This window comes from Acipenser ruthenus, chromosome 6, assembly GCF_902713425.1.
Source record: "Acipenser ruthenus chromosome 6, fAciRut3.2 maternal haplotype, whole genome shotgun sequence".
Taxonomy (NCBI): Eukaryota; Metazoa; Chordata; class Actinopteri; order Acipenseriformes; family Acipenseridae; genus Acipenser; species Acipenser ruthenus.
Window position 1 is genome coordinate 60,909,104 of NC_081194.1, and position 72,089 is coordinate 60,981,192.

A 72,089-nucleotide genomic window follows, 5' to 3' on the forward strand; every position below is an offset into this window, starting at 1 on the left:
TTACGACAAACAGAGCAACTCTGTTTAATTTCTATGGTTTTATTCATTAAGCGAACCCCCCAGTCATGGTTAATGGTACCACAACAAGTGGGAGTTGATTTAGTTTACTTTTTAAAAATGTTGAAATCAGTATTCAGCACAGCTCCCTACTTTCACTGTTTATTTTTAGTTTTCTTATTATTCCTCATGGTAGACCTTTTTAATAATACAGTGCACATTCATTAAATCATTGAAAAGATTCCAATGCATTTGTAACATTGTAGTTCTACTGTACTTGAAAATATCAAATCTCAATTTTAATATTTCTTTATAGAAAGCAATACTAAAAGAAAAGAGCACATTGTTTGACAAGAGACCCTTAATAATAAATAAAACAAAAATGACCATATTAGTATATTTGATTAATTTACTGGTCTGCTGTTTAGAGTTATCTTTCCTATACTACCAGTGCAGCCTGCTGTTTCAGAAACAGTTATTTTTGTAGAAGAGTCGATAACTTTATTTTAAAAGGTAGTTAAGAACACAAGAAGGTCCTCTCTGGTTGAATCACAAATAAGCCTTGATACTTTATTGTAAAAGTAAAAACAAAATATATATATATATATATATATATATATATATATATATATATATATATATATATATATATATAACAGCTCTGGTAACCCATGGCCTGGCTTCTTGAATGGCAGCATTAAAAGCCTGAAGTCTTGATGGATGGGGTTTTGAAAACACTGCATGGCAAGACTGCCCTCTGCTGATTAAGAAAATAAATTGGTTGAAAATTTCTCCCCTTTTTCATTACAGCTGAATACACTGAACAGATAAAAATATTACTAAAACATTTTCTTACATGTCAAACATAATTAATCCTGTAAACAGGATTCGAAATACAGGAGGACTCTGGGATTCTAAAGCACCCCCATAAGAGATGAGAGCCCCCTTTTAAAACGATTATATATATATATATATATATATATATATATATATGAAAATATATTAGAACCCCCCAAAAGGCAAAGTGTAATCGGAACACTGTTTGTAAATAATACATAATACTGTTGTAATTTGAACGTCACAAAGCATACGATTATACAATATTAGGGAAATGATTAAAGATTATTATTTACATTAAGTCCTCCAGGCCACGCAGGGTTGACAGTAAAGCATGTTTTTGTCCAGTCCACTGTGGACACTCCAACATAATAAATTACTTCAAGGTGATTTGGTTGAGTTTATACTAATGTTAACCTTGTCTGGAATAACATTGGTTAAGATAACCTGAAACTTACATTGCATCCTAAAGTGTGAAAAAAATATAGATTTTAAAAATCAATAGCTATTTAAAATGGCTACCTGACACTAAGGTTTTAATGAAGCCTGTAAGAATTATGAAAACCGATGTGACGAGAAGCATCAGCCTATATTTGACCTTGTAATTAAAAGATCCGTCTTGAGAGAGAAAGATTAGCTGCAGGCCAGTCATTTAAGTCAATATGTGTTTTCTTCATTTTGTTTTGGATTTTAAACAGCGTTAGTACAAGGCAACCGAAATTTTATTTGACATATGTTTCTGAATCCCAATGAATTTTTCGCCTAGGGCAACATAGATAATGTTCCATATTCTACCTCCCTGCATGAATATGAACCTGATACATATTGAGGACAAAAACATGTGGATTGTTTTTTCAATGGAAATACAAAAACCTGTACCAATAAATTACACTAAGGGGAATATATATATATATATATATATATATATATATATATATATATATATATATATATATATATATATATATATATATATATATATATATATATATATATATATATATATATATATATAAAAGTATACTACAGTAGTATTAAAGTTTTTATTTTGTAATGTAGTTTTCTTTTTCTTTTCTTACAAGTTTTTAAGTTTTTATTTTTATTCTACAGATATTTTGTGATTCACAACCTCTTTTTTCCCCTTTTCATCCTTTTCAACTTTTAATTAGCTCGTGATTACTTTTTTTCTTCTTTTCTTCAAATGATTCTAATCACCCCTTTAGAGGTGACTAGAGTCTTCAAATCTCCACGTAGGTAGCAGTGCAGACCTGTGTTGTCATGTGGCGGAACCAGGTATTAACATCCCAGAAGCTTGACTGACAGCCCTGGGAATTTTGAAGACACTGAAAATGGCAAATATTAGTATCGATGCTTGCTGTAAATAGGCATCTGTGTTCATCCTATTTAGAAGGCAGTGTTTCTGTTTGTAAACAGCTAAATAACTGAGCCAAATTCAAATTTATACCAGTCCCAAAATGGTGAAAACTGTGACAAGGAACAGCATGACAGATGGTCTTACAAAGATAGACTAAACCCCCTGCCCTTGGGCTTGCTCTGGAGAAAACGAAAGCTTTCAATTGGGGTTCCAAAAGTGGCTTGTTGTCGTGCAATATGTGATTATACTGTAAAGAGCTTACATTTATGGTGTCCATGTCCTTGTGCCATTGTTTCTGTGTTTTTAATTTCTAAATGCAATCAACTGTGACATAAACTATTTACCTTCTGAGTCTGATAGGGCTAAAAATATGCAGCTTCTCCACACAAAAATCCATAATAATATCATGGAGTCAAAGCAGCTTTGCCAATATCACGCCTTTAAAAGCAACGCTGAATTTGTTCTATCCCTTTTGGGATTGTTAATTATTGTTTTAGAGAACAACAATTAAAGAATTAAAAGCCTAAGCGGCTCAAGATAACATCCTTAAAAATGAAAAATGAAAAAGCATGTTTAGTGAGATAATGTGTAGAGTGCGCTACCTAACCCCTTCTTGTCTTCTTGTCAGACTCCTCCCTACCACATGATTAGTTGAATTCAGTCACTTGGCTGAATTAGGAACATTTTCGAGGCATAAGAATTAAACAGGAGCTATGACATGTTTTTCATTAATACTAGAATATTTTGCAGATCTGGCACGGTATAAAGCAATTTGGGAAATATTTGAATGTACTGTATTGTAATATTTGAATGTACTGTATTGAATGTATTGAATGTACTGTACATTGAATGCATTTTTGAATTAATATGGTACATAATATAAATTTTGTCTGTGTAATAAAAACTCAGTTGCATTGGTTTGTACTTGATACTGTATTCACAATACTTTAAGTACTGTTTTAAGAATTATTTTATAAGGAACTGGGTTTTTTTTTAAGTCTACTTTGACTAAAATCTGTTTTTCGATTATTTTGGAGAAGGTTGGAAGTTTATCCTCAGTTTTCAAAGAACTGTTTTACATAAGATATGGTAATGTTAATAAAAAAAACAGCCCTTAAAAGTCCTTAGCAGAAATATTGTATTATAGAGACAAATAGGCCTAAATGCCAGGTGGAATAATATCAAAGTTTCAAACTGTTTTTTCCACTCTTATATCAAAACCTTTTTTTTTTTTAAAGAAAATAGAAGTTACTTAAAGACTGGAATAAACACATTGATGTCACAAATAAAAACATTTTATATATAGGGTATAATATGATGCTTTACTGAACACTAATATGGTTTATATACAATATTTTGTTTAAATACAGATTCTGAAACTTTATTTACTAAGCTTTAACTAATGAAGTATGTGTTGATGAAATATACGTCTTTATACTCATTAAATTGTTCTAGACTCACTTATATATACTATATATATATATATATATATATATATATATATATATATATATATATATATATATATACAGTATATATATAAGAAATCTAATTTTATTTGGGAACCAAGCAATCTAACTATTTCAGATAGGACCTTTATTTTACAAAATTGTAAGTGTTTCCCTCCAATAAAAAGCAGGAAATGGCAGTAAGCGGTTACCTTAAAGCAGGAAAGCAGAGCTTCTGTGCTTTAACCACCAGTGACAAAAGTGACCTGAATTGGAACCGGAGACCAAAACACTATACCATATATTGTAGTAAGCTAAACTAATCTATAGTGTATTTGACATTATTATGGAATACTATAGTATTTACACATTTATAATATGCAAATGAAAAGACAATTGAATATAATCAGAGTTAGGGAATGCAACTGTTTTAAAGCAATACAACCTCGCCAATCCAAACCAGTTAATCAGACTGGCTTTGGATTAGTGGTTCGTGTGGACTGCTGATCAGAATCTGTACCATATTAAACATGTGTTGTCTAGTCATTGTTTTATGTTTTTGATACTCTGCAAAGGGAGACAAATACAGTTCGGAACACAGTTACAGCCTACTGCAACCGATTTTACTGGTACTTGTATTGAAACGTGTTTTACCATCAATTATCTAGTAAGCTTCGGAAGAGACGTAAAACCCATCCTTCGGATGAGGTATAAAACCGAGGTGACTCTGCAGCAGCAGTTGTGATGCATAGTTCACCTCCTAATCTATGTAAGTCGCTTCGGATAAAAGCGTCTGCTAAAAAAAGAAAAAAGAAAAAGAAAGTAAGCTAGTAGTATCTAGTATAGTAAGAATTTTAGACTATACAACAGAACTTCTATCTATTGTGAAAAGCATTTTTTAGGTTAACACACATTGGGGTATATTCAATGGATCTAATCAGTAAGAGATCTTAATACCACCTCCATTCAAATCAATAACAAAGTTACTCCCTGAAGCTTGCTTGCACTGTTAGAGGTGATGTCATAAAAGGGTCCTTTCTGAAGATCTGACACTGTTACATTTGGAACAGTTGAATGCTCCCCATCTACAGTCTTCATCAGTAGCACATTGTAGTACATTGATATCCTGCAATGAAGCAGGTTGGTCTCCCCACACACCGGACTACTCTCTGTATGAGGTCTGCTGCTGCCCCTTCAGTTTATCCTCAGTTGGGTGGAACACAAAGTGTTAAATACCCATCCCAACCTAAAATGGTATCAATCAAACAGACCTGGATCAATGGATTAATGATGGGTTACAGTCTTCCATTAACCAAGTCTGTAGGCACTTCATAACCAGACATTGTAAAAGTGTATGGTACCATGTCTTTGAAATGTAAACCAGAAAGCTCAATACTGTGTAATATATTGTTGAGGTTGTTTTACGATACACTACTAGTTAAGTGGCTGTAGCTAACAAAACAATGACCTGTTGTAAACTTCCATTCTCTATATTGGTCTCAAATGTTTTAAATGAAACTCGTGTTAGAGTGAAGCTTTAACTGACTTCCTCTGAATAAGGCATTGAAACTGAGAACCATATTTAACCTAGTTTGGTACCAGATATCACTATTATTTACAATTGTTACAAGATATTACATTATTTTTACATACAATTACATTATCTTTTACACATTAGTTTTACATAGAGTTACCCATTTATACAGTTGAGTTTTTACTACAGCAATCCAGGTAAAGTACCTTGCTCAAGGGTACAGCAGCAGTGTCCCCCACCTGGGATTGAACCCACGACCCTCCGGTCAAGCGTGCAGAGCCCTAACCACTACTCCACACAATGGGCTTGTATTTTAAATCAACTGTGATTAAATATAAATAAAACAATTATAACAAGTAAGACATAGCTTATTTGCCAGAAACAGTCGTTAAATTCTTGTTAGTGTGGGGTCCCCAAGTGGCTCACTTGGTAAAAGCACAGCCGCATGGTGTGCAGGGTGAGTCATACAGTGCAGGTTCACATCCTGGCTGTGATAAGTAGGCAGGGTCTTCGCTGGGGACTGCGAAGGGAGCGTCACATTGGTTCTGGCGCTCCCGTGGGTTAAGGAGGTAAAACCAGGAGGGACTGTTTTTCTGCTGTCCAGGTTCCCAGTGAGCTCAGAGCAGACAACTGCAAGACTGGCCTTTGTCCTCCAGAGGTCTCAAGTTCCTGGTGAAAAAGGAAGCTGACTTGGTCGTGGGATTGGAGGACGCCCACTGAATCTTTGGGTCCCCTGAGCCATGTGGGGAATTGCTGCGATTGGGCATTCCAAATTGGGAGAAAATCAGGGGGGAAATAATATATATATATATATATATATATATATATATATATATATATATATATATATATATATATATATTTATTTATTTATTTTAACATCCATAACTTCAATCAGACACTGATGGAATTATTTGATTCCACCTTGAAAAAGTGCCTGTGCCATTGTACTTGCCTTAATCTTTGAGACCTTTGTATATTTTCAAGCTGTATTTCACATTTAGATTTTATAAAGTAGGACACCAACTATTAAATAAAAATGTTTACACCCTCCTGCTTATTTGAACTTGCTAACAACAGCATGTAAACCAAAATAAATATATGTGCTTGCAGGCTAAAAATAAGCAATGTGTAACTTAAAAACTAAACTTAAAAACAAAAAAAAAAAGTACATATTTTAAAAGCTTTGCTGTTGAGCACATTTGAAATCGTCTTTACACTGTTGCTGAGCCGGCAACCATAGCTCTACAGCCAAAAAAGCCAGATGCTCCTGTGTTTATTTGTTAACTCTGTAATTTGTTTTCTCTAATTTGTTTTTGTGTATCATGGGAGTTCCCTTTTTAATTTCCCTTCGCCTGTTTAATACTTTTTGTGGAGCGGTGAGGAAAGAAAGAGAGAGAGAGAGAGAGAGAGAGAGAGAGAGAGAGAGAGAGAGAGAGAGAGAGAGAGAGAGAGAGAGAGAGAGAGAAGCAATCGTAAAAAAAAAAAAAAAAAAAACACTGCAGATTGTTTTAAGCTTTGGCTGCCCCATTGGGCCTAAAGGCCTTGCTCGAAGCCTGCACCTGCTCCTCCTCCTGAGACCCAGGGTTCCTGATCTGTATCCCCTGCCTTCAGCTGCCTGCTTCCCATTATCCTAAGTCAAACAGCATTTTCTACATTCACGCCTCCAGCACTTGGCATGAAATTAATAAGGCTGGCTGATATATTTCATTGGAAGCATGCCACTCGTTAGCTGTGGTGTTAGATTAAAAATGTTGGCCTAATGAACAGAAAACCAGTACATCCAACAGCTTAGCACGGTAAAGCAAAGATTTGAGGTTTATCAGAAATTCCAACAATTTTTTGTTTTTCTTTTTTTATAATGCAGATAGTTTAAGGTTTATGATAGGCACATTCATTTAAATATACCTTTTTTTCAAACCTTTTTATTCCTGTTGAACATTCTCAACATTTTTGAAAGATTCCGTTTTCAAGTTGGTTTTGTGAGAATTTTTGTTTTTGTATATATTACATTTAACGACTCACTGTTTTGTTTTTTGAGGATATAAATTACATAAATGAATACAGTCAAACCCCCTTAATAACACTCCTGGTAATGTAACCCTTAACACATAAAAATGTGCTGTGGCCAGATTATAATAGAGTCAACGGGGACACAATCTTTATAATATCACTTTGGCTATTATCACACATATTTAACAAAAGTAGTTTACCTGTAAGTGAGTTTCTGTACAGTAAATGTATACGTTGTGTGTACGATGTTTCCTTCAGTACATTATAAGATATGTCCTCTTTTTTAGTTCTGGCTGCTAACTTAACCATATATTACCTTACTATATAAATTTTAAAAAAGGAACTACTAATAAACAAAAAAAGTGTAACTTTAGAATTGTGAGTACCTAGAAATAAAGCTACTGTTAGAGAGTAAGAGGGGTATATTTTAACAATCTGTGACTGTACAGTACATACGTTTACACAGACTAAAAACAAAGGTGTGTACCGAGATAGGAAGCGACCACAAGTCCATGTGCACTGCCATGAGTAAGAGTTGCTTGCTTCTTCATCCCTGAATCCTACTGGAAAATGAAATTGTGGTTCGATCAAGAGATTTTTTTTTTATATTTGCAAAATACATTCAGTACCCTCAAACCATCTGATTTCAAGAAACTAAACCAATTCCATTTCAGAGTCCCTGCAGTTGTGAGATGTGAAAACCGTGGCCCGTCATGCAGGGTATATATATAGGGCCAATCGAAAAGCATTTTGATCACTGTCATTGTGGCAGAGAAAACATTTAAATAACGTGGGGCCCTGACACTGACTGAGTTCATGAGAAGGGAACTAAATTCAATTTAAAATGTTGATTTGGTCACAGATAAAAAAAATTTTTTTTAAAAAAAAAGTTTTTTTTAGTGTTCACAAAGTTTTTAGGAATAATCTTTCCTTTTTTTCTCTGCAACCTTCCATGTTTCTATTTCCAATGCAACATGAGAGATCAGTAGCACAACAACCAGAGCATAGTATATTTTATATTTGATTTCAACTGGATATGTTGTACATTTAGAATTGATCTTAAAAAGCCCCAATGTGAGTTGGTGTAAGCAAGAACAAGTTAGTCTCCAAATACAGTATGCATTGAAGTGTTGAAGTTACTTTTTTAGCTAGCGCAGCACCAATTCAAAGTGGCAATTCTGCAAGGTGAAGATAATATAATTGCTTACCAATTATTTTTAGCCAAAAATTGCACTTTACACCAATATCTGTTAGTTAGAACATTTTAAATTATGAGTCTTGGCATCTTATACAGTGTGTTTGATAAGACCAGATGTTCATATAAAAACAGCAGGACTTGATTTGTTTGTTCCAAAATTAGAACTCCTTTAGAATTCTAATAAGGCAATGTGCTTTTGTATTTTCTTTTACCTTCACAGTGGTAAAGAATGGGCATGTAGGATGGCTGCTAGTAAATTCATTGATTGAAGCACAACCAGGGTTTCATTCACAGGACAATGCATGTGTGAACAGCAAGCATCAGAATGGGGTTTTAGAACCCTAATCCATAGTTTTGGAACACTGTTAAAATGAAATAGAGGTGCCATGTCATTCTGTTTACTGCCAGACGCAGGTGCGCATATCACAGCAAGATGGAGCAGCACCACAACACCTTGTTTGCAATGGTTGCAGATAACACTGCTAGGAGGCTTGTGAACACCTGTGAAGGAAACAAAACAACAACAAATTCCATTTATATAGTGCCTTTAACACCAAAACTGCCCTGAAACATTTAAAAATAAATAAATAAATAAATAAATAAAATATGACTTTTATTTACTTAGCCAGACACTACTTAGTAAGATGATGTCTTCAAAAAATAAATAGATCTGTAGCATAAAGATTCAGCACAAGCAAAGCAAATACTATGCAAGCAGGGTTGAGTACAAAGGTGACTAGATTGTAAATCAAGACCAGGAGCATATGGTTTATCCCAGATACTTGAAATCATGTAAAATCAAGTAAGTTACAGTAAAATCTCACACAGTTCTCTAGGAAACAGGAATCCAGTGTAGCTCTAGTAAGACTGGGATTATGTGTTTTTTCTTGTAAAAAAGGCAAAATTCTGTATGAACTGCAGAAGTGTGTATAAGCTATAACTTTGTCAGATATTCATGACAAGTTCATGATAACTTGCAATATTTTAAAAGAATACATGTGTCAATGGGCACAAAGTTTTAAGGACTGTTTTTAAGTGTTTATAAAAAAACAATATTTGGGTGAAGCAGCACTTTGAAAATGAGATTAAACATCCAACCCTCTCTAAAACAGTTGAAAAAGGTTTTATCATCTGCAAACTCAATTTAAATGATCAAAATAGGCTTTTAAAAAAATGTAAATTGTCTTGGAAGGCTAGACAGGGGAGAGAGAAAAGGCCTAATGGCCTCCGGGCCCCTGAAAACACAAATAATAGCACTAAGAGTATGAGGGCCACGTCCCAGGACCCAGGAAGATAATGGAAAAAAGTAAGACAGAGCCTTCTTTCTTGAGGCAGATATAGCACATGAGCTGAGAAAGAATAGTGTGGCCGGTGGTCCCCTCTGACCACACGAAGAACCTGTGGAGTTACTGGAACTCTAGGTTGGGGAAGTGAGATTCACTATCACCCCAAAAGATGGACCACCGGCTCACCGCTGAACCCACACCTGTGAAGACAAACAAAGACCATGTGCCAATATATAACATTAAAGCAACAAGAGACAAACCATGACAAACAAAATGACTAAAAATAGATGGTTAGTGGAACAAGCTATATGTCGGCCATCTGCTCGATGGAGAGGGAAAAAAACCCTTCTTTAGGCGAAAACCTCTGGTGGTCCTGGCGGAGAGGGTGCCCCCACTCCAGGCATGCTAGCTATAGACTGGAGATTGCTTGAGCGGGGGGGGGGTCGAAGGGGGGGGATATAAGGAGAAGGTCGTCTTCTCAGCAGATCCCGAACAGGTGGCAGAGGAAAGGATGAATGGGCATGACTTAAAAGCATCTGAAAAATCCACTTTTGCAAGCCAGGCATGTGGCCTGCTGCTTTAATGGATTTAATAGCATTGGAAGAATTGATCGTGGGGAATTAGGCCGTTGATAGGCCCGATATTTTGTGGGTCGCTATTCCGATGTGTCTATTCCTGAAGACGGGGAATGGAGCTGGGAAGGGACCGGCCATAACTTATTTGTCCACCTTGGCTTGAATTCTCGGTGATTCAGGGCTCAGAGGAAGCAGAGCGAAGATTTTTGCGTATGAATGGGACAGAGGGGAGATTAGAAAGGCCGATGGAGAAACTAGACTGCAGGCCATTAACCACCCAGCTGCCCATTTATTTTGGCAATTTCCATGTTAAAAATGCTCTTCTTTTTTGCAGATTTTTCATTCTTAGCCCTCAAATAAGAAATTTGGACAGTTTTCAAAACAATTTTTGCTATATTTTTTAAAATACACACTTTTTTATTGTGATTATGATAAACGGAAATACAGTATTTCAATAGAATTTAAATAACAAAATAACAACAATGTGTTTACAATTGTAGCATTATAATATAGATCACAACGTAACATCATTTTTTCCCCAATGGCAGCATTATATAATATAAATAACATATTTTTTTACAATGGCAGTATTATAATAACATTATAATACTTGTGCAGGCATATCACTTTTTAGAAATTATTTTTTGTGTGTTAGATTTCAAAGCAGACGCACTTCAAACCCTCATCAATGCTTACGTCTTTATCTAGCACATATACATCAGAAAACCTGCATCGCAAATTTTCAATCACGTCATATACAGGATCTTCCCCAGTTTCAGGCATGATGTGGTAGGTGGGAACGGGGGCGGGGCCATGGCTTCCTGAGCAGTGGCTAGCAAGGGAGCCGATGACACGGAAGATACAGTGAAGGTGGGGGCGGAGACTGGCACATGCAAGTTGGAAGGAGAGGCTGCAATAGTGCATGGATGGGATTGTCCCTATTGTCCATGCCATCTAATGGTGTATTAATTGCGGACAGCGTGTTTGCAAATGGCTGCATGAACTGCTTCATATCATCCATGATTTTTTTGATGCAGCTCTGCCTTGGAATCTTAAGCTGAAGGTAACTGTTGGGCTTCTTCTATAGTTGCTAACGGCTCTGGGGTGGTGACGCAGGTGCTTGGAGTTGGACTGCTGAGCGAGCAAGGACGGGGTGGCGAGTGGAGCTGAGACAGACTGACAGAAAAGTTGAAATAATGCACCCGCTTGCTTCGGATGGGATTTGGATTCCCTTATCGAATAATGTTTTTAAAGTCTGGCAATGGGCCAGTCTTTGAAGAAAAGCATCGCAGGGAAGGAATCTTGTCGGTGTTTCCTTCGGAACAGCGCGGCTGGGAAGGCCCTGGGTCAGGGGCTGAAACAAAGAATGCCACTGGAGGGATCAGAATGTTCCGTGGATTTCCTGGGTCTGAGGAGGAAGATGTAGGTAGATCCATACTCTGTGTCGGGTCCATTCTTCGTTCGGAAATCAAGTCTGGAAGTCATGCTGCGAATTTTCAAGGCCGAGTCGGGTAGTCGTGCTGTGAGGTCAAAGCCAAATTGAAGCCGGATCAGGTAGTCAAAGGTTCAGGAGTTGCAAATGGAATCAGGGAAGTCAGACAGGCAAGGTTCATTCACAATAATCAATTTGGTTATTCTCTCTCTCTCTCTCTCTCTCTCTCTCTCACACACACACACACACTATACAGGCAAAAAGCAAAATGCAAGAGAAAGAGCTGAGCTGTGACTGGATTTAAATAGGGAGTCAATGATGATAGGCAGGTGAAATTAGGAAGGGCGAAGCCCTGTCTCACACCCCCTGAACTCCACTAAAGTTAACATAAAAAAATAACAAAACTTAATTGGGCCTCATGCACTAAACAGCGGTAACCAGTTTACCACACAGTAAGCCTGTTATTGTGAAATGACTTTGCACGCGAAATGAATCATGTGGAAAAAGATACCGCGTGAGTCATTTACATGCAATTAATAATGGTAATACATTGAAATTTATTCAAAGTATCTCCCCTAATACCGCGAGGGAGAGACTTGATATAAAAAACATATTTACATAAAAGTGCTAACTTTCCTAAGTTTACCGCTCATTAAAACACAATACAAATAGAGCAGACCACAAGTAGTGCTGTGTGGGAAACATGATAAACGCATATATCTGCTTTCAGGTACTGTATTTAATTTTTTCCAGGATTATTATTTGTTTATTTAGCAGACGCCTTTATCCAAGGCGACTTAGGGTGTGTGAATTATGTATCAGCTGCGAGTCACTTACAACTACGTCTCACCCGAAAGACAGAGCACAAGGAGGATAAGTGACTTGCTCAGGATCACACAATGAGTCAGTGGCTGAGGTGGGATTTGAACTGGGGACCTCCTGGTTATTATTATTATTTATTTCTTAGCAGACGCCCTTATCCAGGGCGACTTAAACAATTCCCTGTGTTTCACAGAACACTAGCCCTTAGCGGTCCATTTATTCAGCGCGTCTCAGGCGCATCAGGTCCAATTTATTTTCACACGCGCAGTTTATTTTAGACGCGCTGTTTAAAAGTATTTTTTTCACAGTAAAACAGGTTTAAAAGGCACTGAATATCAACAGGACACTCAGTACTGCATCTCCAGCCCCGCCCCACCCCACCCCTCGTTCGCTGTATTTTTCACATACCTCTACATAGTAGTGCATACCGATAAATCATCTCCTGATCACTCGTTTTATCACCAAACTCCTCAATAATGCGATCCAAGTCATTATTTTATTACTATAACATATAAAAAAGCTCTGCGCTGAGCGCTGGATGCAGAAGTAGCTATCTTGTTTGTTTATGTCCATGTTATCTATGTGGTGTCGGTGCTATCTGTATTCATGAGATACGCCCCCCTTTTTTCAGCTTCTCTCGGCTCCTATCAGTCACACTCGGCTATTGAATGGTTTTCTCGGCTTTTCTGGAGAAAAAACGACTAGAGCTGTTTTTTGCGACTTTTTGATGATGTCGGACCAGGTCCGACATAGGACCACAAAGGGCTAGTAACAAAATGCCAAATATAGGCTACGTAAGATGTTGTAATACTGTACATAATGATGATTCTGAAAATGCAACTTACCAAAAGATGACTGCAAGTGAACTGTATTACATAATAATTTCCTTTATTCCGATTCCAAATGTGTTGCTTTCTCAATGCACTAGGAATAGACAGTGCTGTATAAAATACTGTATTTTTTTCCATTATGACGTTGTACTGCCAAAACGGCCAAGAGACATTTGTACTCTTTTAACACATTAATTACACTGAATTATTTTGGCCCTGAAAACATTAGCATTTTTGTCATGGAAAAGACAACAGTGAGTACTGCACAAATTGTGACTAGCCTGTGCAGCACGTCGAAATCGCTGGATAAGCAGCTGGAAGGAGATCGAGGGCATGGACGCCACGGAGGACCTCCCTGATGAAGAGCTGCTGCAGGAGGATGATGAGGAGGAGAGTGATCTGGAAGAGCCCTGCCCAGCACTTCAACTGCAGGATAGTTTTGAAATTAAATAAATACAGCAAAATATGGAAGGTTTTTTTTGTCTCCCTCCCTCCCAAATAAAATTCTTAATATCAAAGTTTTATTTGTATATTTGTAAAATGCTTTTTAAAAAAACAAAACAAAACAAAAATATTTTACTTGATAACTTGTGTGTTGTTTCTTTATTTTTATACTGAAATATAAGTGTACCTCAAACTGGGCAATAATGTTTCCAATCTCACTTTTTGGCAAGTCTTAGCCCTGGTCTGCCTTTGCCATTTCGAAGTCTGATTTTTTGTAAAATACTATGCATTGTAAAACCTTATCTAGCTCTGCAACTGTACCAGATATTTCAATTCTGATTTCAGATTTGAAACCCTTGACAAATTGTGAAGCTACAATATGCTCTAAGTTTTTTTTCTATAAAACTTGGAAAGAGGTTGAAATTGGCAATTTTTTAAAATATGATTTATTATTTTTCATATTTTTCATAATTTTTTGGGAGGTGTAGCTCATGTAAAAAAAATCATCCCTCAACAAAATAAATTACATCCTTGGTAAGATATACTTAATGCCTTACACTTAGGTGTATTGGGTTTTAATTTCTGATTTAAGGTTCCAAAACTACAAGCGTTTAAACACAAAGTGTTCATATTTATGACCAAATATGGTCATTCCCCGTAAGCAGCATAGGGTTAAAAGTAACCTTATAAAACTGTATTTTTCTTTTAAAACACATTGTAATTTTATTACATGTAAATACTGTTCATAAACATTAAGCGTTCACATATAGTGATCTTGATCTACGCAGGCGTCAAATCTAAGGTGATATGGGGATACAGAAATCTGCGTAACACCGGACCGCCTCCCCTCATCCTACGGAGACCCACTGAAGATGTAGCTGGTGCTGCCTCCTTGGTCGCTGTCATTCTGACAAAGTGATAGCCGGACTATCTGTCCTTTGGAGTGCCCATATACTAAAATAAAGGGTGTGTAACATGTGCAGCATTTCCTGTGCTATGATGACTGGCAAATGAATAATTTAGCTTGCCTTATTTGTGCAATGATATTAGTGAATAGAGTGGTCACGCCTTCCTTTTTGTGCGCAGTATGGGTTTCTCTTGCCACACAGTATTTCAGGTAATTTACCACCGTTTAGTGCACAAGGCCCAATTAAGTGTGTCTCCTTTCAGAAAAAAAAACAACTAATTACACTTTAGAGTAAATTGTTTTGTGAACTTCTTCTGAGTTTCTTTGATTTAATTGGCATCTTCTCATACTGTGATTCAATACCCCTGATCAGAAACAGGCAGTGCAACTTCGGACAATAGAAAAGAATTGAAGAAAACCATTCATGTCCAAGAATTTACTTACCTGATAATCCAGGCTGATCATCAATAACTATAAACCACTCCATGGTAGAATATGTAGTAAAACTAAAAGAAACTTAGTAGAATACTTGAAAAACATTTCAACAAAGTATTTTTAAAACGTCTTCAATTACTACGTTTCTTTTAGTTCTACTACAGCATCCATATTAGTATGTTACGTGGTTCCTATTTAAAATGAAAGGGTTTTTTTTTTTGTATGGCTAAATAAATATGTGCAATTATCATAGCTATATTTCATGAAATAATAATTTAGTAATAATTTACACACAGCCACTGATACCCCATTAAAATACATTAATTTTCTCGTAGTGTTTTATATGTACAGTTGTGGACAGTTATGTAACATTAATAACATAGTGTTTATAAGTTTAATTATGGCTTTATAAATTGGTAGACCCGATACTGTATGTACACAGTAGCACAGCAGAACATATATAATTAAGATACAGATAATCAGATATTTCAACATTAATAAAATAATACGATCCAGAAAACATCTTTATGTATGGTTTTCACATTCGTAAACCATTCATTACATGGTATTCCAACATAAGCCAGCTATGTCATAAATACATACATATTAATAGTTAAATACACCTTCAACCATTATATATAGTTTTGTAAGAATGTTGGTATTTCAGCGGCTCTTTTTTGTGACAACATCTTTATACACTAATTTATACAGCATTTTAAGATGCTTTTTCAGCAAAACTGAATCCTTTAAACAACTCAATGGTCCACATTTTCAAAGCGTTTATGCCAGTCTTTAACTCCTATTTTTTGAAAGAGGTAAAACCGTGGTTTTACAAAACTAGAACCAAACAACGATTATCCTGTTTCTACTAGCCATGCTTGAGTGCACCTTGGCTAGTCCATCTGATTCTGAGGCGTTTCCACTCAGGCTCCGGTACACCTCCACGTGGACCCAAACTGGCTTTAGGAAGTACAGTTTCATATGTCACGCCCGCTGAGTCCCAAACTAGTTTGGGAGGAAGTACCCTTACGTTCTCTTACGTACCTAGATGCAACGTCACTGCATTTTGAAATTTTAACAATGGCAGACCAAAAAAGAACATGTGTGTTTACCTTGGGAAGATGATGAAATTAGAGCACTTATTAATGTATGGTCAGAAAGTGCCTACAGGAACAATTGCATGGAGCAATAAGAAATTTAAAAGTGTTTGAAAAGATTGTGAAAATCCTGAGAAAGGACTGCATTGGACTGCAATACAGTGCCATGACAAAATAAAGAAACTAAAAACACTGTCAGTTGCTTTCTGCTTCTTGGAATTGATAGGCAGATTACAATTGATAAGGCTGTTAATTAAATAGTATGTAAAACAAAAAGGAAAACAGCAACTTTCAATCTCCATGTTTACAAAACAGACGCTAATGCAGCCACTAAATCCCAGAATTCCGAGTGCCCCAGAATGCCGTTTGACATTTAGTGTACATGATGACATTCCGGGGTCAGCTGTACCTAACGAAATTCCAGTGCACACGCAGGCAGCCATCTTTAGCTGTTCCGCCTCGGCATGGCCAGGCAGAGGTGTACTCAAGCGTGGCTAGTGGAAACGGGCTATAAGTAGTATAACTCAAGTTCTCTGAAGCACTCTTCAATGTGTTTGTTTCTCATTGTATAACATTAACAAGATTTTTATTCTTACAAAAAATAGTTCACTAAAGACTGGAGGTAAAGCATTGAAAATGTGGCTCAATATTATTTAAACCCATTTTGCCAGGACTGTTAGTTTTACTCAAATGTCTATTTTGACGATTACTTTTTTTGGTCATTTCACTGCATAGCTAAATAAATGGAGAAATAAATCATTATATAAAAAAATATATATATACAGAAAGAACAAAGCAAAAAAAAACAAGCATTATAATGGACAGTGAGAATTCATGATACTATTACATGACACAGTTCTGATGAAAGGATATATAACTGTGGTGATATTTTTTTATAGGAAAACATTTGTAATGCTTTACTTTAAGTTTCATTAATAACAATGCAATTACACAGTAACTACAAAGACATTCAATTCTATAACACATGTATTTATGGTAAACCTCAAATCTAATTTAAATATAACTGCAAACGTGTATAGTGCAGTGAAGGTCATCTTTTGAAAGTAATATTTAAATGATAAAATACCCATATAGCTGTTTATGTATTTCCATTTTTAATAAAACATAAATTGGGACAGTATCAGAAACATAAATACAGACTATGATCAGCACTCAGGACAAAGCATTAACAGTCCCAGTCCCAACTGGGTTAGATTATCAAAAGTCTCTCTTATTAATGGAAATCAAAATAAAGCTTTACCAAAAAGTATGTATTATAAATAAGAGACTAATTTAAGTAGAAATTTTGATTTCAAAAGTATTTTAAGCTGACAATTAACCACAAGACCCAAGAAAAGTCTTTGTTTGCCAAATAGCAGACATTTTAAAACCATTATCAGTTATTGGTGGGGAATCTTTCTGTACGTAGGAATAGCATGCCATTTAAAAGTTTATGTTATATTCTAGAATACAAATCTAAATAAATAACATGAAACCACGTATCTGCATCTATCATTCAGTTCATGCTTTTGAGTACTGGGTGGCACAATAATATGACTCAATACACACAACATTCAGGAATTCCGTTTTTTTTTAAATGTCCAAAAATACCTGTTGCTGGATCACTTTTTCTCAAGGGTGGTAATTATTTCAGAGTCTCAGAATACATTTAGACAGTGTTTCGTTATTGTCTCTTTTGAAGTCAGACGTTTAAATTCCATTAGTCTGTAAAATGATTACTAAAAACATATTCTAATACAGCTGTCCATAGATTGCTGTTCAAGTTATTAGCAGCTTCAGAAAGAGTTTAATGCTTGACTTCGGCAGGATCCAACACCCTGTTGATGCATATTTTAAAAAAAACATTTTAGTAGAAAACAAAAGCCTCACCCTAAGCTTTGTGGATCTCTAATCATCATGAAGTCCACAAATAAACAGTGATTGCACTCCAGTCAACTAGCACACACAGACAAATACACATAATGTTGTGAAGTGATACTACAGTGGAATATTTCCAAGGTGAGAATTTACTAGAGGAAAAATTAAGTACAGCAGTTGCTTTCATCTTCGTAACATGCAATCAATAAACTAGATACTGTTCCCCTATCAATCTCAGCACGCATTCTAGGCTGGCTCTCCTAACAACTGCTAAATGAAGAAAGGATCAATGAATGACCTGACTTACTCATATTTAAGCTCCATGGTCTGTATAGCCATAATCCTATCTGTATCAGACGTGCTTATTACAATGGCATTAAAGGAAAGCTAACCAAGGTTTTCAAATCCATGTTCTCACCTCTTATTAGAACTCGCAACATCACCACCCGTCCCCCTTTTATTACATTTTGGTTCTTTGCTTGTATTTTATACTTTGATTTGGGATACAGAGATATTTGCTACTGCTGCTGCCTGGTATCTAATCACCTCATGTGTTTTTGGTCAAACAGGGCCTAGATGCACTTGCAGCAAAGGTATCAAGATTGTAGTGTATCTTCAAAATGTGAATACAAGTGAATAACTCAAAGATGACATGAATACAATAAAAGGGGACCAGTAATATGGGTTCAAGATTGTGTTAATAAAGCTTATAAGAAGTAAGGAAATAGGTTTAAAGCATTTGTTTGCTTGCCTTTAAACCAATCAGTAACAAATTGTGGTTGTATGCAGTTATCAGCTCGTCCCGTCTTACCATTCACACATGGAATTGTTAAAATTCTTGTTTCACCCAATGGGATGTATTTTAATAGTATAAACAGACACCCCTGTAACTCCTCCCAGGGTTCATTTAGTGACTTATATATACACAGCACTAAATACAATCACAATTATTATTATTATTATTATTTATTTCTTAGCAGTATTCAAATACAATACAATGTGAAGAACCCAGGATAGAGCAGTTTTAGAGCCTAATTTATCAAGGTATACCAAACTGTACACCAAAGTGCAATTTACATTATTTTGGGGGAATATTACAGTATATTAAACTGTTAATGTTACAGAAGATATTTCAGTTCAGGACTCAAAAGTATGCCATTGTTGTTTGTTACTAGTAATGTAACATTAACAGTTTTCAAAAAGATCTGTCCCTTAAGCGCTGTTTACAGCAGATCATAAAAATACATGTGAAGTCTAACATGGCAAGGATTTTTCTTCCATAACTGGTTGCTTTTAGTTGTATATTGTTACCTAATTTAAAAGATTTTTTTTGAAGTTTTCCCACTGATGATGGAGATGCGAATGTAAAGATGGGAGCCCAGCTAATAAGTTTTTTTGCAGGTATCAGTCTTTTAAAGACTGTCACCCACACCTGTGTTGTGCAGAATGGATAAAGGATCCTGTGGTGGCTTTGACAGACTCACTAAAGCAGAACCTGACCCAAGACTGTCACTCCTGCTGGAAGCAGGCTGATCTTCGGGATACAAATTGAACATTTGTGAAACTGCAACAATGTTAAAATATTGTAATAGTTCTGTGTTTTAAAGGATATAAAGCCAGGATAACAGGAATCGAAGTAAGAAAACGTATTAAAAGAACACCTGTGAAAAGTACTAGCTTTCCTTATCTGAGAGCTGCCGACACAGAAGCCTGTGTGACCTTGGGAGGAGAGAAAATAGGAAGAATAAGGGTTTTATTTAATTAACTTGGAAATGTGTTCACAGTTGAAATGATCAGAAAATCTTTAGCTAGGAAACATCTTTTTAAACTAAACGCAAAAGCTTTTATAAGCATTTCGATTTAATAGAAACAGTAAAACTCTCTGGAGAGAAATAATATGTTTTAAGTAAATTGAATCAGAATAATTGAACTAAAATAAGTATTTGTACTTGTTTAAGGTTTTACTAAAACAAGTAATAAAAATAGAAGTCTTGTTACAGGAAGACTGTAAAGGCAGAAAACAAGCATCTAATTTAATTGGCTTGAGAATGTGTTCACAGTAAAGTTTCTTATAAGAAAAAGAGGTCAACTTGATTTGGAAGCAGCCTTTAAACTAAACACAGGTATTCCAATCTAATTGAAACATAATTTAAGTGTAAAGGTTTTACTGTAATAGAAAACAGAAGTATTATAACAGAAAAAAACTGTTAAGTCTAAAAATGAGACAATTTAGTATAAACTGTGACCTAATTAAAAACCACTGTGACCTAATTAAAAACCATTGTGACCTAATTAAAAACCATTTGTAGATTCTTATCAGAAGACTTACTGAAAAAGGCCCCTCTGCTTTTGCCTGCATGAGCGACTCAATACTAGACCTTCGGAGATAAAGGAATTTTGGCGTCCAAAGCAGGATTTACTGGTCAGAAGCTGTCTTAGATCCGTGGTCTTTTTACCATGTATAATCTTTTATATTAACTAACAGAATTTAGTTAATATAAATTTATGGTACGAAAAATTTATGGTAAGAAAACAAAGTTAATGGTCTTACTCTCATTACATCATTATGCTATCAATACAATTAATGAGAGCTTGGTAGTTGCTTGAAATTAGGATCTGGTCCTCTTCTCTGTAGAGATACCGGTCCGAACAGTCTCTTGAATCTAGTAAACGTATGACCTAATGTATATTTGGGAAAGTACTTACAGTCGAAGTTTCTTGTTAATTAAGGTAACTCCGGTTAGAAAGTGGACCTCTCCGAATTCTTATCTATTGGTTGTCAAGGTCTGTTGAATCAGGGGATTTTTAGGTAGAGAGGAGCCAAGTTTGTTGAGCACACATTTGTAAATGAAAATAAACAAGTTAATTAAAACATAGTGAGAAGTTGATTTTTACTATTAAGAATTAAATGTATTTTAGACCAAGGGTAGAATAATTAAACAAAACTGGTGTTATATATTAAAAACATCTCTCTCTACTTCTATTTTAATAAGTAATAAGAAATGTATGGTACCGGAAAATATGTTATCAGTATGAGGATTACCTCATATATTTTAGAGATTAGAAAGGTAGAAAACATGAGATCATATCCAATTAATTTTAACCCTTTGCGGTCCTATGTCGGACCTGGTCTGACACTGCAATTTTCCCTTTCCGGTCCAATATCGGACCCTGTCCGACATCATCAAAAAGTCGCAAAAAACAGGTCTCTAGTTGTTTTTTTCTCCAGAAAAAGCTGAGAAAACCATTCAATGGCCGAGTGAGATCGATAGGAGCCGAGAGAAGCCAAAAAAAGGGGCGTATCTCATGAATACACATAGCCCCGGCATCACATAGATAACACGGACATAAACAAACAAGATAGCTGCTTCTGCATTCAACGCTCAAAGAATATCACAGACATTTGCATTTTTTTAGATGTTATAGTAATAAAATAATGACTTGGATTGCATTATTGAGGAGTTTAGTGATAAAACGAGTGATCAGGAGATGATCTATCGGGACGCACTACTATCAAGAGGTATGTGAAAAAACAGCGAACGAGGGGTGGGGTGGGGCGGGGCTGGAGATGCAGTACTGAGTGTCCTGTTGATATTCAGTGCCTTTTAAACCTGTTTTACTGTGAAAAAATACTTTTAAACAGCGCGTCTATAATAAACTGCGCGTGTGAAAATAAATTCACGTGCTGAATAAATGGACCGCAAAGGGTTAAAGGAGTTTCCGGGATGTTTAAAATATTATTCACTTAAAGATAAGAGCTGCCAAAACAGACCAAATGTTTAAACTGAATTAAGTCTTCTGACGCACAAAGCAGAGAAAAAGTTATATAAAAGTTGAGGCAAGACTCCAGTCAAGTATCATTCAGCTTGGTAAAACAAACTGTCTGGTCCATTCTCTGAGGATCTCTGAAAAAAGCTTGTTGCTGTTTGGTTGTATTCAGAAGCCTCTGCCTTCGAAGACAGCTCTTGTCTGTACTTATATTCTAAACAAAACTTCCATATATTAGGAGGTAAGCATGATCTTGAATTTATATCTCACTTATACTGAAGCATTGTTATAGGTTTATAGCTTTAGAGAGTGACATATTAGATGTTTTAGGATTTTTAGTGGTGGGCATTTATTAGCATTTCGCATTTCTAGCACAGGGGCAAAATATGTTATAACCATAATTGTTTGAAGTATTAACGTTGTTAAGTTTGTACAAGGTACTGGATCTCCCAGACTGCCTTTTAGCTTGGATCTGTAGTGGTCTGTAACCACTTGATCCATTTTTAAGCATTTAATAAACCGAAGGAGTACTGATAATGCTCTGAATCGTTGAAACTTCAAATTGAATGGGTTTGTGTGATTATTCTTGATTAAAGGTTGTCTAACGCATCACACTGTAAGCCAGTACATGCACTATGCACTTTAGGGTTTGAACCATCTATATATCTCCCTGTTAGCCTCCCCTGGGTTCTCTGATCAAGAAACAAAGAAGTGCTCAAAGTGACAGATTATTACATTCCAAAACTGCATAGACAATGAACCAGAATGCTAATGATGGATTCCATGTGTGTGCCTAGGTTAAATGAGAATTTGTGTTATCATGTCAAGCAGTGAAATATCAGAAGGGTTCAATAACCAATTAACATAGATGTGACAAGACAGTAAGGCTAAAATATGGTTTGGATGATAAAGTAATATATAAAAAAACTGCTATAACATTGATATCCAAATTGAAACCATTGGTCTTTTTCTTTAGTGCATCTAAAAACCTGATTGTATTTTCAGTTATTATAAAGCAAATTAAATGAACTGTAATTAAAAACGGAACTTCTCGCTCTGCATTAACAACTACTTATTATTCAGAATTCACCATTTAGAGCTCTGTTTGTCTCAGTTTTTACTATTATTTTAAAACCATAAAATAAACATAAACATGGATGTTACCCGCCCCTCATTTTCATGGAAGGTGAATGATTACATACTCACCATGCTGTCTTCTTTATTTAAATGATTCAGTTTTGTACTGCTCTTGATCGGACTCCTCCATGTCTACGTCGGAGTCGAAGAGTGAGTGGCCGGTATAATCTGTATCTGGGGTCTGGGAGCAGGAGAAGCTGTTATCGGTTACTTCTTCATCGAAAGTCTCAGTCCGTGAGTACAAGCCGTAGCTGTGCAGCTGTGTTGGTGTCAAGCTGTCCTCGCTGGTTTCATCATAATCATAAAGCAAGTCACCGTAGTCATCGCACCACTCAGGCCAGAACTTCCTCCTTATCCTCTCACAGTACATGGCCAGGTTAATAAGCTCCCCTGCAACAGTGTCCCACAAAAGGTTATCCACATGCACAGCATATGAGCACATGAGCTCAGCACATTTTCAAGACCATACAAACACTTTTTTAGAGCAACGCCCCCCCCCCCCCTCCCCCAGCAAAGAGTATATATCAACATTTTTTTACAAATGAAAATGTAAAATGAGTTAAATTCTGGAAAAGACATTATTAAACTTGTGTTCAAATAAATAGAGAAAAAAACATGTTTTTAAACCATTTACTGTCACAGACAAACTGCAGAACTGCACGATGCATACAATGTTAAAATGTATAAGAAATGACATTCACTGATTCGTCAAAACACCAGTACATCTTAACCTGTGTACAGATGGCATCTCGTGCAAAGAACACCACAGCACAATTCAATTGTAAAAAGCAAACACCTTTTCATAGTAATTCCTCAGTCCTGTCATTTGTGTGATTTAAAAACTACTTTATTTTGTTTTTCCAGATATTATCTGTGTATGAGGAGCAGGGTAATAGAGCTGGGAAAATGAGTGGAAAGGGTAGGAGGGTTTCCAGTTTTCCAGAGAAGGAAACAGATATGAGTAAAAGAAAATGTTATTAATTTGGGAAGATCTTTTGGTGAAGTGGTATGACTCTTTTTAATTCCGCAGAGATAAGTTATAATTCCTATTGTTTTCATTTACAATCCTCAGTTGTCCTAGTATGGCAGAGAACGGAAATTGATGCATGCTGTCAAAATGAGTTCTCATGTTTATTTAACCTTTATTTAAGCAGGAAAGTCCTGTTGAGATTACAATATATTTTTCAAGTGTTTGTACTTTAAAATCAACAAAAAATATATATATATATTTTAAATAAACTATTTTGTAATTATCACCAAATGCATATGTATTTGAGTTATAAAGATTTGTACTATTTATGCTTATGTCCTTGGTCATGCAGAGTTCAAGTTTTGGGATTACAAAGACTAACTGCACCATCTTGTGGAGAAATAATGTTTTGCAACTGTTGATAATGAGTATTTTCATATGTTTACCACAAGTGGCTGTTTGTCAGAGTTTCTCACAATTTCTGTAAAATTTGAACAGCAAGAACAAAAAAAAGCATATGTGCTTTACTAAAGTATATATTCAATGAACCCTACATGTTTTTCCACAGGCTCACTATAATGTATATTGAATGTATTCTTACTATTACAGACTGCTTAGTTTAAAATCATGCGACTGTCGCAATTACTGAATTACAGTAATTGAGTACAGTCCAAAAACACCTTGACTCGGGCAATTTTTAACTGTTTGTGAAATCAATGTACAAATATTCAAACCTATGATTACTGATAATGTTTTTTTTATTATTATTATCATTTAAAAATAACATTTAGGAATTGCCTTTTTGGAAGTGAGAATAAAAGGATTGTTTATAAAAGCAAGATTGCACACCCGATTAAGGAATTCAGTCACTGGCACAGAGTTGGAAAGAGCTTGGTAACATTTCTCAACAGGATTCCTATAATCAATAGTATAGAGAAACCAACTATTTTGTGGTCACACATTACCTTGTTCTATTTTAGATTGTACAATGCAAACAGACAGTAATGTTTGGTGAGATACAGTACATTACCCTTAATCAGTTGCTCAGGTCTTGTCCCAGGTAGTGTCCACATAGCCTGAGCCAAATGCCCAAACACAGTGGCATCTACTGTGGAAAGTTGTGGTCCCATTATATATTTTTTATCACCTGAACGAAAAGAGAAAGTCCAAATGTAAAATCAAACCATTAAATAACGGAGGGAGAAAGTCTGTTAAGGCTAATGGGGAAAAATAATCAGTAAACATTTTTTTATTTTAAATTAATATTTAAATTGATGATCCTTGGTATGCTTTACATGATAATTGATTAGTTTAACATGTTATATAATGATAATGTAAAAATATCGCTCTTTTTTATATTTCTTTAGGAATTGTAAAGTTTATAAATGATGCCCAGATCAAGTGTCCTGACCTGTCTCCAGTTTCTAAATGCATTTTGTACTTTGATAAAACACAGAAACACATCCAAACTTCATGTTAAAAAAAAAAAAGTAAATCTATAAGCATATATGTGCAATATCAGTTTAAACTGTCACATTTATGGTGAAGAAAAACTAAATTTGAATACTGACCGAAGACATTACTATTACGCAATTGCATCTGTACTGTTTAAGCAGATAGCAGTATTAGAAGGGCATTTCACCTGTGCAGTCTATCAGTGTACCAGCAGAGGGTGTAAAGAGCAAATTACTGGGAGAGGAACCTAATCAGATAATTCCTAATATTATAACTGCTGAGACTGTTTCTAATTGATCATATCAGCAAAACAGCGAAACAAGTCAGTGGAACATTATCATTGTAGTGTAGTAGTAAAAAACAGCCTGCAAAGTGCTTTTCTAGTTTACTGTTATCAGTTAAAGAAATAGGAAAAAACCACACACATACTGTATGAGGGCATGCTAAAATAAACCAGTGCTTTGTGTGTGTCCATCTTAAACCTTCAACCACTGAAGAGGTCTGTATATATCTCAGGTAAAACTAATAAATAAAGTAGATTTGTACCTTTAAACTTCAGGACCCTGAAATGTGTTATTACATGTATTATGCTACATAAATGCAACTATGCTGGATATATGCAAGATATACTACCACACCTAATAAAGTTGCTAATGTCCTCATGTCTTTTTCCATCAGTGCATAGATTTCCTCCTTGGAGAATCGCCCTATCCCATGTCCATACATCTCCCGCTTCACGATGCCTCTGGTGAGGTGACTGAGGATCCACTTGAGAAGGTCACTGAGCGGGCCTGAGAGGGAAAGCATCTTCTGGGTCTCCTGGAGATTGTCAACCCACTGGCAATAAGCAATAGTCCTGGAATTGACACAAATAAAAGACAGTTAGATACCAGACTAGAGTTTTCTGAATACAAATCAAGCACAGTGGGGTTAATGTCTGGATTAAATGATGGCCACCAATATTTCTGTTTTATTGCCATTTCTAAGCATGCTTTCTTCAATCCCTTGTTATTATTATTATTATTATTATTATTATTATTATTATTATTATTATTATTATTATTATTATTATTATTTATTTCTTAGCAGACGCCCTTATCCAGGGCGACTTACAATCGCACACATTTTTGTTAAAATGTGTGTACCAAGGTTATGAACATCAAACATGTAACACTGTATGTGAGTGTGTGTTCTGGCTGTAACAATATGTAAAATGCCAGAGCTATTTACTGATTTAAAGGACAGTGGCTTGATTAGATATTTTTAGAGCATTTTCTTAAATGCTTTGCTAACTTTTCTCCCACACATTGTAGCGATCAATGAAAACTAAACCAATATTGTGAAGCACACTTGAAGTTTAGCTGAGCTGAGTTTGATTCCTTACAACATTATCACCCAATACCTAATATCAGTTCAACAAAGTTAATAGCATTACAAGAAACAGCAGTGACCTGAACGTACTGTATGCATGTCCATACTGAAATAAGCACATACTGTATCTGCTGGAATCTGTTTTAATAAAAATGCATAATGAATAACTTGGTTTTTAGCTTTTTTATTAATCCAAGTACAGTAGTAAAAGCAACAGTTACTTAGAAGTACCATTTTACATAATAAAGGCTGTAACCCTAATATATTGCTGCATGTTTTAGTTGTACATTAGTAGTAGTAGTAACATTGCACTAATATCTTAGCTGTACCAAGTATTGTCTTACAGCAACAATGGAGGTGTATTTCTTATGTGTGTGTGACAGAGAGCAAATGAATCCTAGTCAACAATCTCCCTCCCAATCTGTGAGGGCACTGTATAATCGGAGCAGAGCGCCCCGTAATGGATGATTTGCCGGTTCATTCCAGGGTCAGTTGGAATCCAGGAAGTGGGTGGGGCCATGATACCAGAAGTCATTGCCTTAATGCGGTAGGCGATGTGTCAGTCACGGATTGGAGGAGACGTGATTGGCCGTGCCACCGAAAGAGGGCATGACGGAGGGTATTTAGGGGAAGTGGCCCCAGCAATCTGTTCCTTTTTGATGTGGTTACCACTAGGACCAAGAAAGGAAGTAATCAATTTGTAAATTGTGAGTGAAGTGTTTTGTTTGTTTTTGTAACTGTGTATATTTGTCTTTGCCAGACGGTTAATACGAATCCGGGAGCTGCCACTTCAAGCCGGTGCTTAACCCGGACTGCACTACACCTGTGTTCAAACAAACACCACTGTTTAATCACCGCACCTGCACCTACAGCACTCACTGTCCGGAGACGTGTCTGTATCTGTGTTGTGTGCCTGTGTTTTTTTTATTATTATTTTGGTACTGCAACTTTTATACGCTGGCAATACCCAGAGTTGGGTAGAGCCAGCATTATTATTTCAACGGTCAAGCCGACCACTAAAGAAAATAAAAAGAAAATACTTGAACCATGAACTTTGTGTTTGTCGTTGTCTGGAGCACCTGTATCACCCTTTCACCTACGCACTGCAACCCACATGTTCACTGTGTGGAAAAGCTTTTATGATGAGCTTATTTTAAATGTTAATGGGAAGTATTCTGCTCCCAATTTATTCATAAGGGCACTGCAGTGTGTCTCAAGATTTTCGTTTTACTTTAATGAGATATACCAATAGTGCCATTTGGGAAGTACAAAGTGAAGCAGGAGTACCATGAGTGCAAAATGTAGTCTTGCATCGCAGGCCTTCCAAAGGTACATTGTCAATAGATAAAAACATGAACAAAATAATGGAAAATGTGATTCTATATAAAACATAAAATACAAACATTTTCTGACACAAGGCTTTAAGAACCACTTGCAGGTCTGCAATATCACTGTTATCTTGGCTGATAATTCTTGTTGTTGTTTAGATTCACTTAGTGTATCATTTGTATGTTTTTATGTCATCACATCCTGCTGACTTTTTAAAACTCAGAAGTCTAATGCACCCCTTTAAAACAGATCTCTAAAAATGATGTCTAACCTCCAAGTACATCAGTGTAACCATTAACCTGTCCCCCTACAACACTCTGCACTGTCTGGATGCAATAAATACATGAGTAAGAAATAACACAAAAAACTGAGTGAGTGTGTCTGTTTAGAAGCAAGCCCCCAACTCCAGGACTGTAAATATTGTATTGTATTCTCTTGGGTACATTTCACCTAGGGATTGCTTGAGCCCCATTTTATTTAGCTCCCTTAGTTGATTGGTTGACTGATTAAGCTAATCACATCCTGGAAATCAGGTGGTCTTTGGTAGAGATGTGGTCTGGAGCTTGGACATGAGCTTCAGTTATTTTGTGCAACAAAGTATCCAAAGAATTGTTGGTTTATTTGAAGAGGTAAAGGCTTATTGTCTGACCTAGGCTAAGGCAAAAGTAAGGCTAACGTTAAAACCCACTGAATTCTTGTTTGTGAGATTTCTGTCTGCCTGAAGACTCGGCTGTCCTTTCACAGTGTTTAAGTTTTAAAAAGTCACCGGGGTGGATTCGAAAGAGATCATGATAAACAAAGTGAAAATAAGAATACAATTGTTAAGTGTGATATTTCACATAGGGAAAGACAAGATCTACTGTCCTGCCACTAAATGTTACATATAGCTACAGTATTTGATGCAAAAAATGTCATAGCTTCTCTTAAAGAAACACACAATGTCAACTGAGAACCTGCAGCTTAGGCAGCTGGTGGGCCTACCTTCATCTTCTAAAAGGAGGGAAGCCATATCAAATTTTCCTCTGAACTATTTGCTATGAAAAGATGAGAGAGTGCAGTAACAGATCCATTGGCAGTATTTTGAAGAACAGTAACTGGACACATGAAAGCTATTCCAAATTGTCAGCTTAATGCTCTGAATCTGGGTTATAGCATTGTATAGTATTGTAATGCTTAGGGCATGTCTAAAATGCATTTTACACACCATATAGATGCAGCAGATAACTTGCAGATTGGCTGGTGATACATGGTGCTGGTAACCTTAGTTTCAGCTGGGAATAGAGAGTTTTGGAAATTCAAGTGTAGTTAAGATATTCATTAAGATACCAGCTTGGATCTCAGATGAATTCTGCAGTATTTAATGTAACTGTCTTAGTTTTTCATTATTCTGGTAATTGAGTAATTACCTTACACACAAAAGAAAATGAATCGGTTTCCAATTTTACAGTATGGAGCACTCTGATGGTCTGTCTGCATTCCTTTGACACTGGCACTCTTTGCTGAGTATCTGGATGTTTGTATGTCAAGTTATACCCCCATAAGATCACTTTAATGAATTAGTAAACCTGCATAAAGGAATGTAACTGCTGAACTGAATGTATCTAGCATACAAGAATAATACCAGTAATACAGAGTAAAGACTTGAACTAGACATAAAAACAGCAACAGTAAATGGCTGAAGACTTTGACCTTTACCTACTAAGACAATTACTCAGAACAATACATTAGATACCAACGCTCTCAATCACAGCTCATTTACATTTATGGAGCCAGAACTTAAAGATCAACTTGGTATGGTTAGACATATCATAAGTACATTACCGTAAAAAACTTTGTATAAGTCAATTTTCTAGGAATTTTTGGGGGGTCCTAGTAAAAGGGGAGTGACTAATACACTGGTGCAATGTATGCGCCGTGTGTCTAATATTAAACTACTGTACCAGCGCCACAATGGGATTACTACAGCCACGGTCATGGCTCACGCAAACTTTTCTCAGGATCTACGGCATTCACGTCATGTTACTAGGTAGAAACACAAAACCACTGTTCTAATTAAAAGTTTGAATTCTCAATACCCTTAGTCATTTTGAATGTTAAATGCAAGCTTTTAGACTCTTGACTGACCTCCTCTAGACCCAGACGTGTGTAAGTGGAGAAAACAAATATAGCTACTGCTAACACAATAGCTGAATTTCCTTATACCTTATTCCCACCCTCCCAAACCATTGATTTGTCAACATTCAGACCGAATCCGCCCCTTGGATCCGTAGCAAACAGCTATTGGTTAGAAAGCTGAGTAAACTTATCAAGGCTTCCATTCGTTGTAAATGCAATGCAATATTAAAATGCAGGTGTCTTTGAGACTGGATAAAAGTAGGATAGTCAGACAAAAAACGAAAATGCTACACAACGGGTTTGAAATTGCGAGTTGCTGAATTTGCTGAAAAGCATGGCAATCACAATGCTAAAAAATGAGTTTGTGACTGGAGAGGAAACAAATACAAATTTAAATATGGCGAAAGAAAATAGGTTAATACAGATATGTTGTAGGGTGTATAACTTGATTTTACTTACTGGTGCAGTGTTAATTATTACTTTTTAAATCTTTTTAAGTCGGCAATTATGTTTTGTATTTTAGCCTGTCCCCAGTTTGGTTATGCCCAATCGTAGTGTTTTACTGTACTGGTGAATCTCAGAACGGATCGTACCAATTTTAATATTACATTATGGTATATAGTAAAGGCTGGTATTGCTTTGAGGTGAATACCGCACAAATGCTTATATCAATTCTAGCATTTGCATGGTGTAAAAAGACTCAGAACATTTACAATTTTTCAGAAGGTCCTGATGTCCTGTAGAAGAATGAGTCCTGTGCGAATCAGGATTAAGAAATACATCAGTCAGAAATACCACAAAGAACCAATGTGGTATTTGTTACACTCACTAGGAGCAGTGTTGCAGGGGGACATATTAATGGTAACACTCTGGTGGACCAGCTGTTCTTAGAGAGAAGACATGTTTCAGTGACTATAAATGTCGGTAAACATTGATTTCACTGCACACACTCAAGCCGATGAAAAAATATTTCCATCGATAATAATCCTAATTTACAGATAGGCAAAGTAAGAAAAATGCTGCTTGAGAATTTATTCCCATCTTGTAAAAAGTGTTGTAATGAATGCTGCATAAAGCACGTACTTACAGCTCTGTTAAAAGTACTGGCTCCAGCGTTTTGCAGACTGGAGCTGCAGATAATTTATGCAGCATTCATTATGTTGGGGTCACATCTGAGGAAGAGCTTAGCAATTACGTTTGCGGCGGGCGGCTCAACAGCACTGTCGTGTAACGGAGGCCAAGTTTGCTGTTTTATTTCAATAATGGGTCGCAAAAGAAAGTCACTAGAGGAATATTGCAGTAAGTACCCTGACCTTTGAAATTTGAAACTGTGAAAAAGTCTGGAAAGGGAGACAAAGGACATTTTTGTGCTGCAAAGTTTGCAAAACAGAAATCACTTGACAGGCAAATCGTATTGTTGTACATTTGAACAGTAAGTCTCATCTGAAATTGAAAGAAAGGCAAGCAAGGTTAACCCAGGCTTCAAAGGAAGCCTGTTTGGGAAGAATGAGTCAATGGATTTTCCACATGATCTGGTGTGCCCACTGTTCTTTGAGGCGATTCCAAAAACTCCCCCTCCCCCCCTCCATAATTTAACGCAACTGTGGACATTTAAAATCGATAAAAATAAAAAAAAGAGCTTAAAAATAAACATCTACATTATCCCTCGAAATTATAAAAAAATTCTAATCAAATTCTGCCAAGCTTGCCTATAGAAGCCAGAGGGGTGCTTGAAACTTTGTAATACAAGTACATATTACATACTACCACCTGGAACTGAACCTATATTTACCTACATCCACAGCATGTACTTGTAAAATGCTAGTGTGACAAAAATGCATATATGTGGATCAACGGCCAGATTCCTTTGCATATCCACAAATTATTTTTGTTAAAAATGTCCTTACCAAGTTTCATCACAATTGGATTAGTTGTTCACTTTAAAAGTAAATACAGGAACTTAACTGCCTTTGTTTATTATTATTATTATTATTATTATTATTATTATTATTATTATTCCTTTTGCTTTTTCTGATGTTTATCACAGTGATTCTAATAGCAATTATTCAAATTCTATGCTTTTATTTATTTAATGATGAGTCAGTTTCAGTGTGCTTTCACCTGAGTTCAGGAGCTGCTCTTTAGTTCTAGCAGCCTGCCACAGACATATGTAACCTAGGCTAGATCAGCCAAAGTGTCTTTACAGATGTAAGAGCCAGCACCATCTAGTGATCTGCCTCTTTGCAAGCAAGTTTCCTTTAGTTCTGCTGTGTGCATGAGATGGTGCTAATGGTTACTCATATGCCTGTGGTAGGAAAATAGAACTGAACTCATAGTCAAAGCACCTCAACATAGACTTATCAAAAAATAATAATTATTATTATTTGTTTATTTAGCAGACGCCTTTATCCAAGGCGACTTACAGAGGCTAGGGTGTGTGAACTATGCATCAGCTGCAGAGTCACTTACAATTACGTCTCACCCCAAAGACGGAGCACAAGGAGGTGAAGTGACTTGCTCAGGGTCACACAATGAGTCAGTGGCTGAGGTGGGATTTGAACCAGGGACCTCCTAGTTACAAGCCCTTTCCTTTGTTTAATATTATTAATAAACACAGTATTTAAGTAATTTATAGACAAACCACTTGAAACATCATAATAAAGAAGACAATAAAAAGAGAAGAAAATTCAATTGGAATCTACTTACTCTAAGATTATTTTTCGAAGGCAACACAATGTGGATACAAAAAAAATTCTGACCTGAAAATACTCCTGTCCCCTTTAAGAAGTGCAAAACAGCTAACTTGCTGTACTGGTGGTTAGAGTAGAAACATTTCAAATTGTTTTATGTGACATATGTTTGCTACCCTGAATTGCCAGAGTTTTCACATGCATCTGTTCACAAGGACATTACCAATATACTGGACTTGCATTTGGATTGTTAATTTACAAAACAAATGCACAGAAAGTAAATGTAAAACGATTTATTCAAAAAGGTTAAAGAAACAGTACCGGACTCACCAGTAAAAGTGCTCTTCAACCATTCTAGTCACTGTTCTGGACACCGCTTTCTCATGCGGGTTCAGGTTCTTGTTTAAGTTTACTCCGAGTTTATCCTCTAAAAAGTCAATAATGAATTCAGTGCCTGACACTTTCTCGTTGTTGTATTCAATCCACGGCATCTTCCCTTGAGGAGAAAGTTTGCCATCAAAATAATTCTGCAGGAAACACAATTGTAATAGGTCACAGTGAATCCATCATACTACCAGGCTGTATGTTTACAACATCCAGCTAACAAGCTGGAGAATTGGAGAGACTGCATGTCCTGTAATATATAGTAGAAATCCTTAATATCATTTCTGTTTGTTTACTATCCCATAATATGTGTTTTTAATCATCATTTACTAGTGTTTCTACACAATATTTGACATGATATACCTTTAAGGCTGTCGGAAGAAGCCTGAGCCAGGTGGGATTTCTGTCATGTATAAAAAACAGCCACTAGGGATTAGCATTAGTAAAAATGAGTTTATCAAGAGATTTTCCATTACAAATCTGTTAACAAACTCACTGTTTCAGGAGGTAGAACTTACCCATGTACACTCCTAGTGGTCATTTTTACTAGCCTCATTGCAGAAATTGCACCTTGCTCAGGCTGCTAAGAGACTGCCCAAAAATTAAAATAGACTGATGACTTTATTTAGATCTGGAAGAAAGAGATCAGCTGAAAAGGCAAAAGACAAGGTTGACTATCTAAGGGTAATGACTGCTGCAGAAGATATGAATGTTATTATAAACAGAACACATGTTTTTTGCGTATGAAAACATTTTTTGTATGCGATTTAAGGTATATATATATATTTTGAGTCTACATCGCTTAGGCTGCTTGAAATGTATGTCCAATGACCAAGCTACTCAGAACCTGATTGGCTGAGATGATGTGTGAGTTTTATAGTATACAGTAAGTGTATATTTAATGGAACCTTGATTATCTGAAACATTCGCAGAGTGCCTGCAGTATGTATAGCTTGGTTGGGTTGAAACGTAAAAACTGGACTGAAAATAACGGACCAAAGTAATAAAATATCCTGGAAATGAATGAAGCCAGTACCTGGTAGGGTAAATCCACCATTCGAAGGTATGTTTCCATCTTCAAGCAAAATGGTGATAAACTAGGAGCTCCATTCTTTGGCCTTGAGAATTGATGAAGAATAATTGCATCTTTTGAATCTACCTTCTGCTCCTTTCTGTAAAGCAATGTTTGTTGGGAATTGTTAATATCACAGCTCTTAAAGAGTGGGTGGCTTCAGCAATCAATCTGACTGTTTTTCTTTACCTTTCCTTTTTCCTTTCAAAGTGGTGCTCAGATATTTCATTTTTATAATTTCATGTATTCACTAAATAGCTTTCAATTAAAAATATGCTTTTTTAATGTGCTTTTATATCATTGGTTGTAACTGGAGTGTATAATATATTTGAGCTATTTTGTTTTGTTGTTAACTTTGTACAGCGCTCTGGGATGCCAAGGTGCTCTGAGCGCTATATAAAAATAAATGTGTATTGTATTGTATTGTATTATTAAATTCACAACTGGCTGTGTACCACTAGAGTTGTGTAATAACTGCCCCAGCGATACAGGAATATCTGCAATATACTATGCATACCTCCGTTCAGAGTTGAATGGTTACGTGATGTGACCCCTTAGAGTTTATTATTAAAAGTAAAATTATATTAAAAATGTTAATGTTCCAAAACTAGTAAAAACAAGGTAAACAGGTTTTTTTTATTTTATTTTATAAAACACTTTTTATGAAGAAAAAAACTTGAAACTAGTGAGAGAAAACTATTGAGGTTTATTTAGGACTAGAAATTCCTCTTTTCAAGGTCTTTATTCCTGTTGGACTTTTTCTATATAAAAAAAACTATGTACAATGCACAGTGACGGGGCAGTGAACTGCGTATATTTTACAGAACACATTTACTAGGCTTGGGCAATGACTGCATAGAGACCCCCTCTGTCCAACAAAATGCCCTCGAGGAAGTGAGGCCCGGACCTGGCGAACTTCATCAGCCCTCAGAGGGAGACACCACTGCAAAGGTAGCAACAATCAGATAAAATGTGAATGCTCAGACTAGATATTAAGAGGGGCTGTAATTAATTACAGTAAGTAACCCACTTTCTGCCTCCTGAACCAAGCCCAGTCTGAATTTCAGACAGATTATTTGAAAACTAAGAGGAATTTAAAGACAGGGAACAATGTTCTGTATAAATTTACTATTTGACCTCTCATGACTTTCATATCGAGATTATACAATCTCTTAAGCATGATTTAGAATCAAATTTAGGTTAAAATGCAATAAGTCTTTGTATTAAAAAATGGAGTGCATCTGTCCTAAACATACAGTTCACACAATGCTATATTTACAACAGGAACTGAAGGTCACAATCAATTCCAAGGTGGAGTCCTTACGTAAGATTTGTTAGTCTCAATAACACAATGCAGGCCCATTCAATACAATAGATGTGATACTTAGATTACTTCAGAGCCCATAGCTCTTATAGTGAAATTATCCTGACTTCTAACAGTTGTGTTTGTGAGTTGTGTTTTGCTCATATTTTTGGAGAGGTAAATGTGTGTGAAATATATCTTCCATAAAGTATACAGACAGTTTTTGTTTTTTTGTTTTTTTTTGGTTTTTTTTATGACATTGGTTTAAATAAAATTATTAATTAAAATGCAACGACCCTGTAAATAAATATACTGCATGTAGAAAACTGTTTATGGAAACAGCGTATTATAGAAACACTCCCTGTAACCACCTTGTGCCAACTAGCAGTGGTATCCAGCTCATAGAAGTCAACTGGCTTGGCTAACTCAGTACACGTTTCCATAATGCTGGTTAAAAAAAAGAAAATAGTGAAAATGATATAACTAGTGATAATAAGAACCATACACCCCTACATAATTCTATTGAGTTTTGAATCTGGCCAGAATACTGTACCTCAAATAGATTGACTTCATAGCTGAGAGAAACTAATAAGTGAAAAACAAACTGAACATACCGGAAAGTATCGTAATGATCCCATTGTAGTAAATCTAATCTAAAACTACACCTCTGCCATGTGTATAGGTGGCATGAAAGGAGTGTATTTAAATACATGACTTGCCTTTTATTAGCACAAGCAACTTTATCACAACTTTTCCATTTTCTTCTGTGACAGATTGCTTCTAGTCTACACTTCACTTTGATATGCAGATATTTCAAAGACAACACAATAGAAGTAGAACGCGCTGTTGCTTTCTGTTACAAAAGCACTTCCTGTGCTGTAGGTCATTTTCACTCCAGTGGTCTGTTATCAGCCAAACTGTACAGGAAGTGACTAAATACCAGACATTGTTTGTCTTTTTACAGAAGTATATTCTGAATTCAAGTATAAAAGACAAGCAAAGAACCAAAATATCTTCAACACCAGGGGACCACTGATAATGCTGCAAATGATGGTGATGATGCATGTCAGTTCATGTTATTATTATTATTATTATTATTATTATTATTATTATTATTATTATTATTATTATGAACTTGTCAATAGCATCACTGCTAACGATTGCATTATATTTTTGGTATTCTGTCTGGAGCTTGTATAAGGGCAGTGTTGTAATGCAGGCCTTTAACCCTGGAAATGTAAACATACTGGGCTATATTTTTGCCACAGATTTGCAATACAAAATGCAGACACCACATATATTTTTTTTGTTTTAAAGTATTTCTGTCTTACACACTCTTTCCACAGTCATAATACTGTGGACTTTTTTTTCCCCAACAACATACATGTAGCTGTTATTACTAGCGTTCCCTCCCTCATCTGTACAGTGAATACAGTTGTATAAGCTGTCTTCTTGCCTACCTGATGGCAAGCAGCTCATGTAAAAGATAGGCAGCGGCGGCGAGCAGGGCACCCCCGGTCAAATACAGAGTTTTCTTCCACCAAGAATCCGACCCCAGCCCCGACATGATCCCGCTGTAGTCCTGCAGAGGGAAAGTGACGATGTAACCATAAAAGGAATAGTGGTCACCACAGCTACAGAGCCCAAAGGGAAAGCTTTGATTCCAGCTCAGATCAATCACACAAGACCGGGGTAAAGCAAAACCAACACCCCAGTACATTCTTTGTCTGATTCGCCACCTGGTACCACAGTTCTCGTTTTTTTACGCTTCATTAAAATGGTTGCATTAGTGTTAATGCATCGAGATTAGTAGTTTCAGATGTAAAATACGAAAAGACAGCATTTTCCTTGCTTCGGGTCTCTGCGCCGGGATGAGCAGCATCCTCCCGCAGCCGTTCTCCTCCTGCTGCTTTGTCTATTCCAATGGAAGCCAGTGATGTCATTGAGTGTTATTGATTCTGTACAGACTAGGAACTAGAGCACTCCCTCTGCCGAAAAAAACACACCTCTGGAACAAAAGCAACACGCTGTAGATTATGGACGTTACACAATCGGTGTTTATTTATAGCTATTTTGAGTATTTATTCATTTTTTGTATTTCTCAGGTTTGTTTTACAGTATTGATATTGTATTATGCTTATACGACAACTACAACTAGGACTACTAATAATAATGAGTAGTAGTCGTAGTAGTATGTATGTATGTATGTATGTATGTGATTATTTTATTTACTAAAGATCTTTGTAACATGTAACGGGCCACTGACATGCACAGATTATTTTATACCGTTAAACTACAAACCAAGTTTTTTTTAACAGATGCGTATACATGTACCTTTTCTGCTACTGCCGGCTGGTATATTCGGAGGCATTTGTTTTAATTAAAGCCCTAAGGTAGTCTATACCTGCCTTTTTCATAAGAAATGTTGAGGCACAACCTATTGAAAGGAGCCCCCTTTTAAGACGATTAAACTGCATATTTTAAAGTTTAAATTCCTGTAAAAACACAAAAAACAAACAAACATCAAAAAATACCATGTCTAAAACAGTACAGTATGGCATATGATAAATGGCGTCAGAATAATTATATTTACCGATTATTATTTAGCAGTACATTAGGCTACTACTGTATCTTGGACTGCACATAAAAATAAACGACAGATCAATCTTACTCAGTATTGACTTATTTATCTGACACTGGTGTAGCACTACTGGAAAACAATACACATTCTAATGGATTTATAACAACAAAAAACAAATAAAAAAAAAAAAATTTAACTAGAGTGACTGCATTGTGTACTTCGTAGTTTATGATATCAAGTCAAATTTAAAAAAGTGATTCTGGGGCAAAGGGCCTTCAAAACCAGACCCAATGTTTCAAATGAGCTATTCATGAAGTACCCTACGTATACATGTATTAATACCATGGGCCTGATTCTCAAGATAGTCAGGCACACAGGTTGGCATACCACCCTCATGTCACTCAGAATCAGAACCAGCAAACGTATTACAATTACATTTACATAAGCTGTCATCAGAATGTGTTCACCTAATCAGCATTAGCCTGTATTTCACAACCAGCCTATCTGGTATTATAGGATCTATGGTTGTAATGAAGAGGCAGTCCCCTGTAAGGATTTTTGAAGATTCCAGACCCTTTATTATGCAAGCGAAGGAGACAAGGGTCCAAACAGGCAAGTCTTCAGTCAGGAAGCAAGCTTGTAATATGATAGATGGTTCCCTCAGTCAAGCTGATGAAGCACGACCTCATATACTGTAGCAGATACTGTTACAAGCCAAAGGCATAACTACAGAAGCCAAGTACTCTGTTCAATGTGCAGTGGTTTTAGAATTGGGCTTAATTTTGCTCACTACTTTGTTCATCCTTTTCTTAAACTTGCACTCTTGGCCTCCATCTGAATAAGAATATCATTTCTTTTTTGACAAAAAAAAAGAAAAAACTGAAATTACACTTTTTTTAATACAGTACATGGCAGAAATGTACATAGTATAGTGTAGTTTATTCACAACAAAACATATCAAATATATTAATTACAAGCAGAAAACTGGCTTCCAACAGCCAGACGGTTGCAACAGCCATGCAAGACGCCATCAAGGCATACACATGTAACAAAAATATGCACACCGTTTTATAGATTTAGGTTCAACTGCATTAGTTGGTTCTACTTCTTGCCTTCTCAGTACACAATATTCTTTTGGCCATCTCTGAAACTTGCCTTGCACATGTAGCTTGGCAGTTCTTTAACTTAACACTAGTTTATGTGTTCCATCTGAATACCTGTAATCCTTTTTTTGTTAAAAATCATTATAATCATCATAATAATAATAATAATAATAATAATAATAATAATAATAATAATAAAAACAAAAACAATAATAACGATTTTTTCATTTTTGGTAACTGTTTGAATTATGCTGCTTAATTTATAAGATGCAAACAGAAAAGTACTGAATATTACTAGCAACTCAAAACTCTGCTATTAACAACAAATGTACTCTGGGGGCGAACACTCTCTTCCCCCTGGGGTTTTCAGACTGATGTTCCAGTGCTGGTTCTTGTCTGATCTTGATGCTCTTCTGCTGTAGTTTCTGTGAACTCAGGTTGTGCTTTCTGCTTTACTGCATGAACTGCATAGTTAACGGCTGTGCTTTCAATCCAACTCCAGGAGCCAGAGAGAGGGTTGTAACACATCCCATTAATCGATTCAACGTAGAAGCCGTCTGAGCATAATGGAAAACAAGAACAAAGAAAATACATAAGGTACTGCAAATAGGAAAGCAGGATTCCAGTACAGTAGACTACTGGCTATCGTCTTTGTATCTACAGGTAATAACTTTCCACCATGGGAGCCTAAACTAATGAATCAATTATATTTAAAATTGATGAGAAACTAGCAACCATTAAGTCCTAAACAAAGTACCAGTATTCTGGTAATTACACAAAAACATGCTTATTTTTAAGGACAGATCTCAAACTTAAAAAAAATAAAGATTCAGATTTGTTAAATTAAGCATTAACTGCAGGGCACTTTGAGTGTACGAGGGGAGACCAGTCTTCTGAGTGGATACAATCCAAGTACAATTTCCTGCCCATTGTATTAGGACTGGTTTCCCTAATGGATTAGGCAACAGGCTGAATTAGAGATGCAAATAACGTGATGTGATATGTGATCCTTGCAGCACAACTGCAAACAGTGCACCAGAAATGTTGAAAGAGAACGATACAACAGCATTTCGAAAGAAGCATGATTAGACTATCATCCGAGTACCAAATTCAGTGATGAACCTCAACCCCTGGTAGAGATCATTTTTCCTATGTTTTTGGGACAGATAAGGTCCTAATACATCCTTCTAGAGTGGGTACATCATTAGTAATGTCATTAGAGCACAGATATAAACAGTTATTCCAATATATCTTCTACCTATGAAAATACTGAAAAACATGATGTGTAATACAAAAGGGGAGGTAAAAAAGCTTTGCACAGACGTATAATTTGCAAGGGTTTGAGACAATCAGAATTCTGCATCGCGGGTTGACATTGGCTTATTTTACATGCATGTGAAAATCGACTCTACAGTCATGCCTGTGTGACGCTGTCACACGAATACATGGTGAAAGAGCAAAAGGATGTCCTTTTGGCAGCGTGATTTTAAGGGCAGGGTCAAATCGCTTTCTCAAGGTAAAAATAGCTGTAAAAACCCATGTAAACCAGAGCAGAAATCGTGCTTGTGGCTCACGAGATTTCAGCAATTAAGATCCAGTTCTTCTGACTTAATCTCAAGTAATCTCCATCAGAAAGGCCATACAAAACAAAAACATACGCACACACACAAAATGTACATTTATGGACTACTTTTAACACTAAACCTGCCACGGTTATATGCATGCCTACAACTGCCGACGGCAGTCATTATCACTGTACATTTTAAATGTTTTAATCAATATTAAAATGAAACACACAGATACAACTCAAAAGTTTTAGTCAAACACATCATAAACATTTGCACAGCCGAAACACTATTTAAAATGAACAATTAAACATAAAAGGGTTTATTTTTTAACTTACCACATACAAAGCACTACTTCAAAAAATGAAAAACTATAATAAACATTTTGGCATCCAGATTGCGTTGGGAAATGTGGCTTTTTGATTGGTAAAGAAGTATGTCAGTTAAAATACCGAATAGTGAATAATTGTGGGTCGTGGGCTCATTATTCCTGTGTTCATTTGGGTCGCCAATAAGTTTGGGAAACACTGATCTGAGGAACAAGATGAACCTTCTTAAACACTTCTAGGAACACATTCTTCAGCCACTTGAACTCAAAAAGTCCAAAACATGACTATGTGCCCTTTGACCTCTGATAATGTCACACAATCACATTACCCCACACTGTGATATATTCAATAAAAACACAGGTCTTGTTCAATGAAATAATACCACTTTTGTGTTAATCCACTCTAGTTACTGCCATTTGTCTTACCACCACACCTAACTTTTTAAAATATTCATTTCAGGTAAAGTATATGAAAAACAATCTCTATTATTTTTTTTTTTTTTTTTTTTTTTTGCCACATTGTCAATGACGTACCCACCCTAGAAGGATGTGTTAGGACCTTGCCTGTCCCAAAACATAAAGACATAATTCTCTCTAGCGGACGTTGAGCTTTTTGAAGATGTACAGCTTTTTTTCTAATTCAGATTATAACTAGATAGTGGGTGCACATTGAGCAGGTGCAACAGTGGCAAGGACAGCATTTTGTGGAGACTATGGCTCTATTGCGTACAGGTCTTAAAGTGGCCAGGCTGTGTATGTGCCATGCAGCTATAGCAAGAAAATGATTTTAGTATTACGTTTTTAAAGGTCAGTTGTATGTGTTGCATCTATCTCTGAATCATACATTGGGCTCCGTGCTGGGTTGCATTCTATGAGCCCTTTGTGACTGTTGTTACTGCGTTGTTTTATCACTGGATAACAAGATTTGGAATCCCACTGAAAGTGAATGGCAGAGACATTCCTCTTGTCTTATAATCAATAATCAGAATGCATATACTGTAACACTGAAGTGCAAATATTTTACTAAATAATAATTTAGAAGCTTTCATGTCTATCAGTAATACTCTTGCATCCCATATTTATTTATTTATATATATATATATATATATATATATATATATATATATATATATATATACACACACACACACACATATCAATTCATAGAAAACATGCATGTGTTTAATTTTTGGAGATTACCAACCTCATCAAAGGGACATTTACAATTCCTTGCTGTGCAACTTCTATAAGTGTGCCTTTATAATGTTTAGAATTCACATCTGAGAATGCGCTTAGGGCTCTGTAAAGGCTATGCAAGCCAATAATATCCCGCCGCAGCGAGCTGGCCTTTTTCAAATTAAAATCACAGCCCTTGGACATCACTAGGTCATTTACTCCATAAAACCCATGAAAGAAAGTCTTATTTCCTTTATTAAAAAACACTAATATTAAGAGCAGTCATATCTATCAGTACATATTCTCATTAACGCATGTATTGTTAGTGGCTGGTTTACGAATGGGCAATCCTCAAAGTATAATCCCTCTGGCACAGTGATGTCATTCATCACCAAAATACTTTTTGAAGGAAGCAAAACAGATAGCAGTATTTATTATACTCAGGCTGATTTCCCTGACATCACAAATCTCTTTTGACACATCTTCAGGGCAGCTTCTTTCAGTGTTCCTGAGAGCCGAAACATATCTCCTGAATGAAATGGGAATAAAAATAAGCCTAGGGCCTCAGAGATAATCTCACTAATAAACAATTATCTACTTGAATAACTGAATGTATATTTACAGGATTAACAAGTATGTTGCATAAAAATGTACATAAATAAATAAATAAATAAATCATTGTATTATTTTACACCCGATTATGCTCCCTCACCACAGCAACTCCCACAACAGTTCAGGAGAACTGAAGGTTAGTGGATGTCCTCTGATCATATGACCAAGCTTCTACACCACGGAGATCTACAGCAGATCAATGGGTGACTGGCCAGTAGGAAACAAACAGTCCCTGGGGTAAAGTACTACCAAGACTGCATTGTTAGTTAAAATACCAGTATAGTACATGTGCAATTTACTGTCAACTATGAATGCAGTGAATTTGCGTTTTATAGCATTGAAATAGGGACCACTGTAATTATAAATGAACAAATTATCATATTTTATTGAATGGGGCCCAATGCTTTCAGTTTCTTGGTAAATATAATAGATTTCTTAGGATATGCTGGTAGATGAAGAAGAGTCAATCAGTACGTTTACATGACTAAGTGTTTTCCGAAAAATAATGTTTTCCGAAAACTGAATCAGAAAACCGATTTTCTTAAAACGTCACTTTTCTGTGTTTACATGATTAACGACAGAAAATCTAATTAGAATTCAACTGTATACATGGATTGAAGTTTTCGGAAAACGCAGGATATTTTCGCATGAAAAGTACTGCAAGTACGATTTGAACAGACCGGACATTTTTTCTGCGATAGAATGGAGACCAATCCAATAACATGTGCTTTATCGAAGTGTCAGGTCTTAAATTCAAAGATTACTATCCTATACATCTTTTCAGATTCCCCACAATGTGCACTCAGTCTTTCCAACAGCTCATCCTGTTCTATATTACCAGTTTCTTTTGCAGACATTATTTTAAATTATCACGTAATTTTAAAGCTGGAAAACATGTGCTGCTTCTGTATGGGCTATTAAATTATTATTATTATTATTATTATTATTATTATTATTTATTTCTTAGCAGACGCCCTTATCCAGGGCGACTTACAGTCGTAAACAAAAATACATATTAAAGAATCACAGTACAAGTATTAATACAATTAAGAGCAAGATAAAATACAATGACTTCGGTTCTAGCAAGTACAAGTATATGACAAAATACGATCAAATAACGGAGCAAATGGATCCATGCAGACTGACTACATATTGTTATTATTGTCTCTGTTTCCTAAAACCATGTGCAGGAATGAAGGTCAGAGTTTGCACATGTGCAGTGCGCTATCAGAATAAGTTTTCCGAAAAGTGCGTTTACATGATATACATTTGGTTCGTTTTCGGAATTGAATCGGAAATTTCTAGGTGCTGTTTTCCGAAAACTGACCTAAGGAATATTCTGATACATTTTCCGAAAACTGTGTTTACATGACTTTTGATATCGGAATTAATTTTCGGAAAACTTAGCTTACCGAAAAATATCGTAATTGTTATGCTCATGTAAACGCACTGACTGACACACTTGGTACATTTAACTGAATTACTCACTTGACTCTAGAATTCTTTCCAGGTCCACAGGACTTACAAACTTGTCCCAGTCATGAGTACCACTGGGTACTATCTTCAAGAAGCTCTCAGCAACAACAATGGCTAATGAAAAGGACAGGTTGGTTTTGTTTATAGTAGTAATAAACAACGATGCTCCAGGCTGTACAAAAAAAAAAAAAAAAAAAAAAAAGTTTTATTTCCATGCAATTCATTCATCTAGCTAATTTTGCTATGTCTTGAATCACGAACATAAACAGCTGCTATCCTCACAGTACTGTGTAATAAACTGTCTACTGTGTCTTCCACAACGGAATCCTTATGGTCATGATCATATTCTTCTGGGGTTTTTGTGTGTTTAGTCATTTTTTTACATTTCGCCACAATTTGCAATTCTGTTTTAAATTCCATGAGCGTGTAAATACTACCTATGCAACTGCAATATAGCTGTACATCTTACGAGCAATAACTTGTTTCTAATTGTAACCTCGTTTGAAATCTCACAAGCGTGTTAGTCCTCCACTAGAAATGTAGGAATGTGCTGCCACTCAGTAGTTGGAGTAGGTTTAAAGTATTCAGAAGAAATCAAATGATAGATACAAGTCAGTAAGGAGGAACATTGCCCAACTGCATTGGGAATTTTTTTTTTTTTTTGTAGGTTATTTTATTTTTTTCACGGGGAAGGGGTCAAGTCAATGTGAATTCAGTAACCATTTCCAGTGTTTATTGGATATACACAGATTACATTTTTTGTATTGGGGGTGTTTTATCGGGTTTTATCAGTTAAAACCGAAAATTAGAAGCACTATTTATAAATTTAAAAAAGAGTGTCACAAAGACGGCCGGAGTGGGTGGCGTCAGACCAGACAGGAATACACAGACAGAGACGGTGGTTGTGATGAGCTGAGTGCAATGGCTGCACTCAGCGTTTAATAACAAATAAAAGGTTTTAAACAGTACACAAAACAGGACACGGCACTTTAAGCCAAAATAAATAGACAGACAAAACGAACTAACACTTAACAAACGGTGCACGGAGAGACAAACAAACACGGTGAGTACAAACACTTATAGATTTCGTTTTCACTTTACTTTCCTACTTTCCTCCTTCTCCTCACCCGTTCTCCACTCTCGAACACCCAACCCTGACTGACTAAAAATGTGCCTATTTATACTGTTGTGCTGGGATTCAATTACTAATTAATTATTCACTTGAATCCCAGCACGTGAATTAATTCTGTGCAACCCCGTGCTCACATATTACATTTAACCAGCACGTGAAGTGATTTGTGCCCTCCTCGTGCCTACATACAAATCTACACTTTTTAAATATACGTGAAACAGACCCGTTTATATCCCGTGTACCAATCTATACACCAACATTAACATACGCACGCATACATACACAAAACACACAAATGCACACAGGGGCGGGGCACTTTGCCACAAGAGGTAATGTAGAAGAGGTTCCATACATTTGGGATGGCTGATGGTGGCCTTATTACTAAAACAGGAGCAAACTGGGGCTGTGAAAATGTGGTCTTAATTGTGAGGTGGTTTTAAAGCAAAGTCAAACTGTAGCTTTAAAATCTAAACTGTGGAGATACAGTAAATTCACAGAAATTGTTTTCTTACCCTGTCAAGTGAATTACAAAATGAGATATGATAAAACAAACAACTGCTTCTAGTCTTAATCTGACTGACCACAAAAAAATATATATTTACGATGTCTGCTTTAATTGGGTAGAAACAGAAAATGACGGTGTTTCGTTTTTTGTTGTTTACCTCAATTAAAATGTGCAATCTTTTTAAATGGTTCTTATTCCGAGTATCTAAATACTGTGTTTTGTACTGTGTTAAGGTGTTTTCACCTGTGCCCTCAAATTCTAGTTGTCTGCTATATCTATGTTTTGTACTGTAGGCTAAACCAGTACAAAGTGTCTTTATGAAAGCAGGAGCCAGTGCCTTCTAGTGATCACCACTGTTGACCAGGTTTCCTTTTGCTGGCAATACACTGCTGTGCTGGCGCTTACTAAAAATTTGGCTGATCTAACCTGCATTACATATGACGTTGCAGGCAACTATAATTGAAGAGAAGCTACTGAACTCACAGACACTATATACAAGACCTGAGTAATTGCAAGAAGTACCACTTTAGAATTGAAGCTCCTTACTCTTTAACCTGAAGCATGTAATAAATATCCCATTCAGGTGGGGAATTCCTTCGACTACAGCTCACCTTCAACACCTCATAGCAGCTGCTGATGAAAGTCTCAAGGTCATTCACGTGTTCAACCACTTCAGATGCTACAACGGCATCAAAGGTCTCTGCAGCTTCCTCCGTGATGTCCTCCAATAGGCAGCTCCTGTAATGGATCTGGTTATTCAGAACGGGGTCAAACGATTTGTGCAGTTCGGCAGTTCTGATACTGTCTTCTAGGGGGTCAATTCCAGTAACCAAACCTCCGAGCCTCCCTAAAGGCTAATGAGAAAGGATCAATTAAAATCAAAATGCACAGTATTTATAAAAGAGAAATAAGAAAAGACAGAAAAGAAGTGATAAAAGCTTAAAATTCAATCCTCAAACCTCATAACCCTTATCAGTGCAAGCGATATTATCACTAGTCCCCTTTCCCTTGTGCGTAAGATTTAAACAGAATTTAAAACAGATCAAAAGGCATTGTTGCTTTCTGGCACCTAATAACTTCCTGTGCTGTAGGTGAGATTCACAGTGGTCAAACTGCAGTCAGACCACGTGGTCTGTAGCACTGCGAGGTATTTAAGTCCTGAGAGGGAGACCTTTACATTTTTAATCTACAGCGTTGTTTAGAAAAACATCTACATTTTACTGAAAAAGCCCATGAAGAAGCCAAAGATCTTTAGCACAACGGACGGAGGCAGCGAGTAATTTAGAGACCCCAATTGGATATTTACACCTCACATCTGTTACCTGTGTACTGTACCAGCTCAGAGAGCAAATGTTGCCAAGTTACTGAACCCTGCCTGCCCTTGTCTAGGGCGTGATCAGTGGTGGTTGCTATGGCACAGTACATTAACCAAACCCAGCTGTTTTTCCTTCTTTAATCCATAGCGGCACAATGGCCAAGGCAGAGCTGCATTTCTAAAGCATTATACCCTGTCAGGACACATTTTTGTACAGATTTTTTTTGTTTGTTTGTTTTTGTTTTTTTCAGCCAGTCATAATTTTAAAAGTGATTTTTCCTGCCTGGTGGGAAACAGTTAAAAACACTTTTTAGAAGTGCCATGATAGTTAATCTAGGCAACACATACACTAGCAGAAGTCATTTCTAATTTGTTAGACTTGGCTAGTTATGAAGTTATGTATCATAATGATGAGCTTTTTTGTGATGTCAGGCACAAAGCTAATTTGACAGACCATTACAGGCACATAGAAAGTGTAAGTATTTGATTAGACCTGATACTGTCAAGGTTAATACTGCAATTCTGCTGGCAAGGCTTCAGTACAATAAATAAGCTGTAGTTACTCAATACCGTGTCAAAGCTAAAGACACAACTGGTCAGGTTCACATTTTTAATACAATTTTATTGATTTGGCTTGGGAGAATATCATTCTGGTCACATATTTGTTTATGTCTTTAAAATTATCATAAAATGATCATGTATTTTTTAAAAAAACTGTACAGTACACAATTTAAATTTAAAATATAAAAAGAGGATCTCCTACAAATTATAGAAAAATAGAATTTGCCTTTTTTCTGGAAATTATTATTTGTTACAGAAATGACCCCTCCCCTCCCCCAACACACATAACCTTTTAAAATTAAACCACAGCAGTTACAGTACCTCACTTAATAGGCCTCCACCACAGCCGACATCTAATATTTTATAACCAGATAAAGGGCTTCCTGGTTTTCGACGACCATTTCTATTCAACAGATTGTCTCTGGAATAGAGCAGAAAAAGGACTGTATTATAGGGCAAGAACATCTTCCTAAGATTTCAATAGGCCTTCCAGGGGCACATAAAAACCGTATGCAATTTTAGGAAATTAAAGGCAGATAATTATAGAAAACAAAAAACATGCACTGGCCAGTATACTACAAATCTCATACAAACTAGCCTGGGGCCCTTGATTCCACTGAAAGGTCGATTGCCAACCACACTACGAGGAATATGTACTCTGACAGACGGGTAGTATCCACCACACTGGTCTAATGTTGTCGGTCACTGGTTCACATCACATACAAGACAGACGTCAGTCATCTTCATTGTCCAGAAGAAACTCTGGATGTCACTTCAATTAAGCAACTGTGGGATGAACTTGACAATCGAAAACACAGCCATAATCCTCATCACAGAACATATGGGCCACAGTCCTGCAAGACACCTTTATCTTATGGAGTCTGTTCCATGCCAATTCCATAAGGTCACTTTGAAAAAAAATATGGGCCAACCTAATGTTGTGGAGGCTCCTAATAAAGTGGCCAGTGAGTTTACAACTCATATTCTGTATTTGTATTTCTAGAAATACTAAAAGAAACTTAAATTCAATGACAAATATTTTGATTTGAAGTATTTTTCAATGTCCCTCAATCGAAGTTGAAACGCTTGTCAGTAAATTTAAGTTACTTTTAATATTTCTAAATTCAGCACTATTGAGTGTTTAACAGGTTCAGATGTATTTCTACTTCAACAGACTTAGTACCAAATTAAACAAACACTGCAGATTTAGTTAATTAAAATCATCATGTCACATGCTGGTTGTGAACTTAAAACATGTCACCACATCTTAATTTATAAGAGGTTGACCTTATTATTCCAGAATATAATTTAAACATTAAATACATGTATCAAAACAATATTAGTGGGTGTAAATATGTCTCTGCATATAAAGCTCAGTTTGCTTTGGGAAGTTAACATGACCTGAATAAACATCACTGTCCCCTTTAATTACTTTACCTAGGATTCCTGCATGGATTGCCTTGGGTACCTCTCTCTCTCCTGACTGTCGCACCTGTCTGCTCAGCTCCCAATCCCCTCCTGGCTACACTCATGCCATTACACACTGCCCTCCTCCTTGAGGGTGATTCTAAAGAGGCTGCATTAACAGCCCTCTCTGACAGCTTATTTCTCCGACTGGGCATCTCCAATCTGAAACCTCAGGCAGCAGATATGTGCTCTTCTGATAAACTAGCTCAGAGGCACATCTCATCTCTGCCTTTTTTGATATCCACTGGATTGCTTCCTACTTGGCAGCAGCTTGGTATTCTTGAAATTAAATTATCTTAAATTCGCCTAATGTACCCCAGGTTTTTAACTATTTATTTAAAACAAATCTATTTTCCCTACCTTATAAGTATCATGAATGGATGTTATCATTGATCCCCTTATCTTTTTGTTATGATCTTGTTTTTTTTTTTTTTTATCAATTAGGAACATGTTGATCTTTATTTTTTTTAAGCACCACTTTATATTTACCCACTGCTTCAAGGTACTTAATTGATTCCTGTGCTGTAGGTCACGTCATCTGACCATTGGAGTAAACCTGCCCTGCAGTACAGGAAATGATCAAGTAGCATGACCAATAGTGCTTATACTGAAGAAAAAGCTCCATTGCTACATTAATGACAACATCAAAAAAGCATGCATGAAGAAAATAGGGACCAGTGATTTAATGCTGCCAGTGCTACTTACTGGGGAAAGAATTTACTTTAAAGCCTTTAACAGTCCTTTAAAGGATTTACCCCACTTTTAATCTATGTTCCCATCCAAGGAAAGCAAAAGCTTAATTTGTCTATTCAAATCTGGTCTGCTCTTCTCAGCTGCTTCCACTTGACTTAAGGGGTTTCATTATTTCCTCAGCCACCTGTCTGCTCCCTGACTTTAGTCTGTGCATTCTGGCTTGTCTGCTAAATCTTTCTCCAGCTCCTCACTGCCACTGCATGCCTCTCTTTCTACAAATAACTGACTGTCTTCCAACTGTAAATTACAGTGGCATCCAAATGTCGAAGCACATCTTAGGTTTGAAAAAACAGGATCCACCAATAACAACCTAAACGGATGTTACCAATATGCTCAACCCTGGAGAATAGAGTCCAGCCTGCATTCCTGGGCGACTGACCAGTAGGGGTCACTGAAGCGTGGTAATGTGGTAAGGTGGTCCGTCCCCCCCCCGAAATCACTGGACCGCAAAAGCCAATGCAACGCTCCCTGTGGATCTCTAGCCAAGATCAATAAGTAAAGATTCGAATCGTCTCCTGATCATGACTCACTATGAGCTCCACGCGGTACTGGAGATTACCAGCACTGTACATTTTCCACACAGAACATTCTGATACAATTAGCTCTTTCAGGTCCATCACACTCTCTGGCACTATAATCTGAATTTACCTGATAAATGGGACTCTCAGATCATTCATAGAATGAAGAGCAGCAAATTCTCCCTGTTCATTCCACCATCTGTTTGCCAGAGACTGGAATTTCTTCATTTCACTTGGGTCCAGTGTTGTATGTGATGCTGTACACATGTTGGCTCTACCTTGCCAAAAACTAAAGAAATGTTAATCTACAGCTCAGTTTTTAAATGTACTTCAATATTTGGATTGAAGCAAGTTCCTGAGCCCAGTGGCAAATAAAAAAGGTATTTGTTCAATTTTCAACTGTTTGTCAATACATATTTTAAAACTTGTTATTTCACTCAAAACAAGACAGTACAATACAAAGTAAATGCAAACCTTTCATGGTGAGCATCACAAGGCACAAGTGCCTAATTACATACACATTTCTTTGAGGAATTTAGTTATATATATATATATCTTCCAAAGATATATATATATATCTTCCAAATATTCTGCCAAATATAAGAGTTAATATTTATTGCATTTAAAAACAAGGGTCTGTATAAAAAAAGAATTTTGCCAAGTGCCAATTAAATATTTTCTATGAAAGTAGGTTCACCAACTTGCCTTCAATATGAAATATTAAGAATATATATATATATACACACACACACACACACACACACACACACACACACACAAATATAAATTATAATGCTTAAAGACGAAAAGTTACTTTAAAATGGTCAAAGTTGCACAAATTGACGTACATATGATTCGATACACATGGAAAATAAGTGGCAATAGAAAAGTTACTTTCTCGAAATATTGTAACGTGACGCGTTAACAGTAAAAAGCTGCCGTGATATTACCGATAGTGTTTCTTCACTTCAGAGGTACACTGTTAGCAGCCATGAAATAATACATTTCTTGCTGCAAGTAATTCAATTTTACATACATACCGATTGTCTGATTGCTTACTTTTTCTTGCAGGTCAGATTCGCCATAAGACATGGTGCATGCTGCTGTTTTTTTGCAACGGTCTGATCTGGAGTACCAGAAGGGAAACATGACAGCGGCCGCACAGATACGCACATAGTCGGCATATGTAAAGCCCGAGCAACGCGTCGAAATGTTGTTCCAGAGCCCAATCTGCGCATAAAAAAACGCCTCACTTCCATTGCAGACACGGAGACAGCACTTTATTGACCACACTGTTCACAAGATCTTTCTCTTCTTACACTTGTCAATCAATGTAACGAAAGTTATTCTTTGAAGTGACCTAGGCAATCCGCGTGCTTTGAAAGACCGGGTGGAAACTTGCTCTGCTTTCATGGTTAGTATCGTTCCTAGTACTGTAAAGGACACGTTTCGAATAAAAAACGTACCAGTTACATCATGATATGGTAATAGTTTGAGATGGTAATTTAGGTTAACCTGTTCGTTTTAACTGCAATAAAAAACATAATTATTTTCTCAGGGTTATATATTTTATATTAAACATATACATAGTGTCCTTAAATAATTATACATTTGAAGGTTTGGAACAACAGCTATATGATTTGTAATTAATCACTGTAACCTTTTTGAATTTAAGCGAGTGCAAATGATAATTCCCCGAGAAGAATGAAACAGCGACAGCGGCAAGATGTAGCAGAGAGATTTTGCACTTTTACTCACTGTAAAGATGATCGATGGAATTGTAGTTGATTGGAGTGTAGTTTTTAATCACTTGTCTACTAAAATAAAAAGTAGTTATTATTATTATTATTATTATTATTATTATTATTATTTGCCCAGGCTTAATTTTGACCATTTATTTCCTTCTAAAATTGTACAATCACTTTAAAAAATCTATTGAATTCACACTATTAACGAATTCTTGAGCATCTAAAAGATCAGCCTATTCAAGTTGAATTAGTTGTTGTTAATAACATAAGAAAGTTTACAAACGAGATGAGGCCATTTGGCCCATCTTGCTCATTTGGTTGTTAGTAGCTTATTGATCCCAGAATCTCATCAAGCAGCTTCTTGAAGGATCCCAGGGTGTCAGCTTCAACAACATTATTGGGGAGTTGGTTCCAGACCCTCACAATTCTGTGTAAAAAAACTGCCTCATATTTTCTGTTCTGAATGCCCCTTTATCTAATCTCCATTTGTGACCCCTGGTCCTTGTTTCTTTTTTCAGGTCAAAAAAGTCCCCTGGGTCGACATTGTCAATACCTTTTAGAATTTTGAATATTTGAATCAGATCACCTTGTAGTCTTCTTTGTTCAAGACTGAATAGATTAAATTATTTTAGCCTGCCTGCATACGACACACCTTTTAAACCCAGGATAATTCTGGTCGCTCTTCTTTGCACTCTTTCTAGAGCAACAATATCCTTTTTGTAACGAGGTGACCGGAACTGAACACAATATTCTAGATGAGGTCTTACTAATGCATTGTAAAGTTTTAACATTACTTCCCTTGATTTCAATTCAACACTTTTCACAATATATCCGAACATCTTGTTGGCCTTTTTTGTAGCTTACGCACATTGTATAAGAGGCTGTGTGGTCCAGTGGTTAAAGAAAGGGGCTTGTAATGAGGTACCCAGTTCAAATCCCACCTCAGCCACTGACTCATTGTGTGACCCTGAGCAAGTCACTTAACCTCCTTGTGCTTTCAGGTGAGACGTCATTGTAAGTGACTCTGCAGCTGATGCATAGTTCACACACTAGTCTCTGTAAGTTGCCTTGGATAAAGGCGTCTGCTAAATAAACAAATAGATGTAAACATTTCTGAGTCAACATAAACTCCTAGGTCTTTTTTGTAGATTCCTTCTTCAATTTCAGGATCTACCATATGATGTATAATGCACATTTTTAGTGCCTGCATGCAGTACCTTACACTTTTCTCTATTAAATGTCATTTGCCATGTGTTTGCCCAGTTCTGAATGCTGTCTAGATCATTTTGAATGACCTTTGCTGCTGCAACAGTGTTTGCCACTCCTCCTGTTTTTGTGTTATCTACAAATTTAACAAATTTTGCTTACTATACCAGAATCTAAATCAATGTAGATTAGGAATAGCAGAGGATCTAATACTGATCCCTGTGGTACACCACTTGTTACCTCGCTCCATTTTGAGGTTTCTCCTCTAATCAGTACTTTCTGTTTTCTACATGTTAACCACTCCCTAAGCCATGTGCATGCATTTCCTTGAATCACTACTGCGTTCAGTTTGAGAATTAATCTTTTATGTCATAATTTACAGGACACTTGTAAATGAGATGGCATTGTCTCAGATTTATTTTAATATTCAAATTACCAGCACACACTGTAGATTCAGTATTTTGTGAAGCCAGCATGGCGCAAAAAACTACTTAAATTATTCAGTCTGCAGTGTCCTGTATACTTTAAACTTCACTAAATCAATGTATTCTTGCTGGTGGAATGGTGTTCCTATCATTTCACCATTAGGGAATAGACTGGAGAGAAGTTTCATTGCCATGACAGGGTCTTTCATTGACCAATATAGTTTGGACAGTACTAAATAAATACATATTGTATTATAATAGCGAAATCATAATGAAAGTCCATGGAAAATACTCTTCTATTCACTCTACAATATACTACATACAAACTGAAAGGAGAATAAATCAACAAAAACACATTAATGACTTTTTTTTTTAATGCAACACTAACAATTGCACATTAACTGACCCAAGGGCAGTAATTGTCCTGGAATGCATGTAGTAGTTTGAAAATATTGATGACAGAACACCTTTCATTTTTCTCTCACTGCAGCATTTATTAAAATATTAGATTTCATAATGCAGGGTCCTGATTGATGACTAGCATATAAAAACCAGACCAAAACACTGACCACCAAGGTAGTTGTTTGAAAAAGTCCTATTTGTTACCATTGGCGAAAGACCAAGATCAAACAGGTCTGAATTGGGTCGTCAGGCAGGAGGGATTGTGGGCTTGCAGAAATCTCTTTCCAAAATCGACTTGGAGAAAGCGTAATGAGTATCCAATGCAAACAACATTTGAATCAGTAACATACATACCCCAAGCCATCTTTAATATACAAACTTATGACCTACACCACACTATTTATATGGAAGTGTACAATTAAAGAGTAACATTTATTTACCCTATTGCCAAACATTTAATTATGCACCATGACACAAACATTTCTGCTGAAGTTGCTAATTTTTGGATAACAACTAAAGTCATGTTAAGGATACATACAAGATCAAATAAGTGATACTACAAATCCAAATGAAAAATAAAAAAACTCACAACCTCATTTGAATTTTTATTATTGACCGCAATGTACATTAAGATTACTTTTTTTTTTTTTTTTTTTTTAATGTTACAGCTTCAAAAGAATTGCTTGGCTTTAAACTTTTAATCTACTAACCCAAAATATGAATACAAGAAAAAACCAATCATTCAAAAAGTCATGTATTTGCAGACAGCACTTAGAAAAACACACACAATTATTTACAAAAAAAGAAAAAAAAAGATTAAGCTTTCCACCTACACAGTTGCCTCTATAATGAGACAAGCCTTTAAAACTCATGGAATTTTAAAATAAGTGCAAGGTTTAGGTGCCATATCATTCCTCAACGCTTGCGACGTACTGGCGTGACTGACCTGAAAAGAAAAAAAACAAAAGCAGGAAAGAAACATTAGTGTTGCTGTTAATATTCCAATAATACTGGCTTGTGACGTTGGGTTAACACAAAAGAACGATGACTCTGCAGAGCAGGTCAATGAATCTTATAGCTTATATCTTTGTAATCAGTCTACAGAGGTGGTGCGTTTCTGGATCACAGTCATATAAAGCAGTTTTTGGATACAGTTCTTGGATGCGGTCTGTGAAAGCTCTCCTTGGGAGGGAAATATTGTGGATTATGCAGATTCTTTGCCACACACAGTGCACAGCTGGTAGTGGATCAGGGGAGCATATTGGCAGCCACAAGTCACAAGGGAGCCAGGAATGCTCCAACCCCAAATCTCCCAGCAGAGAACACTATGGAGCCTTATCAGGATCTCCTAGAAGGGAGAGGACTATTCGGGGGAATTAAAAAATAAATAAAAGAATAGCTAATTAGCCAGTTAAAGGTATAACTGAATACAGGCACATAGATTCAGCTGTATCATTCATTATTCAATCACTACAAAGAACAATCAGGTAAAAAAAAATAATAATAAAATACAAAAGAGTGTACTACCTTGATCGCGACTTAGACTTGTGTTTGCGGCTTGCCTTCTTACCAGACTTGTGAGATTTTTCCGTTGATCGTGAACGACTACGTTTGGATTTCTTAGACTTCTTTTCCTTGCTAACCTCCGGAGAACGCGAGCTGCTTCTACCACTAGAATTTGAATCTGAATACTTCTTGCTATTCTTAACCGAGCCTTTCTTGCTGGACTTGCTATCCTGTCGTGACAGACGGCTGGACAACTCGCTATGTGAGTTACCATGTTCGCTCTTCCTCTTCGATCTACTACTGGTACTACTCTCTTCCTGGCCTGCGGACTTGTGATCTTTTTCCTCTCGCTTTTCCTTTGTCTTTTGCTTCTCTTTCTTCTTGTCCTGTTCTTTGTCCTTTTTCTTTTTGTCCTTATCATTGCTCCGGCTCCTGTCCTTCCTCCTGTCTCTGTCCTTGCTGCCTGCCTGCTTGCGCTTGCTCCTGCTCAGACTCCTCCTCCTGTCATCAATCCTGCGCCGGTCCCTGCTTCTGCTACGACTGACCCTGATCTTTGACCTGCTCCTGCTCTTTCTCTTCTCCCTGCTGCTCCTGCGCTCCCTAGACCGGCTGCGATTCCTCCTCCTACTGCTCCTGTCTGGGCTCCTGTTCCTACTTGCCCTCCTATCCCTCCCTTTCTCCTTGCTTGGGTCCCTCCTGTGCCTGTGGGAACTCCTGCTTCTGCTGCGCTGCCTGACCCTGTTTGAGGGGGACCGGGTCCGGCTGCGCTTTTTCTTTTTCTTGGGCGTGAAGGAATGCGAGGAGCTGCGGCTGCTAACTGAACTGGACCCAGAGGAGGAACTCCACCTGCTACTGCTGCTGCTACTACTGCTCTCACTGCTGCTGCTCCTGCTATTACTACCTGAAAAGCTCTGGCTTCTACTCCTGCCTATCCTCTCCTTCTCCTTCATAGGCTTTTTGGGCTCAACGATATCAGTCTCACTGCGAGACCTTCTTTTCTCAGTTACAGGCTCGGGCTCTCTCTCTTTTACTATTTCCTGTTTAACTGAGCTGAAAATCTGTTCTTTGTCATATTCATGTATCTCTTTGTTCACTCTTTCAGACAGTTTTTCTTCTGCAAGAGGAAAAGAAATAATTTTTTTAACGGATGTTCAGATTTTAAAGTGTATAAACCAGTATGTAAAAGAAAAATTAAGTAAAATGTTGTCTAAAATGAAATCAGTATGGATACAATGGAATAACCCAATCTTATGACTCATTTGAATTTTACATTTTGATTAACTTAAGCAGTCACAATTGGATCTGAAGTAAAATAAGTAAAACAAGACATATGTTGATCGATATATATATTACATAGAGTTACATAGATAGATAGATACTTAATTTGTTAAGCTTGAGAAGTTCATGCACACCTTCCACTTGTTGCCTCTCCTGAAGCTGTTGCTCTTTCCTCCGAAAGGCATCCTGCTTTTGCCTGATCCTGTGCCGCAGCTCCTCATCGTCTGTATCTGAAGTTTCAGAGCCTCTCTCACTTCTCTCATCTTCACTGTCATCTGACCCGTACTCACCCAGTCCACCTGCGTGCACAAACCCAGACTCTTTTATAAGAGACAACACATTTGGCTTCCACTCTGATCTCTATTTAGTAGTAGTAGTAATAATAATAATAATAATATGGATCTATTTTAGGAGCTTCAATCTTGACATTTTCTACTGATTGTTTAATCATCCGATCTACGTGATCGATCACACCTGTTTGCTAGTGATAAGAAATTATATTGAAAGACAAATTACAAGTAATACAAAGTATTAACTTAATGTTATTTACTGCAAGTGTTCCATAATGACAGCTAATGTTCAATGTACATATATTTACTTACATTTCAATTTGACAGTTTGGAAATACTTGCAACTAAGGTGATACGATAAATTTGTAGTACTGTCATGAAAGGAAAGCACCGATGAGCAAATGTTGCAAGTTGCAGTCTTTTTTCTTTGTTGTAAGATACTGTGAATATTGGGTACACCTTCCAGTTGCCCTTTTGCAAAGGTCTTTAGAAGTACCAAAGATATTCTAGATCACCAAGATTCTCTATGGGGACTTCCAACACACAGGGTTATGGGATATAAAGAGAGCTCAAGAGAGGTTTTTCTATTGTCAATCAATGGAGTGATATTGGATTGAGCTGCTTTGAGCCAATTCTAACAATGTTTAAAAATACAAAAAAAAAAACTTGTTAAGTTGTTTTACTGTTGCCCAGGGTGTCTTGACAAAAAAAAAAAAACCTGCGTTAATGATGACATACTGTAACATATGAAAAAAGCACTTTTCTGAACGCAGTATCAGAAATGGCACAGAAAGCAGACAGAGCTTCGCACAGCAAATGCAATTATAAACAGTGGGCTTACTCAGGGTTCTCCCCAGGAATTCTGTACAGCCGGGTGGCAGAACATTAGAGCCGGGAGCACTTTTAACGGAAAAATAAACTTGCCTTACCTTAAATATAAATAAATAATCTGAATAATGTGTTGTCTTTTGTTGACTGTACATGGTTGCTCTTTTTTATGTTCTACATTTTTTATTACTGTTTTTTATTATGGTAAATTACCATGCTTATTTAGGCACTCTACGATTTGACTTGGGAAAGATAACGTAGGGTTATTGGCGTTCACAAAAAAAAAAAAAGTAGCCTTTTCACTTCCTTTTTAGCGTAATTATTGAGCTTATTGCTTCATTTAAATTGTTTTCTTTATGTTAAGTTTTCAGGGCATTTGGTTAATGCAAGTCTATTTTTGTTACACATGAACCCCCAATATCTCTCACAAGCACCTGGGTACATATTTTTATGGTATCACAACAAAAGGAATACGCTTTTTTTTTTGGTGCATATGTATAGCTATTATGGACTATATATCACCTTACAGTACAATAATACGACAAAAAAATAGACTGAATGATAATACTCGAAAATAATCTTAATATTTTTAATAAAGTAGTCAGCGCAAATATGGTACTAGGCAGTGGACTGCGCCGATCACCGTGCATTCATTGTCACTATTTTTGCTTTGAAAATAATCGGCTATTTTTTTTAGCAGTCATTTTAACGTTTTAGCCTCTCGAAGTGCTTAACACACAAAACCCACCCCTTCAACACTCTGATTGGTTAAATGTTTTGTCAAGACATAACAGCTGTCATGTGGTTCAAAGATTTTTTATTTTTTTTTCACCCAGCAACACGCAAGTGAGCTCATCTGCTAGAAGCGCAATCAATCCTTATTGTTAAAGGCACAGCAGCATCTGCAAAACGGGCGGATCAGGTTTTTTCAGCCGGGTGGCGACAGAGAACCCTGTTACTGTTTATATATTTTTAGTTTGTCACCATATTCGAATTTCACTTTGATCATTTACTACTGTAACTTCTCTGTAAATATAAAAACAATAAATGAATAAAACAAAGTAATTTACAAAGTAAATTACTAATTGTTTACCGTTTTGCAATATTTATTTAATTAAACTATATTGGAGAAGTATTTTTATATAATTAAATGAATTGTGAATTCCAGAATCAAATCAAGCTAATGTTTTCACATAACATTTCATTACAGTAATATTAAAGTACATGTGAATTAGTACAGCAAAATAGAATGCTTATTACCACATTACTGCAGTAAATAATGTATTTTGCTACATGTAAATATGATACTGCAATTACAAAACGTTTTTACACAGCACTAGAAAAACTGTGATCTTAACTGCATATGTCCGGTTGAAGGACTGTGTTATCAATTACGTTATCACCATTCACCAGGTTAATATATTTCTTCCGTTGACCCTGGGCAACAGTGAAACAGACTTAAGCACTGAGACAATCAGCCCAATCTGACCCCTCTCCACAGACAATAGAAAAATAGCCCTGTAGTGCTCTTTATATCCCCTGATCCTTTGCATGCCATCTGATGGAAGTAAAGGTGGGGTTGAGTAACTTGGTATACAGAATATCTTTGGAAGTACATTGCCATTTATCAAGATTTTATTTTTTGCCCTCAATTTTTTTGATACTGCACTGATAGACAAGATTAACCAATAAATAGTAAAGCCCACAGGTGTGATTAAGCAATTAAAACCCCTAATGTGTCTCTAGATAGATAGATAGATAGATAGATAGATAGAGATAGATAGGCTATCGTGGTATGTACTTAACTTTGAAACAGATTAGACTGTCTTCAGATTGTACTGTACAAGATGTATTATACATCACCAATGATCAATTTTGTTCTTGTAACAGGATCCAGCTTACAATTTGGTAGTTGCAGAAATATTAAGCAACTTGAGTTTGACCCACAAAAAAAGAAAAATACCACCTCTACCTCCCTTGCTTCGTTTAAATAGATTTCTTACAGACACACAATCTGGCAGAGGAAGATATTACCCTCTAACTGCTACCCCCCTAAAAAAAACCGTCCCCAGTTTTAAACTAGAAACTACTTACCGAGTCCAGTAAGAGAAGCCAGTGCACTGGACTGTGCTAGCTGCTTTGCAGGAGCTTTGTATCACATCAACAACAGGAACATGTTAACACATACAGCCACATTTTCAAAGTCATGAGATTCTATGGCAAAATTAAGCTGCACTATTAATGCTGCTTTGCAAAGGAGAGAAGAATTAAAAACATGAAATCCATTAAAAAGAAGAAGAAAAAAAGACATCAAATAAACTGAGTTTTAGCATTTAACATGAAATCAAACATTGATTGCAACACTAGAGGAAGAGGGAAATACCACTCTTTACTAATGCAGATTCTCACATCAGAGCTGACCCAATGTCCTTTCAGGAATAGGAGACATGGAATAACCTTTTTTTTATTGTACCAAGTTGAAGGTGTGTTACTTAACCAGAAAAAAAAAGCTGTTGCTATTGTTTCTTTAGCAGGTTTTGTGCCACGTATACAGAAACGTCCTAATTCTACCAGTGCATTAGCAGAGACTGCTTGAGACAGCATTTTTACCTTAGCATATTACGTTCATTACTGCTGGAAAAATTCTAAATGAAACAGATACTACATTAATAAAATATAAATCAAGACAAATACATATACACTTGAATTAGAAAATGGAAAAGCACTGCAACTATATTGTCTGCATTTTACATATTTTTTGTCAATGAATTACAATTCTGTAGCAATTTGTTCTACAAGCTACACACGTGTACGAGTTCTTAATTAGGAGAATCTAAATGCATAAATATTCAAATGGTTTTTTTTGTATACATGCTGGTATCACCGTCTAATGGTTTAGATTGATCTGAAGCAGAATACATACCTTTTGTTGCCTTGTGATGAACCTCTTTTGCAACGTAATAGATTTCTTCATTGGTGACCTCCAAAAGCACTTCTGTCAGCACAGTTTTGGTCATAATCATCTATAAAAGACAAAAGAGGAAAAGGTTACAAAATAATTCAATGCCTTATATTTCTATTACCAGAGAGAGATCTGGCAGTGCTCAATGTAGAACTATTGACTGAACATGTATGTTGGTAACATCCACTGCTCTGTGTGTGCATCTCACACGCTACATGGTAAAAAAGATAACTGCCTTGCTTTTGCACCAATCATAACCAAAGTTTTATCATACATGCCTAGTCTCCTATAAATGTTTCCATTTGCATTTGTCCATAATCCTACTTTATACAAATATCTGTTAACCTTTCAGTTACTGTGCAATTATTGTATAAATATAAGAAGCCTCTTGATGTGCATGCACTGAACTATAGATATGCAAAAGCACATACAGTCACTGTATACTTTAGCAAAGCCATCCCAGGTATGCCTTCTAAAAACATACTCTTTACCCGGCATCTAGGATGTGTTATGGTGGACTATGTAATCAGTTTGTAGCTGACTGAACCGGACTATTCTGACTATAATAAAAACACACCTTAAGACCCAGAACTTTCCAATATTGTTAAAACTGAGATAAGGTTATTGTATATCTATTATGATGTTACTTGAGGCTGATGCAGATGTAACACCCAAACCCAGCATCAGTAATATTCTGAATAAGCAAATGAGGTACCAGTTGAAATTCCTTTTCTTCCTCAGTCATTTCTGGTTCACTCTGCTCCTCATGTATTGGGGATGGACTCCTACTTTCTGGTTCTAATTTTTTTGCTTCAGGTCTTGCATCTTCCCCCTCTTCTTCATCTTCATCATCACTGTCCTGATAAAACATAAAAATAAAAAAAAAGTTTAAACATCTTAATATTATAAAGAAATTCAAATAAACACACACACCACTGTTCTTGGCTTAAGCACTGATACTTACAAATTTACTTTTACGTGGCAAACGAGGTCCATCACCCTCCTCTTCCGGCTCCTCTTTATCCTTCTTTTCATCTTTTGCCATTTCAGCACGCTGTTTCTCCATTCTTTCTTTTTCTAGTTTCTTCTGTTTTTCTCTTTCCATCTTTTCCAGTCCCTCACGGATCCAAACAGGCAGAGTCCTGCGCTTTACAGCATCTGGAGAACAACATAGATTAAAAGTAACTTACTAACCTTCTTAGAGATATTAATACAACAATATATAGATAATTGCGCCATTTGTCAAAATATTAAACATATAATTTCAGATTTAAAATTGCAAGCTGATTTCATCTCTAAATATTATTATTTGTTTATTTAGCAGACGCCTTTATCCACGGTGACTTACAGAGACTCGGGTGTGTGAACTATGCATCAGCTGCAGAGTCACTTACAATTACGTCTCACCCGAAAGACGGAGCACAAGGAGGTTAAGTGACTTGCTCAGGGTCACACAATGAGTCAGTGGCTGAGCGGGGATTTGAACCGGGGACCTTCTGGTTACAAGCCCTTTTCTTTAACCACTGGACCACATATATATGGAGGAGGCTGTGTATCCCCGATTATCCCTGATTCTGCACAAAAAACATTAATCTGCTCTTCCCTCTCACCATTATTTGACAATCTGGCTGCTCTCACACTGTGCTGTCGCCCATTACATTCTTGGATCAAATGTCAAATAAAGGGTGCTGTTTGATTTTGCCCAAGGAGTTTAGATAACGCTGAAAAAGTAGAAAAAGTTGCTATCTGAAATGGTTTCTGGAAAGGGTGAATGTAAAAATTAAACAGAAGTAGAAGACTTACCAAGTGTAGGGGGCTCTTGTTTAACTGGCATCTGGACGGGAGAGCGCTGCCGCTCCCTAAACGCAGGGGGTCTGTCTCTGCGGCTCTGTGGGGGGCTCTGCTGCCAGTAAGGAGGATGGAACCCGCCAGACGGGGGGCCAAATGCAGCAGCACCATGCTAAAATAAAGAAGGTATTTAGTTAATTTCAAATGACAGCAAATGTTCTCTTTAACTCTTAATGCATCAACTTCAGTAGCCCTTGCATAAATATTATCGAAGTAAGATTCATTAAATGTTGCCCTGCATTTGATTCTACAAAAGGCTTTGCAGACTCTTTACCTGGTAGTCAAACTGGTTGACTGGCATTGGTGCCATAGTAAAACTCTCTGGTTGCCCTCCAAAGTTGTGGTTGTTTTGGTTGAATATGCCGTGTCGGGAGTCTGGAAGGAAATCAACACTGTCCTGGCTGTTGCTGTCTTCGGAAGGAGGAACAACGTCCATCGGCCCTGGGGCTGGAGGCATCCACTGTTGCTCTGGGGGTGGGTGAGGAGGCTGATGGTGCATCCCCCATTCTGATCATTGTCAACATGTAAAGACAGGAGTCAGTATGCAGTATTGCAAACATAACCGAATATAACAATGAACACTTCGTTAGATTGTGAAAGGTAAGCGTCAGGGGTTGGATTTAGTTTCAAAACACACTTTCCCTTCTTTTAAGCAAGACTTAACCTTTCCACTCCAACAGTCTATTTTTTTTAAATTATGTCCTAATATATACTTGGTATTAAGAGGGTGCTGAGTTATACTAAAATAAGAAAACAAGTCAAACCTGGCTGCCACATTCTGTTGAAACTTGGATCCCCCTGGAAGTTGCCATGATTATTTGGACCGGTGTCTAATCCCTGGATTTCCTGGCCATTGGGCTGAATTCCTTGCTGATCCACCACATTTGGTCCACTGGATTCCTTCTGAGCTATCCATGCTTGTGCCAGAGCTGCCCAATCCACTTGACCTAATTTAAATACACACAAAAATCCACTGTAAATAGCAAAGTAACTGTCCAGATGGTAGCTCTGTGCTTTCCTACATAGCAAATATTTTATTATTTCTAAATAAATAATTAATTATGCCATTATTGTCAGTCGATTGCTTATTGGGATATGCACATACTTGTCCCATTTATGCACACTGATTTTACTTGGTTATGTCATGTTTACAACTCTGTATTTTAGCCACTGGTGACTGAAAGCTTGTTTGTGCTAGCCTAGGGGTGTTGCATATTTTCTATTAAAAAGTATAATTTTTTAAAAAAAAATTTATTTGAGTGTGTGGTTGGTACTGTAAACACAAGAGAAGGTTATATTATAATCTAGGCTACACAAAGGGAACTGACAGAGACCTGATATACCCAGTGTTGACACGCTAACTGAGAATATACGGTAGTATTTGAAGTTTCAGGTAGCCATGGCACAGCCAACCAAACCATACTAGCAGTGGAACATGCTTCCGATTTCCTGGATAAACTAATGTGTTGCAAAAATCAAGTGGTTGCCATGTACAAGAGGTGGACCTACGAAATATTAATTAACCCTTTGCGGTCCATTGTGAAAATTAATTAGACCTGACGTGCCTGACACGCGATTAATAAATGGACCGCAAAGGGTTAAGGAATGTGATTTAGCTACCAGGAATGCAATACAAAACAATGGAGTCCATTAAGAACATAAGAAAGTTTACAAACGAGAGGAGGTCATTTGGCCCATCTTGCTCGTTTGGTTGTTAGTAGCTTATTGATCCCAGAATCTCATCAAGCAGCTTCTTGAAGGATCCCAGGGTGTCAGCTTCGACAACATTACTGGGGAGTTGGTTCCAGACCCTCACAATTCTCTGTGTAAAAAAGTGCCTCCTATTTTCTGTTCTGAATGCCCCTTTATCTAATCTCCATTAAATCAATTTCAAAGTAACCTGTGGTCTTGCTTATATGCTCGGGGCTGGACACAAGCTTGAAATGGTGCTACATAAAGCATAGTAATAATATTTAAAACAGAATATGCTAGCTTAGCTTGCTAGTTCAGCACAAAAAAACCATCTGCAAACACTTAATTCATATTTTGTGTGTGTGTGTGTGTGTGTGTGTGTGGATTTTATGTACACACACGTACACACACGCAAACACTTACTGAAAAGAAAATCTTACTCATACCTGGGTCTTGCTGGTGCTGGAAGGTCTGTAACCACTGCTGCTGGCTCAAAGGCCAGTGCGGCCACGGCTGACCACCTTGATCCCACATCGTTAACCCTAAAGTTTAGATGGTTGGATCCTAGACAGAAATATTGTTTAATGTAGTGTTATTTTCTGTGTCAAGTTTCATTGAAGGTCTCAACTGGCAATGGACTCAGATGATCAGAGCAAACTATCTGTTCCAACAGTTTCTCTTTTTTGCAATAAGACTAACATTTAATACACAAAATAAAATGCTGAGACAGAAATAGTAAATCTTTAGCCAGTGTATAGAGTGATTACAAAGTACCTTCACTACTGTTACAAATAAAACATTTACTGTACAGTAATGAAACTTGAGAACAAGGGCCATTAAAACTTTTACTACCAGCATGAAGTAAGTATGCAGTAACTGGCACCCAAGTGCTGTTGCATTATTACTTTAATAGAGTGATCTTGAGAATTAGTTCTATCAATGAGATAACATAAAAACACCAGAATGAACCATTTCACTGAGAAACACTACAACACCTTGTTGAATAGCACTAAAGTTTAGTACACTAAGTAGGGCTACTGATTGTCCACGATCGCGGAATCACGGACGGAAATGCGGAATTAAGCATTTTGGAAACGGAATTCTGCTTTACAATTGCACCATCAAAAAAAATACAAAAAAACTGCACAAACACTTTTACCGCTGTTATTCTCCTATATAAAATAAAGGATTGCTTTGAAAACTACACTACACAGAAGCCCAGCGATGACACTTGTATAAAATGTTTTTGTATGTTTATTTGGATCATTGGAGAACGAGAAAACAGGCAGTTTTGTGGGCGTTACGGTGATGGACTGTGTCTGTTGCGGCGCTGCCTGTGTTCTGCAAGTCGAGTTGTTTAAAAAAGCAACTAGCTGTTGCGAGTTCTATTCTGTGGAATGATTTGGGCGTTGTATATACAGAAAAGTTAAAAGTACCTAAAAAAAAACACCGAATTGACTAAATAAATGAATTTATGTATTCATTTATTTAGTTACTGTCGCAAATCCGTTACTCTGTCACCCACTCAACGAAGGAAACGACACGTTTGGTGAAAGGTGAAACACTTAGTTTTATAACTTATTTCTAATTCATCAACTCCTAAATAATACTATGTACTTTATTATTTTATTTTATTTATTTTTTTACTTGTGTTGCTATAACATGGCTCTCTCTACTCTAGCTGCTGTAGTAAGAACAGAAAATGGTGACAATTGTAGATTCAACAATGAGTGGACCAATAAATACTTTATTTTACCAACTATACTGAACGCAAAGCCAATGTGTTTATTGTGCAATGAATGTGTCGGTAGTTAAGGAATACAATATGCAAAGGCATTTTGAAACCAAACAAGCTTTTGGAAATACGTATCCAGAGAGCACAGTAGTTAGAAGCTCAAAAGTGGAAGCCCTGATCCCTTCTTAACAGTTATTCTATTAATATTTCACATACATTTTAAAATGTTTGTAAAGATGCTCCGTTAAATTCTCACACGGTTCTATTATTAAAGTACTATTCATATGGTAAAATGTGTAAGTCTTGTTCAATATATGAACATTAAGTTATGTAATATTTATTATTGCTTAAAAATGTGCAGAGTAAAATACTCTGGCCTGCCTACTCTTAACTTTTTTCCCCAATCTGGCCCCCTTAAATTAAAAAAAAAAACGAGTTAAACAGCCCTGCTCTAACTAATGCAACTCTATCTGTCCAGGGTATACGAGAAACACATGCAAGCAGTTTTACAGCAAGTACGGCACAAACCAGTCTGCGTTGTTGAAGATGAAACTACAGATGGGAGAAATAAGTGTCCTAAACATTGTATTTAATTTGTAATTTTCTGAAAATTGTATATTTTTGTAATAATGCCCCTCGTCTGACTAGTCTGTATATTGTAACACCTTTATTTGTTGACTGACCTACTGTACATTGTTACTAGTGGACTGCTTTAAGAGAGATTTTTCCTGAAAACTACAGTATCTCAGGGACTTAAATAAAAATAAAAAATAAGTCAATAGGTTTTTTAAGTAAAAATGTTATTTATGTTCAAATTACGTTGTTAATTCTTAATAAATTGGTAAAAACTGAAAAAACAGAATTGGTCATTTTGAAAAACGGAATTTGCCATTCCCAAGAATGGAAAATCAGGAGCCCTAAGTAAGGAGTGTGTACCCCCCATCACACAGCAGCAACTAGACAAAGTAGTTAACTGCCTTTATAATCACCCAATTCCTTAAGAGTAGATCAATGTACCATATTGTAGGGGTGGGGCATTTCTGTATATTTCTGTATAAACAATTACACTATTATACTTTACACCAATGTGCCACTGGATAAAAATAATGGTTACATAATACCATTTGAAACATAAATAATAATAAAAAAAACAATTGCAGTACTATGACAATGCTTCAATAAGCAGCTCTTTTTATTAACAGTGTAATACAAGTACAGCATGCATAAAGCCCAACGTATGCATCAATGCCAAATAGCAATTAATGACAACATAATAACGTATAGTTTATAATTAATTAATAAATGGTGTCTTCATTGGACAGCTTTAAAACATAAATAAATGTTTACATTAAGAAACATCCCGGATACGTTTTGCTACATGAAGTCTTATACATAATGTAGTCAGTGTATGTTTACCGATCGTTTAAACTATTAGCTTAGTTATTCATTCCTTTGTGGAGTGTATTTTGTTGAGCAAGCTGTAATGGTTCCTTGTGCTTTACCAGTACTTCTACTGCTTGTGCAAGGCACACTCTCAGCCTTGCAGTCAACAGCACCCAGATAGATGGATATGTAAGTTTTAAGACCTGACACAGAGGGCATTACCGGGCATTATGGACTAAGACTATTATAACCAAATGGTCCATAATGCTTTGGTGATGCCCAATGTGGAGGTCCTTATTGCTTTTATACTTCAATATTACAGCACAATTAATTACAATTTGTATTTATTTTAACTGTATTCATTTGGTTTTTCATTTTTAGTATGTATCCTTCCACATAAGCACTCCAAAATTAACTTTCTATAAAATACAGTCCTCCATTATACAATGATGCCCATTAGGCTTGTAACAATAACAATAATAATCAAATTATGTATCGACTGGGAACCCAAGATAACAAATCGATAATATTTTAATGAAATCGAATATTCCATGAAATTAAAAACATGTCTTGTATATATTAATTTACTGTCAAGAACGTAATCTGTGTTGTTGTTTCTAAAAGTTACTGAGAATATGCGTCTGTGAACAAATACAGGATGATGATGCAGAGATCAAGAGTAACATTCTTTGTTAATGTATTTTATATATATATTACTTTGTTTTAAATCGGTCTTGAGTGAAACTAATAATATTTAACCTTACTACGTTGTCAGAAAGTTTTCTTTTATTTATTTTTTTATTATTATTTTTTGTTTACCTTTTTGTTTTGAAGCAATGCACTATTCGCAACCTTTTTTGTTTTTGATTGCTGTCTGAGTCTAAATGCCACTGGATCGTAGCTCGACGTATGTGATCCAATGACACATTGCAGGTTGTACAAAATAGTCTGCGACCAGTAGAATGCAAAATTATTGTACACAATACGCTGCAGTAATTATTGTAGATTTTTTTTTTGTTCATTTTGGACACTAGAAAAATGTTTACTCGCTTAACAATATCGGTTGAGATCTCCTAGGGCTCTAAACCCGCCCCGGATGCCCATATCTGCCTATCAGTGAGGAGTGCCCACAGTGGTTATTGGCTGCTGTGAAGAGTCAATCAATAAATCCTGTCCAGTTTTCTTTTTGAAATTGAAACAAGCTTATAAATCACATCAGGAACCTGGACCGATACACATAACTTAACTGGGTAAACATACATAAAATAAACAGTTTTCACAGTGAAGAATGAATTTTATGGGTTCGTTTCACGTTTTCAACGGCTGTGAAATAGGTAGGGCCTTATGTACTGTAAGTGTAAGCAAATCCACGTGGGCGAAACGCATCTCTAAGCACTCCAGTATGCGACGCATTTTTGGTTGCGACATGGTATGTAGATTGATTAACCCTATACATGTATGAAAGAGACATTCTACATATCTTGATTGCGATGTGGGCAGTAAATTCATTAATAATAAATCAACAGAGATATTCTACATATTCAAGTATAGAGATGCAAAATAAAATGATCCACTAGTTGTTGCTGTCGAAAGTTCCGTTGCAGAAATGGGTGGGCTACCTCTAATATAGTGTTTGGAAAAATGGTGATATAGTTGTATTCACTGAAGATAATGAAAATCTAAGTGGCTATGAAAAGTCATGTAAAGTTTTGATTAAAATATGACAGAAAAAAAGTGAAATGCATCTCTGCAGCCACGGCACACTGGAAGGGACTGCTGCTTTCGCTAGCAGAAGCTGGGCCACGTAATTCAGAAATTGTAACCAACAGCAAATTAAAAAAATGAGAGACTGAATTATTTCCATGTGAATAGGCCGTAATGTTAATGTAGTTTTCAAACCCTGTTTTTTTTTTTTCTCCTTTGGACAGTGGTGTTGATTTTTTATTTTACTTTATTCGACATTTACCGTTATGTTTACACTGGAAATTTGAAAGATTTCACACAAAACAAGGAAAAGGTTAGTGACGTCAGGGATATGAAAATTGGAGAGGGCTATATTTAAATGCCAATTTATTTCTCAAACATGTCCTAAAACATCAGGATTTGTCTGAATGTTCCTTTAAACTGCTACTGTGGGGGAAGTTTTTATTTTTTTTGTTAAGCATTTTACCTTGATAAATGATCGATAATCATTGTTAGTATTTGCATGATAATCGATGTCAACGTCAGGGTTCGACTTACAACACTAATGCCTATGAGTTTCTCTATACAATTTGAGTATAAAACTTTTTTTGCCATCATGTTACCAATTGTATTTCTTCCTAATGGCCTGCAAGTATTAGGGATGGAAATTTTAAACGTTTAAACGTATAAACTCTAAAGAAATGGTTAAACGTTGAATAATATGCTAAATGTATAACCGGTCACGTGACAAATTTCACCAAATGCATATTTTTTATGTATTAATAGTAATTTATCATTATATACAGTAGTCTGTAGCATATCCGACTGCTGTGGTGCCACAGTAAGGGTGGATATTATAAAAAGGAAGGGATTTGGCAATTGCCTCCAAGTAGTTTTTCTATTTGGTGCAACAGAAAGATTGACACTGGGGTGGGTTTTATTCTCGGTCGATCTGGCGCTTCATTGGTGTATTCTGTGTTCATGCTGTAGTAGGCGTGGTATGGTATTCAGTCCACAGGGGTAAGAAAGTTAATGACAAGCGATTTTTCTGACATTTGTTATATATTTTTAATAAAATGGCATCTCTAAACAAAGTAACGAGGCGAATACACATTTGGAAGTATTTTGAGGAACCGGACGAGAAAACAGTGATATGTAAATAATTACGCCAAACAAAATTGCCGTACCACAAACACACAAGCTCAATGCTTCACCATTTGAAATGAAAACATTGAGAAATTAGCTGTGGATTGAGTTACTGATGGCAGTAATCAATTCAGAGAATACTAAGTGTAAATAAATTATGTATAGGCTTTAATTTACCAGTACACTTTTACAAAAATCATTTAAGAAAAAAAACAAACAAACAAAATCCTTAGTATCTATGTAACGTGTCAACAGAAGGGGATATATATATATATATATATATATATATATATATATAAAACAAAAAAAAAATGATTTCCCGTTTGTGGCACCGATCCCTGAACAGTAGTTAATATAACAATGCATTGGAATCTGTGCATTTGATAGCTTCTGTAAGACATGTAAGCTGTGTTCATTTTTTATTATTAGTTTTGTTTTGTTGAATATAATAATGTAAAAAAGTAAAGGTTTAGTTTAGTTTATTCACTTTGTGCACACAGGGCCAGCACAGGTACATCTCAAATACAAAGAGAGATATTTACCAAGATAATAATAATACAAATGCTTTTAAAAAGACCACATTTCCATCGGTTTTTTTTTTAAGATTCTATTGATTTTTTTGGATTACATGCAGGACAGCCGCTATAAGATAGTTACCTTTATTAAATGTGCACGGATTAATCTACTGGTTAATCAACTAATGCCCATAAATTAACCGATCAAAAATGTGAATTGAGTGACAGCCCTAATTTCAATATATACTTTAGTGTGTACGTGTTTTTTTTATTTATTTATTTTTTTTCCCCACTTAGTAGTTTGTAGTTAAAACATGATTTGCTTATTTAGGGTTTCTTTGCTTAGAAAATACTATCCAGGACTGTCAATATACATCAGAATGTAATATAAAGAGTGTGTGTGTGTATATGTAGATATGGTTTAAACGCTGACACCTGCATAGCATTTAAACGTTCATAGAAATGTATCAATAGCACATCCCTAGCAAGTATACCAGATATTTTTATTGTTCATGTTGTTTGGATCTACTCTGATTCATGGAGGAAGACAGAAAGCTGACTGATTCTTCAGACATTTCATTATATACTTCTCCAGTGACTTGATGAGGGCAGTTTGGATCGCCGGGGGACTCTATTTAATGATCATAT

The 72,089-nt window shown here is 36.3% G+C and overlaps 3 protein-coding genes across 6 annotated transcripts in view; all 3 read right to left on the reverse strand.

Moving 5' to 3' along the window:
- Positions 1–10,196: 10,196 nt before the first annotated feature.
- On the reverse strand, positions 10,197–37,638 carry faxcb (failed axon connections homolog, metaxin like GST domain containing b). Of its 2 annotated transcripts, none has more exons than XM_059025620.1 (7): positions 37,163–37,638; positions 34,364–34,499; positions 33,274–33,470; positions 26,077–26,294; positions 25,014–25,130; positions 23,083–23,403; positions 10,197–11,783 (listed from the first exon to the last, which is right to left on the reverse strand). In XM_059025620.1, the coding sequence occupies exons 1-6, from the start codon at positions 37,420–37,422 to the stop codon at positions 23,096–23,098; spliced, it is 1,236 nt and encodes a 411-aa protein (XP_058881603.1). In that variant the 5' UTR covers positions 37,423–37,638; the 3' UTR covers positions 10,197–11,783; positions 23,083–23,095. The 2 variants fall into 2 exon arrangements, with proteins under 2 accessions (XP_058881603.1, XP_033873152.2); XM_034017261.3 differs by lacking the exon at positions 10,197–11,783 and adding an exon at positions 15,645–18,068 and having other exon boundaries at positions 37,163–37,637.
- Positions 37,639–39,530: 1,892 nt separating this feature from the next.
- On the reverse strand, positions 39,531–52,194 carry coq3 (coenzyme Q3 methyltransferase). 2 transcript variants are annotated; one of them, XM_034019262.3, is made up of 7 exons: positions 51,854–52,194; positions 50,925–51,083; positions 48,378–48,477; positions 46,792–47,034; positions 44,556–44,715; positions 42,896–42,984; positions 39,834–39,943 (listed from the first exon to the last, which is right to left on the reverse strand). In XM_034019262.3, the coding sequence occupies exons 1-6, from the start codon at positions 52,051–52,053 to the stop codon at positions 42,896–42,898; spliced, it is 951 nt and encodes a 316-aa protein (XP_033875153.2). In that variant the 5' UTR covers positions 52,054–52,194; the 3' UTR covers positions 39,834–39,943. The 2 variants fall into 2 exon arrangements, with proteins under 2 accessions (XP_033875151.2, XP_033875153.2); XM_034019260.3 differs by lacking the exon at positions 42,896–42,984 and having other exon boundaries at positions 39,531–39,943; positions 51,854–52,193.
- Positions 52,195–55,212: 3,018 nt separating this feature from the next.
- The window catches only part of pnisr (PNN-interacting serine/arginine-rich protein), a 20,522-nt gene continuing 3,645 nt past the window's right edge, over positions 55,213–72,089 (reverse strand). For both annotated transcript variants that reach the window (XM_034018041.3, XM_034018040.3), the window contains 11 exons: positions 65,426–65,543; positions 64,052–64,234; positions 63,562–63,794; positions 63,243–63,399; positions 62,404–62,597; positions 62,155–62,298; positions 61,401–61,500; positions 60,572–60,625; positions 57,494–57,658; positions 56,103–57,195; positions 55,213–55,521 (listed from right to left, as the gene is read on the reverse strand). In XM_034018041.3, coding sequence (XP_033873932.3) covers positions 55,491–55,521; positions 56,103–57,195; positions 57,494–57,658; positions 60,572–60,625; positions 61,401–61,500; positions 62,155–62,298; positions 62,404–62,597; positions 63,243–63,399; positions 63,562–63,794; positions 64,052–64,234; positions 65,426–65,513 — 2,442 coding nt within the window. In that variant the 5' untranslated portion in view covers positions 65,514–65,543 and the 3' untranslated portion in view covers positions 55,213–55,490. The remainder of the gene's footprint in view (positions 55,522–56,102; positions 57,196–57,493; positions 57,659–60,571; positions 60,626–61,400; positions 61,501–62,154; positions 62,299–62,403; positions 62,598–63,242; positions 63,400–63,561; positions 63,795–64,051; positions 64,235–65,425; positions 65,544–72,089) is intronic.

Bases quoted from the DNA above. Each gene is read 5' to 3' on its own strand.
- faxcb (XM_059025620.1), bottom strand. From the start codon at position 37,422: ATGTACTGGGGTGTTGGTTTTGCTTTACCCCGGTCTTGTGTGATTGAT. The intron at 34,500-37,162 runs GTAGGCAAGAAG...ATTGCTTTACAG, and splicing joins CATGAGCTGCTTGCCATCAG to AAAGGAGCAGAAGGTAGATT. The intron at 23,404-25,013 runs GTAATGTACTGT...ACACTGTTGCAG, and splicing joins ACCTGAGCAACTGATTAAGG to GGGAGCTTATTAACCTGGCC.
- coq3 (XM_034019260.3), bottom strand. From the start codon at position 52,053: ATGGAAGTGAGGCGTTTTTTTATGCGCAGATTGGGCTCTGGAACAACA. The intron at 48,478-50,924 runs GTAAATTCAGAT...GCTCTATTCCAG, and splicing joins CTGAGAGTCCCATTTATCAG to AGACAATCTGTTGAATAGAA. The intron at 47,035-48,377 runs GTACTGTAACTG...CTTTCTCATTAG, and splicing joins GTGGAGGCCTATTAAGTGAG to CCTTTAGGGAGGCTCGGAGG.